General features: G+C 42.1%; 2 protein-coding genes across 3 annotated transcripts in view; both read right to left on the minus strand.

Moving 5' to 3' along the window:
• Positions 1-17,249: 17,249 nt before the first annotated feature.
• On the minus strand, positions 17,250-26,575 carry LOC115143941 (serine/threonine-protein kinase 35-like). Its single transcript, XM_029684423.2, has 3 exons — positions 25,907-26,575; positions 22,919-23,677; positions 17,250-17,978 (listed from the first exon to the last, which is right to left on the minus strand). Exons 1-2 carry the CDS (start codon positions 26,397-26,399, stop codon positions 22,956-22,958), a joined length of 1,215 nt encoding a protein of 404 aa, XP_029540283.1. The 5' UTR covers positions 26,400-26,575; the 3' UTR covers positions 17,250-17,978; positions 22,919-22,955.
• A 26,551-nt stretch (positions 26,576-53,126) lies between these two features.
• The window catches only part of helz2a (helicase with zinc finger 2a), a 22,495-nt gene continuing 3,532 nt past the window's right edge, over positions 53,127-72,089 (minus strand). The window contains exons 3-20 of one of the 2 annotated variants that reach the window (XM_029684435.2): positions 70,478-70,664; positions 67,345-67,452; positions 65,987-66,498; positions 65,204-65,857; positions 64,089-64,881; positions 63,898-63,973; positions 60,251-63,794; positions 60,063-60,145; positions 59,018-59,158; positions 58,766-58,927; positions 58,248-58,392; positions 57,921-58,037; positions 57,583-57,772; positions 57,355-57,489; positions 56,955-57,167; positions 56,707-56,863; positions 56,422-56,589; positions 53,127-53,727 (exon numbers count right to left, since the gene is read on the minus strand). In XM_029684435.2, coding sequence (XP_029540295.1) covers positions 53,561-53,727; positions 56,422-56,589; positions 56,707-56,863; positions 56,955-57,167; positions 57,355-57,489; positions 57,583-57,772; positions 57,921-58,037; positions 58,248-58,392; positions 58,766-58,927; positions 59,018-59,158; positions 60,063-60,145; positions 60,251-63,794; positions 63,898-63,973; positions 64,089-64,881; positions 65,204-65,857; positions 65,987-66,498; positions 67,345-67,452; positions 70,478-70,664 — 7,552 coding nt within the window. In that variant the 3' untranslated portion in view covers positions 53,127-53,560. The remainder of the gene's footprint in view (positions 53,728-56,421; positions 56,590-56,706; positions 56,864-56,954; positions 57,168-57,354; positions 57,490-57,582; positions 57,773-57,920; positions 58,038-58,247; positions 58,393-58,765; positions 58,928-59,017; positions 59,159-60,062; positions 60,146-60,250; positions 63,795-63,897; positions 63,974-64,088; positions 64,882-65,203; positions 65,858-65,986; positions 66,499-67,344; positions 67,453-70,477; positions 70,665-72,089) is intronic. The other variant, XM_029684446.2, reaches the window with a different exon arrangement.

Below are 72,089 nucleotides of genomic sequence, written 5' to 3' on the forward strand. Positions count from 1 at the left end.
GGTACAGTAGCCCTCTCTTCATTCACTGTTACTCTTTTAAAGGTACAGTAGTCCTCTCTTCATTCACTGTTACTCTTTTAAAGGTACAGTAGCCCTCTCTTCATTCACTGTTACTCTTTTAAAGGTACAGTAGTCCTCTTTTCATTCACTGTTACTCTTTTAAAGGTACAGTAGTCCTCTCTTCATTCACTGTTACTCTTTTAAAGGTACAGTAGCCTTCTCTTCATACACTATTACTCTTTTAAAGGTACAGTAGTCCTCTCTTCATTCACTGTTACTCTTTTAAAGGTACAGTAGTCCTCTCTTCATTCACTGTTACTCTTTTAAAGGTACAGTAGTCCTCTCTTCATTCACTGTTACTCTTTTAAAGGTACAGTAGCCCTCTCTTCATTCACTGTTACTCTTTTAAAGGTACAGTAGTCCTCTCTTCATTCACTGTTACTCTTTTAAAGGTACAGTAGTCCTCTCTTCATTGACTGTTACTCTTTTAAAGGTACAGTAGCCTTCTCTTCATACACTATTACTCTTTTAAAGGTACAGTAGTCCTCTCTTCATTCACTGTTACTCTTTTAAAGGTACAGTAGTCCTCTCTTCATTCACTGTTACTCTTTTAAAGGTACAGTAGCCCTCTCTTCATTCACTGTTACTCTTTTAAAGGTACAGTAGCCCTCTCTTCATTCACTGTTACTCTTTTAAAGGTACAGTAGCCCTCTCTTCATTCACTGTTACTCTTTTAAAGGTACAGTAGTCCTCTCTTCATTCACTGTTACTCTTTTAAAGGTACAGTAGTCCTCTCTTCATTCACTGTTACTCTTTTAAAGGTACAGTAGTCCTCTCTTCATTCACTGTTACTCTTTTAAAGGTACAGTAGTCCTTTTATCATTCACTGTTTCTCTTTTAAATTTGCAGTAGTCCTCTCGCTATTCACTCTTTCTGTTCTAGGAAGAAGAACTAGGTTAAATCCCAAATGGCACACTTTTCCCATTTAGAGCTCTACAACAGTAGTGCACTATATAGGGAATAGTATTCCATTTGGGAAGCATCCATAACCCTTTTTGAACTCAACCCTTTTGGTGACTGACACACACACACCCTCCATCTTAGGTGACCTAATTTCCTTTGTTAGCAGCCGTGGGAATGCAACATCTGAATACAAACTGACCAGAATGTGTTTTTTTTAGTGCGTCCATGAAATCATTGAACTAATCAATTACTGTAAAAAGATTACTGAAGATTTGGATATAAATGATTGGCAGCACGACCGTGAAAAGTACTCTTGTTTGCTAGGTCTAAAAGACAATTTAAGATAAAATATGTATGTTTAGTTTCAAACACTTTGAATTGTTTTATTTATTATTGCTGTCTGACAAATATCATGAGATTTGACAAATCAATTCCTATCAGTTCCATTCTTTCCCTTGGGTGGGGAGAAGGCCACCTGGTTCAATAATCCAATTTTAACCATGACTCTCTGCTCAAGCAACGGAACTGCACTCTGCCGAGTGATAATCCTCATGAGGTCAAACTAACATTGCAGCAGTAGAGATTAACTTAAATTCAGATAATGACTTTACATGGCCTTACCTGGTTATACAATACGGGTGTAGGGTGAGGTTGCCCCTAGATGCTGATCTGGGATCAGTTTTGCATGGCCTGGCACATTGACGTAAACATGTTGCTTTAGACCCCTCAATTGGTTTGATATCAGTCACCACTTTGAATTTGCACAAACTGTGAATCATCACTATCATAACTAGTGTGATGTCTCAACATGTTCCATAACCTATGGTCTAAGGAACATACAACTCCATGCCTATTGGATCTGCTAAAATATATCTGTCAGTATAGGACTTAACTTATTTAGTGGGCTTGTGGTTAAAGTTTGGAAGGTTGGGAGTTCGATCCCTAGCTAAGTCGTACAAAACGCTGTAAAATGGGGCCAGATGCATCTCTGTTTGGCACTTAGTATTAACTAAATAGTTTAAGGGTAAGGCTCTGCGATAGACTAGCGTCCTGTCCAGGTGGTGTACATGTACATCAATATTTATGCCATTTAGAAGACATTTTTATCCAAAGCTGCCATTAAGATGCCTCACGCCATAGAAACAGGATATAGGCTCCTGCTCCTACGAGCTGCTCTGGCTTGCACAAGCCAAGGCTACTTATAGGCCCAGTATATGAAGATATTAATCACTGCTCCAGTCAGTGTCCCTATTCATCCAATGATCCTTACCCACCAATTTCACTACGAACTTGAATCCTAGCCCTGTCATGTTATAATAGGACCAATGAGATTAGGATTAACCTGGTTTGAGTGGCAAGAAGAAAATCAATTATATTGAGCCTCTCTCTATGGCCCCAGGGTAAAGTTTCCCCAAGGTACTTCCTCTCCCCCAATCCTAACCAAAACTGACCCAAGATCACCGTCTAGGAGCAACTTCACCCTGTCTGTGCTCTGAAACAGGAAACTCAACAGTGCCACAGACACTAGGAGAGGAAGTAAGGGCAAGTGTCCATATCCTGGTGTTACAACATCTGAGGGACACATACATGCAGTACCAGTCAAATGTTTGGACACACGTACTTATTCAAGGGGTTTTCTTTATTTTTTACTATTTTCTACATTGTGGAATAATAGTGAAGACATCTAAACTATGAAATAACACATTTGGAATCATATAGTAACCAAAAGAGTGTTCAACAAATCGAAATATATTATATTTTTGAGATTCTTCAAAGTAGCCACCCTTTGCCTTGATGACAGCTTTGCACACTCTTGCCATTCTCTCAACCAGCTTAATGAGGTAGTCACCTGGAATGCATTTTAAAAGTTAATGAACTTTTAACTTGTTAAAAGTTAATTTGTGGAATGTATTTTCTTCATTTTTATTTTAACTTTATTTAACTAGGCAAGTCAGTTAAGAATAAATTCTTATTTTCAATGACAGCAGTGGGTTAATTGCCTGTTCAAGGGCAGAACAACAGATTTGTACCTTGTCAGCTCGGGGGTTTGAACTTGCAACCTTCCGGTTACTAGTCCAACGCTCTAACCACGAGGCTACCCTGCCGCACTTAATGAGCATGGCTACCATAGCATTCTACAGCGACACGCTTAGTTGGACTATCATTTGTTTTTCAACAGGACAATGATCCAAAACACACCTCCAGGCTGTGTAAGGGCTATTTGACCAAGAAGGAGAGTGATTGAGTGCTGCATCAAATAAGCTGGCCTCCACAATCACCCGACCTCAATCCAATTGAGATAGTTTGGGATGAGTTGGACCGCAGAGTGAAGAAAAAGCAGCCAATAAGTGGTCAGCATATCTGGGAACTCCTTCAAGACTGTTGGAAAAGCATTGCTCATGAAGCTGGTTAAGAGAATGCCAAGAGTGTGCAAAGCTGTCATCAAGGCAAATGGTGGCTTGTTTGAAGAATCTAAAATCTAAAATATATTTTGATTTGTTTTACACTTTTTTGGGTACTACATGATTCCATCTGTTATTTCATAGTGTTGATGTCTTCACTAATATTCTACAATGTAGAAAATAGTAAAAACCCTTGAATGAGTAAGTGTGTCCAAACTTTTGACTGGTACTGTACTTTCAGTCAAGTGACACAACTATAAAGAGATTCCTCAAAATCAAAAGGGAAGTAAATGGATGACAGTCGGAAAGTCTGAGCATTTCAACAATGGAACCAGTGTTCTGATATCTACTCACGTGTTGGTAGATCACACTTGCAGGTGGGTTGTGCCAGAAAATATTTGAGCCATGATTGTAATTGTAATGACAGGCTTGTCACTGTGGGTGACAGATTGTGTGAGCAATTACAAGGTTAAATCGTTTCCATAATTGAACTCACAAAATCCCACTGTCACATTCCAAGATTCCATCTGTCCGTCCTGTATAGATAGACTCCCAGGAAAAGAAATAAAGTCTTTTTTCATGTAATTACACAGAACGTCTCTCCTTTCCAATCACCGTCAGATATTCACTCCAGCAGTAAATGGTCCTGTCACGAACAGTCAAGGCAACCATCTTCTCACCTTAGCTTTGCTCCACACACCATGGCATAGACTGACCAGGTGAATCCAGGTGAAGGCTTTGATGCCTTACAGTTAATTCCACTTCAATCAGTGTAGATGAAGGTGAGGAGAGGTTAAAGAAGACAAAATATTGACGTGCCTTTCAACGGGGTATGGTAGTAGGTGCCAGGCGCACCGGTTTGAGTGTGTCAAGAACTGCAACGCTGCTGGGTTTTTCACTCTCAACAGTTTCCCATGTGTATCAAGAATGGTCCACCACCCAACGGACATCCAGCCAACTTGACACAACAGTGGGAAGCATTGGAGTCAACATGGGCCAGCATCCCTATGGAATGCTTGACACCTCGTATAGTCCATGCCCTGATGAATTGAGGCTGTTCTAAGGGCAAAAGGGGGTGCAACTCAATATTAGGACAGTGTTCCTAATGTTTTGTGCACTCAGTGTATACACGTGCATGTAATAAAATAAAGATGCACAAACTATGAATGGGTTTTAATGAAATAGTCTGTTAACTTTACTCCACTGACCAGGTTTACATTGCATGTCAACTTCCTGAAATAGAAGAGGATTGTGCCTTCCAACCACCTGCTGCTGTTAAAGCTGTAAGACTGCAGTGAGAGGAAATGGAAAAGCTAAACTAACCATGTATGAGATTATGAGGAAGGCCCCAGTCACGTGGTTTGGATTGACACTGTGGTGTTATGCCTCTAGGATTTACACTGAGGAAAGGAAGCTTTTTGTGGATTATACTAGAGGTCACAGGGTTCAAATTGAGCGTCTGGAGGGAAGTGAATGTGAAAGTGGTTTGTTTTGAGTGCCTGAGTTGTTTGGCACTGTCCAGAGACAACCCATAGCCCCTGACTAGCCCTAACGTACATTGCAGATCAGAAAGGATGGAATTGGTATGAAGCAATTTGGCCAAATTTCCACATAGGGGAAGGTGGACTTACCACCATTTCCCTTTTACATATCCAACTCTTTCAGATCTACATGACAGGCCTAGGCCCTTGGGGGTAGGGGGTAGGGGACAAAGTGCACTTGTCTGAGTATGTTTCCTGTTGTAGCACAGGAATCGAATGCATGAGTCACATGTTGGCCTGCCCCAAATCGTACTGTGCTGGCTCTGATATTTTTATTTTCATATTGTCCCTTCCAGTGCGGTTCCATCAGTAGTGATGGATGCATAGCCAGCCCAGGACAGCTCTGCTTGGTTTGGCTCAGTAGTGATGGATGCATAGCCAGCCCAGGACAACTTGGCTTGGTTCAGTAGTGATGGATGCATAGCCAGCCCAGGACAACTTGGCTTGGTTCAGTAGTGATGGATGCTTAGCCAGCCCAGGACAGCTCTGCTTGGCTTGGCTCAGTAGTGATGGATGCGTAGCCAGCCCAGGACAACTTGGCTTGGTTCAGTAGTGATGGATGCTTAGCCAGCTTAGGAATGCCACAGTAGGGATGGATTTGTAGCCAGCCCAGGACAGCTCGGCTAGGATTGGCTCACTAGTGATGGATTTGTAGCCAGCTCAAGATAGCTCGACTTGGCACAGTAGTGATGGATGCATAGTCAGCCCAGGAATGTCTCAGTAGCGATGGATGCATAGCATGCCCAGAAATGGCTCACTAGTGATGTATGCATAGCATGCCCAGAAATGGCTCACTAGTGATGTATGCATAGCCATCCCAGGAATAGTACAGTAGTGATGGATGTGTAGCCAGCCCAGGAATACTACAGTAGTGATGGATGTGTAGCCAGCCCAGGAATAGTACAGTAGTGATGGATGCGTAGCCAGCCCAGGAATAGTACAGTAGTGATGGATGTGTAGCCAGCCCAGGAATAATACAGTAGTGATGGATGCGTAGCCAGCCCAGGAATAGTACAGTAGTGATGGATGTGTAGCCAGCTCAGGAATAGTACAGTAGTGATGGATGTGTAGCCAGCCCAGGAATAGTACAGTAGTGATGGATGTGTAGCCAGCCCAGGAATAGTACAGTAGTGATGGATGTGTAGCCAGCCCAGGAATAGTACAGTAGTGATGGATGTGTAGCCAGCCCAGGAATAGTACAGTAGTGATGGATGTGTAGCCAGCCCAGGAATAGCTCAGTAGTGTGAAAAAAAGTATAAGGTTAGGGGTTTGGGGTTACGTGCTCCTGCTAAATGGGATTATACTGGTGCGCTCTGTCAGGCTGTTTTGTTTTGATCAATAGCCACAGAAATCTGTCATACCATATCAGCCTAAATCACCTGTTAAACACATTTGACAGCTTCAAAGGCCCAATCGGCTGTGCTCATGAATTAGTGGAAGTTTTGTTTTGTTTTTCTATGAGCGTTGAGGCATGTAATGTGAGAGAAGTAGATATTTGATGGCCGTGTGCCTAGTGAGTTTACCTGACAGGTTATTGGCAGAGAAAAGATATTTGAATACCTGTACTTGGAAACGGTCTCTGGCTTTGTAATATGATAATGCTTATATCAGTATGTGTTTGCGTATTATCACGCAACTGTACTGCGTGTTGGCCATTGTGGAGATCAAGACACATCCATACAATCGAATAATCTGTCAAACAAACATGTCGTACGTCAGAAAATGAGCTACAGCGTTTGGTTTAATTCCCCATTACAGTAGTACTACTGCCCCTCTATTTTGCCTCTAGACCTATTAGTCTAGGTGTGGCGTAAACAATACAACACATTTACATTGAAAGTACTACTCAGTCACAATAAGCACTACTAAGCTCTAACACACTGGGCTATCAGTTACTGTCTATCAGACTTGCCTTCCACACACCAGTGTTTGTCAGTCAGCTGACATAACATCATCAGCAACTGACTCCATTCACACACAAGGCTGCAAACCCACCCTCCTGATCCTGCCATTCCCTAGGTGCCTCCCTCTGCCCGGTCATTGAGTGCAGACACACAGATGTATGTGCAGGCACACACACACCCAGACATAGAAACGCACACACACGCACGCGCACGCTCTTCCTCTTCCCCCTAGCAGCCTTTCTCCACTCACCCTCTCATTTTCATAGATGCTACCCCTCCCCCATGTTCAGTGAGCAAATACCTAACTTTGTCCACACTCTCCCCCTGTTAGCGAAATCCCCTTCCACCATATACTTGCTGTAGCTTCCTGTTTTTGTCTTTGTCTCCCATGTTTAGCTGTATTGTGTGGTTGTTGGCTGGCTGTTGTGTAGTCCTTACTTACTACCACATGTCAGTCTGGTCCTCTTAAAGGAAAATTCCACTCAAAAACTATATTTTGGTATTTTTTTCATTAGTCCACTGTTGACACAGTCCCAAAATATTTTGCATGTTAGCGGTCAAGTTTTCAAGATAGTGGACTTTCAAGAAGCGAAGTGTCACTTGCCACATCATCATGATGATGCGTTTTGCATCATATGATGACGTGTTTTACATCATCATGATGATGCATTTTGAATCATATGATGACGTGTTTTACATCATCATGATGATGCATTTTGAATCATATGATGACGTGTTTTACATCATCATGATGATGCATTTTGAATCATATGATGACGCGTTTTACATCATCATGATGATGTGGCAAGTGACACTTCGCTTCTTGAAAGGCCAATATCGTGTCCAATATCGTGACTGCTGACATGCAAAACATTTTGGGACTGTATTAAAGGTGCAATATGCAGAAGGCGCTCCACCATTTCCTGGTTGCATGTACAAATAGTTTGCCTAATTTCAGATTATGTGACAAAACAAGCCATGGATTATGTAGAGCACCTTTACCCTACAAGGTCTGTTGCCTGCTGGTATTCTGTTCTACCTGAAAATGAATTAAACACACCCGGTGTCCCAGTTCTAAGTCAGTCCCTGATTAGAGGGGAACAATGACAAAATGCAGTGAAACTGGCTTCGAGGTCCCGAGTTGAGTTTGAAAGATGTAGAGAAACATTGTACCATTTAAACCGCTGTGAAATATATTTTCATTAAACCAAAATATTGTAATTTCAGCTGTTTGAAACTGGTGTAGAAAACTGAAAGTAAAAGATGCAAAAACTTAAGAATGGGAAGCATAGAAATAGAGCACATAGAACCGATGTACCACTCCTTACACTTGTGTTCAATGAGAATGGCAGATCTATAACTCACAATTCTATGTGAATTTGGTCAGGTCACCCAAAAAGTTACATATTGCAGCTTTAACAGTGGACTAATGAAGAAAAACATGAAAAACGTTTTTGAGTGGATATGCATATGACACCAAAAAAACAAACATGTATTGGTCACATACATGTGTTTTGTCGTGGAAATTTCCTCTATTTACCAAATCATGGGAGCAAACCACACACACAAGTCAGAGTTAGTTATCAAAGTCCATCTTTAATTATATGAGCTCTATCACAATCCTGTGACTCTCAGGCAATTCAGTGTCTAACCATGAATTCTCTGAGAGCCCCCTTCCACATTTCAAATGATGTCCTTTATTGCAAAGACACACATAGTCAGACAGCATAGACACAATTCATCGTTCAGCTTTGTCTCCTTTCTCAAACCCCAGAACCATAAACCAATCCTCCATATCAACAGGCATATATCAAATTGTCATTTAGATACAACCAACCCTAAATACAACCAATCCTGGACAAACTCACGGAGAGGAGAATGAGGCTATAGGTTAAGATAGAAACAACATTAGAGGGAGCATAGAAGGATTCCAGACACTGCCACCCTCCTTTCCCCACTGGGAAAGGTAGGGAGTAAAAGATATGTTTACACATGATGACACTTTGACCTCTCCCCTCTCAGCGGCCCATGCAACTTAGTCTTGACATAGAACAGATAACTGCAACCTCGCCACAGTATTATACAAAAATACCATTCTGATGAGAAGTAACTTACACACATTTGGTGAATATAAAACATCTTACATATGTTACCAACAAATTCTGAATCTTCCACGACAGTTTAGCAGATGTTATTATGGGTGTAGCAAAATGATTGTAAATGCACCACCAACTGAACACCTGGTTTGATTGCTCCTCACAAACAAGGGCCTCTATATCAGTAACCACTGAGAAAAGTGGGTCTAGAATTTGGAATAGAACTTGTGTGAATTGTTATGTAATATTCTGTACCTATTTATTCATTAATTAACAGCCATCCGGACGAGAAAACAACAATAAAATGAGGAAAATGTGTTAATTGAAGTCTTTTTCGGTCCTTTGTTTTCAGTTGGAACGTTACCCTTCCTCATGTCAGTTTTCTAGACCAGGAAATTCTTCAGGGATTTCCGCAAATGGGAAAGAAACATGCCCTCTCCTTTATCACCGTTGACCTTAAAACAACATCAATGTCAATAGCGCTTTGTCATAGAGCACATAATGTTTCTTATTACTCATCTTGAAGTCAACAGACCATTCCATCATGTATCTAATGACCCTTTTGTTGATAAAGTGAAAAATATATCCCCCCAGTAGTGATCACACATGACTATTGTGAACCCAGACATGTTTGCAGTGTATAGGTTTTTACGAGAGGTCAGCAGCTCTTTGGTGGGCTGTTGTGGGTTTTTTGACCCTGGCTTTCATGGCCATGTTAGTACACTGTTAGGTGACGTGTTGTTGGAGCTCTTACTGAAGGGAGGGGGATGGTTCTTAGACAACCCTCCCCACGGTGCCTTGCCTATACTGGGAGGAGTGACACAATTAGAGGGGGACCGAATGTGGTGCTCTGGTGCCAGGGTGAGCAGTGAGCACAACCCTCCATTTTCTCACACTGTCTTTGTTATCTAGAACAGAACTGTGCAGAGGCATGCATGGTTAGGACATTATGCTTATGTCATCTACACAGGTGACCATGTGTTGCACTACTAATGCTCCTCAATGACAATGGGCTGGGAAATGACTTGTAAGGACGTTTCACAAAGAACAACGGAAGAAATCCTTTGTTTTTGTCATTTTGCCACTGGTGTCACACCCCAGGGTACCCCGGGAGACTGGTGCTCTGCCAGACTCATATATGTAGTCAGTAAGGCAGAAACCTTTGTAGCCTTTCCCATAATTAAGATTCTATCTCTAGAAATCAACAGAAATGGCCACTTGCAGGATATCTGGAGGAGTATCTTGAGGGGGTATGGAGGGGTATCTGGGGGCAAACTACCTGCCCTCCAGGACACCTACACCACCCGATGTTACAGGAAGGCCATAAAGATCATCAAGGACATCAACCACCCGAGCCACTGCCTGTTCACCCCGCTATCATCCAGAAGGCGAGGTCAGTACAGGTGCATCAAAGCTGGGACCGAGAGACTGAAAAACAGCTTCTATCTCAAGGCCATCAGACTGTTAAACAGCCACCACTAACATTGAGTGGCTGCTGCCAACACACTGACATTGACACTGACCCAACTCCAGCCACTTTAATAATGGGAATTGACGGGAAATTATGTAACTATATCACTAGCCACTTTAAACAATGCTACCTTATATAATGTTACTTACCCTACATTATTCATCTCAAATGCATACGTATATACTGTACTCTATATCATCGACTGCATCCTTATGTAATACATGTATCACTAGCCACTTTAACTATGCCACTTTGTTTACATACTCATCTCATATGTATATACTGTACTCGTTACCATCTACTGTATGCTGCCCTGTACCATCACTCATTCATATATCCTTATGTACATATTCTTTATCCCCTTACACTGTGTATAAGACAGTAGTTTTGGAATTGTTAGTTAGATTACTTGTTGGTTATTACTGCATTGTCGGAACTAGAAGCACAAGCATTTCGCTACACTCGCATTAACATCTGCTAACCATGTGTATGTGACAAATACAATTTGATTTGATTTGAGAGGTATCTGGAGGGGGGTATATGGATGGATATCTGGAGAGGTATCTGGAGGGGTATCTGGAGGGGGTATGGAGGGATATCTGGAGGGGGTATGGAGGGGTATCTGGAGAAGTATCTGGAGGGGGATATATGGATGGATATCTGGGAGAGTATCTGGAGGGGTATGGAGGGGTATCTGGATGGGGTATAGAGGGGTATCTGGAGGGGGTATGGAGGGGTATGGATGGGGAATCTGGAGGGGGTATATGGAGGGGTATCTGGAGGGCTTAAGGAGGGGTATATGGAGGGGTATCTGGATGGGGAATCTGGAGGGGGTATATGGAGGGGTATCTGGGAGGGAATCTGGAGGGGTGTAAGGAGGGGTATCTGGAGGGATATCTGGAGGGGGTATGGAGGGGTATCTGGAGAAGAATCTGGAGGGGTATCTGGAGGGGGATATATGGATGGATATCTGGATGGGGTATGGAGGGGTATGGAGGGGTATCTGGAGGGGGTATGGAGGAGTATCTGGAGGGGGTATGGAGGGGTATCTGGAGGGGGTATATGGAGGGGTATGGATGGGGAATCTGGAGGGGGTATATGGAGGGGTATCTGGAGGGCTTAAGGAGGGGTATCTGGAGGGGGTATATGGATGGGGAATCTGGAGGGGGTATATGGAGGGGGTATGGAGTGGTATCTGGAGGGGTGTAAGGAGGGTATATGGAGGGGGTATTTTGAGGGAGTATGGAGGGGTATCTGGAGGGGTGTATATGGAGTGGTATTTTGAAAATGCAGTATAAGTGGAACTCACGCATTTTGTAATTAACTATAGGACATATTTCTTCAAAATCTGGAAACGCTGGACAGTTACTTTAAAGCAAATTCTCTGCAACACATTTAACATTTAAGTCATTTAGCAGACGCTCTTATCCAGAGCGACTTACAAATTGGTGCGTTCACCTTATGACATCCAGTGGAACAGCCACTTTACAATAGTGCATCTAAATCTTTTAAGGGGGGTGAGAAGGATTACTTTATCCTATCCTAGGTATTCCTTAAAGAGGTGGGGTTTCAGGTGTCTCCGGAAGGTGGTGATTGACTCCGCTGTCCTGGCGTCGTGAGGGAGTTTGTTCCACCATTGGGGGGCCAGAGCAGCGAACAGTTTTGACTGGGCTGAGCGGGAACTGTACTTCCTCAGTGGTAGGGAGGCGAGCAGGCCAGAGGTGGATGAACGCAGTGCCCTTGTTTGGGTGTAGGGCCTGATCAGAGCCTGGAGGTACTGAGGTGCCGTTCCCCTCACAGCTCCGTAGGCAAGCACCATGGTCTTGTAGGGGATGCGAGCTTCAACTGGAAGCCAGTGGAGGGAGCGGAGGACCGGGGTGACGTGAGAGAACTTGGGAAGGTTGAACACCAGACGGGCTGCGGCGTTCTGGATGAGTTGTAGGGGTTTAATGGCACAGGCAGGGAGCCCAGCCAACAGCGAGTTGCAGTAATCCAGACGGGAGATGACAAGTGCCTGGATTAGGACCTGCGCCGCTTCCTGTGTGAGGCAGGGTCGTACTCTGCGGATGTTGTAGAGCATGAACCTACAGGAACGGGCCACCGCCTTGATGTTAGTTGAGAACGACAGGGTGTTGTCCAGGATCACGCCAAGGTTCTTAGCGCTCTGGGAGGAGGACACAATGGAGTTGTCAACCGTGATGGCGAGATCATGGAACGGGCAGTCCTTCCCCGGGAGGAAGAGCAGCTCCGTCTTGCCGAGGTTCAGCTTGAGGTGGTGATCCGTCATCCACACTGATATGTCTGCCAGACATGCAGAGATGCGATTCGCCACCTGGTCATCAGAAGGGGGAAAGGAGAAGATTAATTGTGTGTCGTCTGCATAGCAATGATAGGAGAGACCATGTGAGGTTATGACAGAGCCAAGTGACTTGGTGTATAGCGAGAATAGGAGAGGGCCTAGAACAGAGCCCTGGGGGACGCCAGTGGTGAGAGCGCGTGGTGAGGAGACAGATTCTCGCCACGCCACCTGGTAGGAGCGATTCTTCACATTTCGACACAATGACGTGTTCATATACAATCTGTGGCCCTCCGCCCTCCAGACCCCCCACCAATTTTTTTTTTTTGAGGCAGTGGCCCATGGCAATTTCACCTACACCATGCATTATTTTTACAGTTGTATTTTCTTCATTATATATGACCTTTTCTTTTCAGTTGCCAGGATGGAGAGTTCTTAAGACCGTTGGAGAGGGGTTTCCTCTTCCTGACACAAAACGGCAGTTGTGTTATTCTGTCTTGTTTTTCCTCCTGTTCATATGAATACAGCATCACCCCTGAGGGGAATTCACCTGGTGTGACTTGGGATGTGTTGTGACATGTTACCCGTGTTCTTTACGAGATGATTTTCATGAGGTGATTCTAATTACGCGTAATATGAGTGGGCTTGTTGACATCATTACTGGCAGTCTGGCACCTTCTAACATCTCTTTGAAATCCGCAGATCCACTGCGCCCTGCCTGCAATGATTTGGTTCTATCATATCTTTTTAATGTTACATTTTTTTAGGGTGTTAGATTCTGAGAAGACTCTCTGGGTTCGCTGCATTTCATTTAGATTTGTGCAGTCAGAGGTGCCAATAGCACGTTTGAATAGCTACATACTGTACTTCTGTTGTGTGAATGCAGTGTTTGTGGAAGTCACACAAGACTCCCTCTGTTGAACTTGCTTAGAGGGAGACGGCCATTTGACATCGCAGCTCCAAAGGCCCATCTGTTGTGATGGGGGGTTATTCTAGAATGAACAAAACCAGTATTTCATGAGAATCAACAGTTATGCTGATGACTCAACACTATACACACCAGCTATCACAGCAGGTGAAACCACTAAAACACTTAAGAGCTGCATTCAGAATGGGTAAGTTAGAACTAACTTTACCCCTACTTACATGTATAAATTACCTTGACTAACCTGTACCCCTGCACATTGACTTGGTACCGGTACCCCCGTGTAAAGCCTCGTTATTATTTTATTGTGTTACTTTTTATTGTATTTTTTACTTTAGTTTATTGAGTAAATATTTTCTTAACTCTATTTCTTGAACTGCATTGTTGGTTAAGTGCTTGTAACATTTCACGGTAAGGTCTAAACCTGCTATTTTCGGCACATGTGACAATTAAAATTTGATTTGAATATTTCCAAAACTAAAAGCATTTTATTTGGGACAAATCATTCATTCAACTAAACCTTGTAATGAATAATTTGGTAATTGAGCAAGTTGAGACTCAACAGCTTGGAGTAACCCTGGATTGTAAACTGTCATGGCCAAAACATATTGATACAACAGTAGCTATGATGGGGAGAAGTCTGTCCATAATAAAGCACTGTCTAAACAGCACTAACAACAAGGCAGGTCCTACCGGCCTTCGTTTTGTCGCACCTGGACTACTGTTCAGTCGTGTGGTTAGCTGCCACAGAGGGACTTAGGAAAAGTACAATTTGCCCAGGACAGGGCAGAATGGCTGGCCCTTAAATGTATACGAAGAGCTAACAATAATATGCATGTCAATCTCTCCTGGCTCAAAGTATAGGAGAGATAGACTTCATCACTACTTGTATTTTTGAGAGGTATTGACATGTTGAATGCACTAAGCTGTTTGTTTAAACTAATAGCACACAGCTCAGACACCCATAAATACCCCACAAGACATGCGGTCTCTTCACAGTCCCCAAGTCCAGAACAAACTATGGGAGATGCAGAGTACTACATAGAGCCATGACTACATGGAACTCTATTCCACGTCAAGTAACTCATGCAAGCAGTAAAAATAAAAAACATAAAAACACTTTATGGAACAGCGAGGACTGTGGAGACACGTGCACAGACAGACACGTGCACAGACAGACACATGCACAGACAGACAGACACACACACAGACACATGCATACACACAGACAGACACATGCAGACAGACACACACACACACACACATGGGTTTTGGTAGTAGATATGTGGTAGAGTAGTGGCCTGAGGGGGCACAATGTGTTGTGAAATGTTTTTAAAATTGTATAACTGTCTTAATTTCACTGGATCCCAGGAAGAGTAGCTGGTGCCTTGGCAGGAACCAATGGGGATCCATAATAAATACAAAAAAGACAAGCCTCAAGGGAGACAGCTTCTCTTTGTAAAATACTTGCCCCTTCCCAGCTAATTTTATATTTAATCTTTACTTAACTAGGCGATAATGATAATGTGAAAATATCCTTTGGGTATTGGGCTTAAGGCATGTTTAAACAAGCACAGGCATCATCTAACCATTGTAAAAACCAATGCCAAAGTGCTTTGGTAGGAACTGTTTTACTGCAGTCTCACCAGGCAGACTACACACTTCCTAGAACTCTTACAGAAAGGACAAAAAAAACAATGTTATTTTTGTTCATAGACTTTATTGGAAGAGAAACCAAAAGATGCACAACAATACCAAAGAGAAGTCTTCACTGAAGCTAACATCTCTAGTACGCTCTAAGACCAGACCAAGGACAGTGAATTCCATTGAAATGATAGGAAGCATAATTCACATCACGATAATATGGAGATTCCTCCTCTAAACCCTCAGAGAAAGATGACAAGCAATTCAAATAACAAAAAATTAAAACAGGTCAAACCTGCTTCGTTGCACAGTGTTTTTAGTGAGGGAAGGTTGCATAGAAGCTTGTTGTGTGAATCACCAAATGGAACTATAAAATACTCCATCTCTGCATGATTGAGAAAGTAAAGAACATGAGACGAAAGTGCGTCTCTAATCAGCAGCAAACCACACGTTACTAAACATCGACAGGTAGATCTGTAATTGACCAAACCCAGCAGCAAAAGAAGAGTTAGTTTTACTGTACATCTGAGACTATTGGGATATTTGGTGTCACCTCTTGTACAGCAAACCTGCCACAGTACACTACAGGAATATTTTCAGTTGAGTAAAAAGATTGCATGAAGAGCTTGAAATAAACTGAATTAAAGTAGTATAAATAAGATTCTTAAAAAATGTTTTAAAAAAAAATAGTCTCTTATACTTGTCTCCATGGTCCCTTTCGTTAAATTAGGTATCTCAAAAAACAACAACAATTCTGACTGTGAGCTTGCTTACAGGTCATACAGTTTACCAACCCCGGGCAGAAAACAAGTAGTGGAACATGAGGTATATTTCTCAAGGGAAGGGTGATCAAAACATGGCAGAAACCATAAGAGAAAGATGACCATTGTATTAGAAAGACAATTGCCTGCCTTAAAAGTAAGCTTCAGCTAAATGCAAACCAAACTCAAAATGGGTACAGACAAAAAAAAAAAAACTAACCGACCCGTTCCAAAATGACAGAAGTTGTGTAATTTGGATAACCCTTTAGATCTTAAGGTTAAACAAGAAATGACCCATTTTCTTTGCTTAAATGAAAACTAAGCAACAAATATGAAAAATACTGTTAAATAGAACAGACAACTTACATAAACTTAGTTCTGATAGCAATGGGATTCACAACCTTGCACTTCCCAAAGAATCAGAAAAATATATATACACAGACAAACATGATGGCTCAGTTGAGGAAAGTCTCTGCAAACGTGCAGGCAAATGAGGTAGCATAATACAAAGGAGGATTGGAAACAAGTCTATATGGCTGCTTAGTGACTAAACCACAAAAGAGGAAAACACTTCGATGCAGAACTAAAAGTGATCTCAATTAATTGCAACGATTTACAAAGCAACAACAAAAATCTGAGATTGTAGTTTTGTTACGTAGTTAAAATGAACTTTGAACTAAAACAATTGTGAATTTCAGTCGATATTTCCTCCGATCAAAAGGTTACATTTCTCTAAATGTGATCAAGATTCTCAGTAATAGTCAATCACTTTCCCGAATAGAAAACTGTGCCATCCCGTGTTTGTCACACATTTGCGATATGTAAGATCCTCCCAGGTGTTTGGGAAGCTCAAAGATAAAATACCCTTCAACAAAATTGCTCAAAAAGAAAATCATTAAAAACATTTTTTTATAGAACAAACAATCTTAAAACAGAATCAAATAGATCAATATGCTGCTCTTATGTAAAGTGTGAGATGGCAAAAACAATTCACAAAAATACCTGACCAGTCAATATACTGAGTTGAGAGGAGAGGTGATGTAGGTGGTAGCCAGTCTCTTAGAAGCAATCCAATAGTTTAAAAACACAGTTACACCTTAAACAGCTTTTTTATTTTAACCAACGACTGGGCTGAGTCTAAATCAAAGAATATCCCTATGGGTGATATCACCATATCCACAGTATCGATCTCATCACATCTCAAATGGCACCCATCGGCTTTAAATGCACACTTTCCAAACCCCCCAAAAAGGTCAAAATTCAAATGAAAGAAAACAAGTGTCAAATTAAAGAAAACAATTAAAATGGTAATTTCAATCCCACTTTCAGATGATTATCAAGGCACGGTGGGGCATAATAAAAAAGGCTACTTGGATTTAAATCATTTAAGCAAAGGTGCACAGACCATCTGTAAAAAATATATATTTTCAGTCCACTGGTTTCAAATCAACAATTTGCTCACAATTTTATGTCATGCCTTCAAGTGATGGACAAGTTAAAGTGAAACGGGATGAAAAGCTGTCAGTAGGATAATGTAGTTTGTCAATGGAAGATGGGGCAAGATGGTGGGGTGTCAGTGAAGCATGCACACAAAGTGGCCGAGGTGTTGAACATATATCAAACGTGTCTTGATACACAGTGCCACCGGTTCACAGGGTGAACCCAAAACAGACACATTCAGGACAAACAAACATGGCCATCCTACTACAAAGCAGCAGATATAACAGGTATATCAATACAAATGGAGTACATGTGTAATCATTATTCTACAATTAATTTCAGGCCAAGTAAAACATTCCCTGTAACAATATAGGTTGAGAACTGTACTGATAGAATACTAATTCCATTTGCGGTATCAATTAGCAGTTGGCTCGAATGCTTCCTTTTTCTTTTCTCACGGTAGATATTTCACAGTCTTCCAAAGTAAAGTGTACTTTCACTGATTCATTGGGTCCAGGAAGTTTGAAAGTGGTACCTGAGGAGACAAGGGGGAAAAAATAAATAAATGCATAATTTAAGTCAGAGCTAACATGCAAAGAATGTTCAGTTAAAAGAAAAAAGTGGATATATTCGATCCAAAAATTGTATTAATCATTGGGTCCAGGAAGTTTGAAAGTGATACCTGAGGAGACAAGGGGGAAAAAATAAATAAATGCATAATTTAAGTCAGAGCTAACATGCAAAGAATGTTCAGTTAAAACAAAAAAGTGGATATATTCGATCCAAAAATTGTATTAAGCAAGATTGTTAAAAAAAAACACACAAAAAAACCCAAAGGGGCGCAGGAAAAAGAGATGTAGCCTTGTAGCTAGGCCTTCCAACCTCTCCATCACGAGGTTGTGTGGGTGGCAGGAGCAGGAAAAAGAGATGTAGCCTTGTAGCTAGGCCTTCCAACCTCTCCATCACGAGGTTGTGTGGGTGGCAGGAGCAGGAAAAAGAGATGTAGCCTTGTAGCTAGGCCTTCCAACCTCTCCATCACAAGGTTGTGTGGGTGGCAGGAGCAGGAAAAAGAGATGTAGCCTTGTAGCTAGGCCTTCCAACCTCTCCATCACGAGGTTGTGTGGGTGGCAGGAGCAGGAAAAAGAGATGTAGCCTTGTAGCTAGGCCTTCCAACCTCTCCATCACGAGGTTGTGTGGGTGGCAGGAGCAGGAAAAAGAGATGTTGGAAGGCCTAGCTACAAGGCTACATCTCTTTCCTGCCTACCACCACAACCTCGTGATGGAGAGGTTGGAAGGCCTAGCTACAAGGCTACCTCTCCATCACGAGGTTGTGGGTGGCAGGAGCAGGAAAAAGAGATGTAGCCTTGTAGCTAGGCCTTCCAACCTCTCCATCACAAGGTTGTGTGGGTGGCAGGAGCAGGAAAAAGAGATGTAGCCTTGTAGCTAGGCCTTCCAACCTCTCCATCACGAGGTTGTGTGGGTGGCAGGAGGAGGAAAAAGAGATGTAGCCTTGTAGCTAGGCCTTCCAACCTCTCCATCACGAGGTTGTGTGGGTGGCAGGAGCAGGAAAAAGAGATGTAGCCTTGTAGCTAGGCCTTCCAACCTCTCCATCACGAGGTTGTGTGGGTGGCAGGAGCAGGAAAAAGAGATGTAGCCTTGTAGCTAGGCCTTCCAACATCTCTTTTTCCTGCTCCTGCCACCCACACAACCTCGTGATGGAGAGGTTGGAAGGCCTAGCTACAAGGCTACCTCTCCATCACGAGGTTGTGTGGGTGGCAGGAGCAGGAAAAAGAGATGTAGCCTTGTAGCTAGGCCTTCCAACCTCTCCATCACAAGGTTGTGTGGGTGGCAGGAGCAGGAAAAAGAGATGTAGCCTTGTAGCTAGGCCTTCCAACCTCTCCATCACGAGGTTGTGTGGGTGGCAGGAGGAGGAAAAAGAGATGTAGCCTTGTAGCTAGGCCTTCCAACCTCTCCATCACGAGGTTGTGTGGGTGGCAGGAGCAGGAAAAAGAGATGTAGCCTTGTAGCTAGGCCTTCCAACCTCTCCATCACGAGGTTGTGTGGGTGGCAGGAGCAGGAAAAAGAGATGTAGCCTTGTAGCTAGGCCTTCCAACCTCTCCATCACGAGGTTGTGTGGGTGGCAGGAGCAGGAAAAAGAGATGTAGCCTTGTAGCTAGGCCTTCCAACCTCTCCATCACGAGGTTGTGTGGGTGGCAGGAGCAGGAAAAAGAGATGTAGCCTTGTAGCTAGGCCTTCCAACCTCTCCATCACGAGGTTGTGTGGGTGGCAGGAGCAGGAAAAAGAGATGTAGCCTTGTAGCTAGGCCTTCCAACCTCTCCATCACGAGGTTGTGTGGGTGGCAGGAGCAGGAAAAGAGATGTAGCCTTGTAGCTAGGCCTTCCAACCTCTCCATCACGAGGTTGTGTGGGTGGCAGGAGCAGGAAAGAGATGTAGCCTTGTAGCTAGGCCTTCCAACCTCTCCATCACGAGGTTGTGTGGGTGGCAGGAGCAGGAAAAAGAGATGTAGCCTTGTAGCTAGGCCTTCCAACCTCTCCATCACGAGGTTGTGTGGGTGGCAGGAGGAGGAGTTCAGGGACAAGACAAAAGAACACAATCTAAAAAAAACAATTGATAGCATTCACACCTAACCATAAACAATTTAATCTCAATGAGTAAGCTATTAAAAAACCTACTGTTATGTCAAGCCAGCTGACTTTTTCAGTTGCATAACCTAAATGGGTTGCGTGACCTAAATGTGTGGCTTAAGCGCAAATAGCGTGAGACATTAAAACACTAGAGGCTCTTAACACTGCACACAGAAATCCTTCTCTGAATGCGGGCCAGGGTAAACAAACACCCAGGTCTTTCACACTGGCCATACGGAGGACATCTGAACTGGTCAAACCACCAGCTAGTCTGAGGGGCTATACACTCACCAGGGTGTTTACATAGTCTGAAAGACAGGCATGGAGTGTGTAAAAACAGATTGATAAAAAGCCATATTCACTACAATAAATACATTAATCTTCCTATAGCCTACAAAACCAGACTTGTGTGGCCTAGGTCAGTGTTTAGTATTGCTGCGTCAATGCAGCAGTGGTCCGTCCTGCTGCAGCCCATTACCAGGCTACTACCTACATGTCCCACTCACCTGCTGCAGCCCATTACCAGGCTACTACCTACATGTCCCACTCACCTGCAGCAGCCACTGCAGTGGGACCATTGTCTGGGTCTGAGCCACAAACCCCAGCTGACTGAAACTTGGCCCCAAAATGACACGAAGACGCAATAGCACTGTTTATCATATCATTACTCAGCAAAAACACAACCCGGTAATAGGGTCATATTTGGGTTGCATGTGACATCACCTTAAATATGAAGAAGCTAGTTTGTGACAGTGTGATTTTGTTAGTTAGGCACTGCACTGGAATTTGTATTAACTTGATTACAGATACCATTTTCCAGATATGACAACCTTGCTTCTTCTAAAGCCTGGCTTCCTGATAGAAGGTACTATAAAAATGGATAAGGAACGGGTTAAAGGAGAACTAACCTTTTTCTGAAGAAAAGCCATTTACATCACAAATAGAGGTTGTTATAGAAGGGTCCAGACTCTATTTTTGTGTGTTTTTTTTGTGGAAACTTTGCCCAGCTGCGATTCACTTCCTCATTGCTTATTGTGCGGTATCGGGACACACAAAAGACATGGAACAAAAAAACACCCACCCTCCTTTTCGAAACGGACACACTCTCAGTATAGTGATGCAAGTCTTTAGATGTTGTAAACATTAAATTGTGTCATTACAAACTTTATCCGCAACGTTATAATCAATTTTGGTTGAGTCGTTTCTCCCACGCAGTTGTGGAGGCCGAGTGTGTCTTTATAGTACAGACACAGCCCACGCAGCACAGCTGGTAGAGGAATCGGCTTGTGATGCACAAAATGGAATATAGCGGATAAAGTTTGGAATGACAATTTCATGTATAATACATCTAAAGACCATCACTATACTGAGTGTGTCCGTTTCTTAAAGGACGTATTTGGGTGTTTTTTGTTCATGTATTTTACGTGCCTTGATACTACACAAGTAAGTTAATTATTTCTTAAAAACAAGACCCCCACCCCCCCAAAAATGGAAAAGTCTGAACCCTTCTATAAAACATGACATTTACATCAAAAAGGAATAGGAAAATTCTACTTGAACTTTAGTGACAGTAGCTCCACCGGGTCACATTTGACAATTAGGCGGATGGGGAGGGTAGATTTATATACTGGCCGAATTCTACAGTCGGAGTATAGTCGCTTGTATGTGAATTATTAAGACTCATGAGAGATTTAAATCCACATGGTCCTTTGCTGAAGGAAGGCCTAGGTTCTATAATATTCTATAATATACAGAGTAATTTTAGTATTCCATATATTCTGCAGTTATTTGAAATCCATTGCGTTTACCACTGAGGACTGTATGCAGATTGTCATTGTTTGGCTGCCAGTGGCAGATTCTTGCCTACTGATGCCGTCCTATTTCTCACCAACCTGTTATGTAACTGGTTTAAAGGGGATTTAAAGCCTCGGCTCTCTGTCCATGGAGATTTTTTAATTGAACCTGTATTTAACTAGGCAAGTCAGTTAAGAACAAATTCTTATTTACAATGGTGGATTACTGGGGCACAGTGGATTAACTGCCTTGTTCAGGGGCAGAATGACAGATTTTTACCTTGTCAGCTGGGGATTCGATCCAGCAACCTTTCGGTTACTGGCCCAACACTCTAACCACTAGGCTACCTGCGCTCCATGCTACTATGAACTTCACATGTTGGTGGTCATGGAAATGACCCTCACACAAACACAGTCTATATCTACTGAGAACAGCGCTCTTCTCTACACATGGATACACCTATAGAGGACATACAGTACACGCTGTTCAGCCCTGACATAACCCAAGCCGTTTCCCATAAGGAGCGTTGACTTAACAGCAGTTTGTGTTTCCTGTTCTGATAAGTTTTTCCTAAGTGGTGTTATGAACAAAACAAATCAAGGATGCAGTTATATGCAAGACGTGCCTTGATTATAAAAAATGTATTACATTTTCCATTAATTAATATCTTCGCACGTATGTTTTCACTAGTGTCTCTCTACATAGAAATAACTCTGCCCTTCAGCTGGGATGAGGAAGAAAGCCCTGGACTCCTCAACCAGTTTAAACTGCTGGAGCTAAAGGAATTCAGTTGAAAACATCTGGGGAGCAGGCAGCACAAACATTTGGAACTTAAGAGCCGATGCCCTGACCAGAACCTTCTGTCACTAAGCATACCTCTCTACTGGGCTACGGAGACGTCTTTCAAAGCCAATCTGTCAACAGAACAGTGCTTGTGGATAATAAAGTACATCTAGACAAAACAACCAGCGTGAAACAACCATTGATTGTAGACAATGCAAAAACAAGACAAAAGATTAAATGTATGGATAAGTACCTGGGGAAGAGTTCTAGTTCCGATGCTCGGGGGGGGGTCACGCAGCACATGTGAGCTGGTCCATCCGGTTGTGTAGCTCAAGCGCATCGGGCCGGTCCTGCGGGTTGACCGACAGCATGTCCTGCAAAAGTTTCTTCACCCCATCTGACATGGAGGACTTGCGCTTCTGCGGGATGTTCAGTACCATCTTTGGGTTCTCTAGCAGTGCCTCGCCAACTGGCACGATGTCGGTGCCCTGCCTCACGTAAGTTCCCAGCAGCTCGCGCTTGGACTCAGCGTCGATAAAGGTGATCCGCTCCAGCATTGCCCAGATGATGATGCCAAGGGCGAAGATGTCCGCCTTGGCCGTGTAGTGGCCCTCCCACACCTCGGGTGCCATGTAGAAGTCTGAGCCGCATGCCGACGACAACCAGAACTTGTTGACGTTGACAACGTTTTTGTTCTTGTCTTCGCCCTCGTCGTCCTTCCCAGCGCCCCCTAGGCCAGCACACACCTTGCTGAGGCCGAAATCGGCGACTTTGAGAACTGGTGTCCCCGACTTTTCAGAGATGAGGATGTTGTCAGGCTTGAGGTCTCGGTGGACAATGTTGTTTTCATGCAGGAAGGCCACGGCACTGGTGAGCTGGAGCATGAAACTGTTGTTGGTCAGCGGGTCGGGTCGTCGCGACAGGATGAACTGGTTCAGGTCTCCACCTTCACAGAACTCCATGACGAACCAAAGGTAGCAGGGCTCCTCTGGGTGGCTCAGCACTCGCTCACCTGCAATGGATGGACATGAATCAAAAAAAGTGCAGCAGTACTAAACAGTAAAACGAACCCCTACCTTACAGAACCATGGATACCAAATGAGCCAATACTGTGAAAAATAAAGGAAATTATAAACAGATGAATGATTAGCTTGACAAAAAGACAATCATGACTAGGGAATGAAGAGGTTCTTTTCTGATCACAGTTTAATACCCAAACTGGATAATATTACAAAATTTACACATAAGATGCTTTAATTACAAAATCCATCGCCGCAGCATCGCCAAGGAAGTCATATGGGACATTTCAGTCTATAACCTCAGTTAATCCAACTCCCATTATCTAGGGTGTGTGTGTTCCAGGAAAAAAGGTTGTGACAAGCTGCAAAATATAGGAATTACAAGTGGGCTAGGCTGTTAAAAAAAACAGGTTTGGAGTAGCTTGAATGTTCTCTTGTTTGTATACTGTCAACACAATGCCGTCTAACAGGTACAGATATGACTATGGTGCTACACAAACTTCTTATAAGCCTAATATTACCTAGGCCTACATGAATACACATTAACCTAGGCCTACATGAATACACATTAACCTAGGCCTACATGAATACACATTAACCTAGGCCTACATGAATACACATTAACCTAGGCCTACATGAATACACATTAACCTAGGCCTACATTAATACACATTAACCTAGGCTATATTATAGACAGTGATATCTGCAAATGCTTTCTTCACTATGCCTCTGTTACTTGAACAACAATCTAACCTTGAGCAACTTCGTGCAAAGCTTTGTAACAAAGCATGACCTCAAGAAATCAGAAGGAATGTTTATCAAATGGATCCCCATTTAAAGACAAACGGGCGAAAGGGTTAAACACAACATTAATGAGGCAATCAAATCAGGCAAACTGTGATCCTATCATAGGTACTAATTTGAATACAAACAAGAGAAACTACTTCACATGACAAGGCAGTTGAACTTGTGAGTGGAAAGAGTGGTAAAGAATGCACTCATAGCAAACTGTCAAGACCTTGACCCACTATAAAATACAGCAATTATGCCTACCAGAAACTAGGGCTGTGACAATAGCCTTATTGCGATATTCTTTCCATGGCAAAAATGAAAACACGAAGCAGACCTTATTCTTTAGTCCTTTAAAACCCGATACATGCTAAATATTGTGTGCCCTACCTGGGGACAATAAATAAATGTAACTAGATGACACCATAATTAATGTTTGTTTACAACATTAGGGCGGTTGTTAAAACCTGTTCATGTTTTATTTCCTTACCACAATACTAATGAGTATCGCGATTACTGGTATCGTCCTGGTCCTACCTGAAAACAGGATACAATTATCTACGTGCGAAGAATGAGAACCTCAATCATTATCTGTCCTCTGTGGATAAATGATCCCACTCGAATAAGTATTTTAAATACTGATTCCATCACCAAATCAAGTGGTATAAAACTGTACGCAAGTAAACGTAAGGCTTCAAAACAAAAAGCAAATCGACATTCTATACTGTAATGAAAACAAATATTTCAGGGTGAACCCTAGGGCTTACAGAGTATGGTATGGCCTGGCTAATAGCACTTGCATAACAGAGAGGGCCAGCATTGTGACAAGAGGGAGACACAGCCATTAAAGAGGCTTCCATTCAGTGAGCCAAGATGACGACACTCACAAAGACCCCCAATGAGAGCTGGTACGTGACACAAACTCACGTATCTCAAATGGCTTTGCTCAAAAGCATTCCGATTGAAGTATTCACGTAAAAAAACAGCTCCCAAGACCGGACAATAACTGATGCAATTGCTGCTTCATTGTAGCATCGTTTCCAAGCATTTCACTTCAACCTGACCTAGGCTATACCGTCTCGACTGATCTTGAAAATTACCGGTGAGCGTCAAAATCTACGGTGTTCATACTACTAGAATATTAAAACGTCCCAGTCTAGTGGATATGATAATCAATGGCTTGACAAAAAGAGGCCACTATAATACATCTAAATTAGGTTACGTCATCACTGGAGGACAAAAATAAATAATCGCTTCCACGCATTGGTTTCATTTGACACTTTCGTTGAACTGAATAGACAATGGAACCGACACAAAATGCCCACCATATACCACAAGACAGCTGCCGGCATAGAGAAATGACGTAACGTGAATTGATATATATATAACTATATGGAACTGTGATTTCCACACAATCATCATAGGCAGCATACCTTTTAATGACGTCTCCACCAACCGCAAGTATTGTTTGGATCTCTTGTTCCCATGACTCATTTTCTGAGCCATACCGTTTCTTTGTAGCACACATTCTTCCAATTGCACCACATTCTCGTGTCGTTTCTCAAGGCTAGCCAGGGCCCAGAATTCTGCCAAGGCAAGCTCGACATTTTCTGGTGCATCGCATCGAAGTTTCTTTACTGCAACGCTTGCACCCGACCTCCGTGCAATCGCTTCATAGACCACGCCATAGCTGCCCCTTCCGACCTCACGGAGTAAACTGTACCGCGGAGCCATGACCTTTCGCTCCAAACTCCAATTTTTGATAAAGCCAGCGTCATCCTCCATGGCATCATTGTCGTCTGTATTCCCAACACTCAAAGATCTTAGGACGTTTGCATTTTCCCTTTTCGCAGACGCATCTTGCGTACCAGTTATTTTGGCTCTCACACTCCTCGCCCGTCTACGTCTGTTGTCACCTGTATCCATGGATGTCTTCACGTTAAAAGCGAATACACGAGGAAATGAGGTATACACTGCTTTCCTTTCATACCTTTCGACTAAAAGGCAAACGAGCGCTTGTTATTTATACACCTTCCAATGTTTGTGAGGATTTGATTACACTGCTCAATGGCGTTCTCACACAATCAATATCTGAGCCTAGCGGAGCAAAAATTCAAGGAGGGGAGGGCAAATCTAAAGACTATACCATTCTCTTAAAGTAGGGGTGTAGGAATGAGGTTATGGGAAATTAAAACAACAATGCTTTCTCTACTGATGCTGGTTTAAACATTTGCCAGTGAATGCATTTCCAGTATAAAACCTCCAATAAACTAGGCCTACATAACAAATTGCGCAACAGCAAACGTTATTTATAATTGATAAGAATGATGCTGGCATTGCTAACAGGAGGCCCTTTCTTCAATTCGGCTTCTTGAAATAGGTCCAATGCCTTTAAAACAGCCTACTTTTATCAACAATTAAATTACGCAATAGAACTCATACTTTGGATGAAAATTGCGTGCACATCCGGGACAATCTTACATTTTTCCAAGTGTCCTGGACGCATGTATGTACTCCCCCTCCCTCCCCCTCCCCTCCCCTCCCCTCCCCCCCCCCCTCCCCTCCCCTCTCCTCCCCCTCCCCTCCCCTCTCATGTTTTCCCCATATGGCTTCTTCCTTCCAGCATGGTCTTCAACGTGGGTGCATCTCCTTGCAGGAGAACACGTGAGGGAGCACACGCAGCCCTGCCCTAGGGTAGCTGGACAGGAAATCAAATCAAATTTGAGTCGTGACGTACAGTGCAGTTGATCAATATCAATAATAAGTAAAATACAAAATAACAAGTAGGCCTAATATAAGTAAATATAAGAGGTAGTATACATATAATAATGGGATGTATTTACAAATATAAAGTGGGTTGTTTTTTTAACCTTTATTTAACTAAGCAAGTCAGTTAAGAACAAATTCTTATTTACAATGACGGTCAAACCCTAACGACGCTGGGCCAATTGTGCTCCACCCTATGGGACTCCCAATCACAGCTGGTTGTGATACAGCCTGGAATCGAACCAGGGTCTGTAGTGACACCTCTAGCTCCGAGAGGCAGTGCCTTAGGCTGCTGCATCACTCTGGAGCCTGGTAGTGACAAATGTTATTTGTTACATGCTTCTTAGATTGTAGACTAACAGTGAAACGCTTACTTATGGGTCCCTTTTCAACAATGCAGAGTTAAAGATAAGACAAAAAGTCCCCCCCTCAAAAAAAATTATCCAATAAAAAAAAGAATAATCTTTGAAATAGTGATACAAGGAATATATACATAGTGAATAACGAATAAAAATAATTAGCAAAAATAACATGGCTATATACTGTATAGGGAGTAGAAAACGACATGGCTATATACTGTATAGGGAGTAGAAAACGACATGGCTATATACTGTATAGGGAGTAGAAAACAACATGCTATATACTGTATAGGGAGTAGAAAACAACATGCTATATACTGTATAGGGAGTAGAAAACAACATGCTATATACTGTATAGGGAGTAGAAAACAACATGCTATATACTGTATAGGGAGTAGAAAACAACATGCTATATACTGTATAGGGAGTAGAAAACAACATGCTATATACTGTATAGGGAGTAGAAAACAACATGGCTATATACTGTATAGGGAGTAGAAAACAACATGATATATACTGTATAGGGAGTAGAAAACAACATGCTATATACTGTATAGGGAGTAGAAAACAACATGCTATATACTGTATAGGGAGTAGAAAACGACATGGCTATATACTGTATAGGGAGTAGAAAACAACATGCTATATACTGTATAGGGAGTAGAAAACAACATGCTATATACTGTATAGGGAGTAGAAAACAACATGCTATATACTGTATAGGGAGTAGAAAACAACATGCTGTATACTGTATAGGGAGTAGAAAACAACATGCTATATACTGTATAGGGAGTAGAAAACAACATGCTATATACTGTATAGGGAGTAGAAAACAACATGCTGTATACTGTATAGGGAGTAGAAAACAACATGCTATATACTGTATAGGGAGTAGAAAACAACATGCTGTATACTGTATAGGGAGTAGAAAACAACATGCTATATACTGTATAGGGAGTAGAAAACAACATGCTATATACTGTATAGGGAGTAGAAAACAACATGCTGTATACTGTATAGGGAGTAGAAAACAACATGCTATATACTGTATAGGGTGTAGAAAACAACATGTCTATATACTGTATAGGGAGTAGAAAACAACATGGCTACAATGCCTTCAGATAACTTTTTCCAAATGTTGTTGTGTTAGACTGAATTTTTAATGGATTCTTGTTTGTAACTTATTTTTTGACTTATTCTGTACATAATGTTGCTGCTACCGTCTCTTATGACCGAAAATAACTTCTGGACATCAGAACAGCGATTACTCACCATGAACTGGCAGAAGCTTTTTGTTCCTTTAACGAGTCCGACGTGAAGGACATACTGCTTTACCGGGAACAGGCTCAAATCCCTGTCATTTGCGTAAAGAGACGATGGAGAAAAAGATGACGGAGGTCTGGCTGGCTTCTGAGAATTCGTAGGCAATCAAATAAACCCCCCCACTGCCTTCCGTTCTTCTAGCTAACATGCAATCACCTGCGAGGAAGATTAAACTACCAAAGGGACATTAAAACTGAACAACAACATTATCAACATACAGCTGGCTGGTTATATGCTGTATCAGCAGGATAGAACAGCAGCGTCTGGTAAGACAAGGGGGGCAGACTATGTATATTTTTAAACAACAGCTGGTTCACGATATCTAAGGAAGTCTCAAGGTTTTGCTTGCCTGAGGTAGAGTATCTCATGATAAGCTGTAGACCACACTATCTACCTAGAGAGTTTTCATCTGTATTTTTCGTAGCTGTCTACATACCACCACAGACCGATGTTGGCACTAAGACTGCACTCAATGAGCTGTATTCCACCATAAGCAAACAGGAAAACGCTCATCCAGAGGTGGCACTCCTAGAGGCTGGGGACTTTAATTCCGGGAACCTTAAGAGTTTTACCAAATTTCTATCAGCATGTTAAATGTGCAACCAGAGGGAAAAGAACTCTGGACCACCTTTACTCCACACACAGAGACGCGTACAAAGCTCTCCCTTGCCCTCCATTTGTCAAATCTGACTATAATTATATCCTCCTGATTCCTGCCTACAAGCAAAAATTGAAGCAGGAAGCATCAGTGACTCAGTCAACAAAAAAGTGGTCAGATGAAGCAGAGGCTAATCTACAGGACTTTTTTGCTAGCACAAACTGGCATATGTTCCGGGATTCTTCCGATGGCATTGAGGAGTACACCACATCCGTCATTGGCTTCATCAATAAGTGCATCGATGACGTCATCCCCACAGTGACCATATGTTCATACCCCAACCAGAAGCCATGGATTACAGGCAACATCCGCACTGAGCCACTTTCAAGGTGAGGGACTCTAACCTGGAAAATTATAAGAAATCCCTCTATGCCCTCCGATGAACCATCAAACAGGCAATACAAGACTAAGATCAAATCGTACTACAACGGCTCCGAAGCTCGTTGGATGTGGCAGGGCTTGCAAACTATTACAGACTACAAAGGGAAGCACAGGCAAGAGCTGCCCAGTGACATGAGCCTACCATATGAGCTAAACGACATCTATGCTCGCTTTGAGGCAAACAACACTAAAACATACATGATTGCACCAGCTATTCGGGATGACTGTGTGATCAAGCTCTCTGCAGCCGATGTGAGTAAGACCTTTAAACAGGTCACATTCACAAGCCCGCAGGGCCAGATGGATTACCAGGACGTGTACTGTGAGCATGCACTGACCAACTGGCAAGTGTCTTCACTGACATTTTTAAATTTTATTTTTTATTTAAACTTTATTTGAAGTGCTTTGAAAGGCTGGTAATGGCTCACATAACACCATTATCCCGGAAACTCTAGACCCACTCCAATTTGCATACCGCTCAAACAGATCCACAGATGATGACATCTCTACTGCACACCACACTGCCCTTTCCCACCTGGACAAAAAGAACACCTATGTGAGAATGCTATTCATTGACTACAGCTCAGCGTTCAACACCATAGTACCCTCAATGCTCATTACTAAGCTAACGATCCTGGGACTAAGCACCTCCCTCTGCAACTGGATCCTGGACTTCCTGATGGGCCGCCCCCAGGTGGTGAGGGTAGGTAGGAACACATCTTCCACGCTGATCCTCAACACTTGAGCCCCTCAGGGGTGTGTGCTCAGTCCCCTCCTGTATTCCCTGTTCACCCGCAACTGCATGGCCAGGTACAACTCCAACACCATCATTAAGTTTGCAGATGACGCAACAGGGGTAGGCCTGATCACAGACAACAACGAGACAGCTTGTAGGGAGGAGGTCAGAGACCTGGTTGGGTGGTGCCAGAATAACAACCTCCCCCACAACGTAATCAAGACAAAGGAGATGATTGTGGACTACAGGAAAAGGAGGACCGAGCATGCCCCCATTCTCGTCGATGGGGCTGTAGTGGAGCAGGTTGAGCGAACACGTTGGTGTCCACATCACCAACAAACTAACATGATCCAAGCACACCAAGACAGTCATGAAGAGGGCACGACAAAACCTATTCCCCCTCAGGAGACTGAAAAGACTTGGCATGGGTCCTCAGATCCTCAAAAGTTTCAACAGCTGCACCATCGAGAGCATCACTGCCTGGTATGGCAATTGCTCGGCCTCCGACCGCAAGGCACTACAGAGGGTAGTGCGTAGGGCCCAGTACATCACTGTGGCCAAGCTTTCTGCCATCCAGGACCTCTATTCCAGGCGGTGTCAGAGGAAGGCCCTAAAAATGGTCAAAGACTCCAGCCACCCTAGTCATAGACTGTTCTTTCTGCTACTGCACGGCAAGCGGTACTGGAGTGCCAAGTCTAGGTCCAAAAGGTTTCTTAACAGATTACGGATACTTTTGAAAAACTAGATAATTACTTCGAGGATTACTTTTAAATTCAGAAAGGATGTTTGCAAAAAAAAGTATTTGACACTTCTATGTTTTCTCAATGACATTCAAATCAGCATTGAAAAAAGGCACACATTTAAGTTTGTTCCACCTGAATGAGTCTGACCACAAGTCAGACCACTATGACGACACACCAAATGGGTTTGATGGATCGTGGAAAAAGAGGAGGAATGGGCTTTTGTAGGCTACAGTCCAAGCCATGTCTTCCAATGGTGCGACTGCTGTCGGCATTCCAAAGATTGTCCAACTTGAAAAAACGCTTGCAGATAAGGATGACAGCAGTGGTGTAGTCTATGGCAATAAGGATATCACTTATTATTGATAACTACATAGCGCATTGATGTGAATCACACTGCTGCTCTCTCATTTAGCTATTTACTCATTACGGATTGTGCTTGTTATGGATGTCTGTTCACAAATCTAAATGTATATTTGAACCCAATAATGGTTGATTTCAAGAAGTATAAGCTGCCTATCAATCATTGTTTTTGAAACCAGTGGACAGCCAGTGAAAAATCCTCTCTTGCAACACTTATATAGTGCCTATGGAATTAAAGTAGGGCTTTTATTTCTCAATCTAATTCATGTTGATAAAAAAATACATCCATAGACCTAATGGACACATGCTCAAACACACACACTTTTGATATACTTAAAGGGGCAATCTGTAGTTGCTACATCCATTTTTGGATTTCTAAATTATAGAATAATTAAGTAATTTAAAGATACATTTAATAATACAATTATATTAGAAAGTGATTGTTTAGAAGAAGCCTACATAACAAACCCATAGTTTAGAAGAAGCCTACATAACAAACCCATAAAGTAAAATTGAACATCCATGTATGGCCAGCTATGTAAACTTTAACATTGATTTATCCTGCAATATATAGATTTATCATTTGGCAACATACATTTTTGTCTTCTTCTAATGCCTTTTAAGGGGAAAGTAATCTAGAAGTAACTAAATGCAATCAGATTACTTTGGTGAGTTCAAGTAATCCAAAAGTTACGTTACAGATTACAATTTTGGACAGGTAACTAGTAAATGTAACGAATTACATTCAGAAAGTAACATGCCCAACTCTGTGGCTGTGATAGGGGAAAACTGTGGATTGATGAACAACATTGTAGTTACTCCACAATACTAAGCTAATTGACAGAGTAAAAAGAAGGAAGCCTGTACAGAATAAAACAATATTCCAAAACATACATCCTGTTTGGAACAAGGCACTAAAGTAATACTGCAAAAAACAAATGTGGCAAAGAAATTCACTTTTTGTCCTGAATACAAAGTACTATGTTTGGGGCAAATCCAATACATCCCATTACTGTGTACCACTCTCCATATTTTCAAGCAAAGTGGTGGCTGTATCATGTTATGGGTATGCTTGTAATCATTATTGACTGGGGAGTTTTTCAGGATAAAAAATAAACAGAATGGAGCTAACCACAGGCAAAGTCCTAGAGGAAAATCTGGTTCTGTCTGCTTTCCACCAGACACTGGGTGATGACCTTTCAGTAGGACAAAATCCAAAACAAGGCCAAGTCTGCACTTACCAAGTGAATGTGAATGTTCCTGAGTGGCAGAGTTAAAGTTTTGACTTAAATCTGTTTGAAAATCTATGGCAAGACTTGTAAATGGTTGTCTAGCAATGATCAACAACCAATTTGACAGAGCTTGAAGAATTTTGAAAATAATAATGGGGAAATATTGTACATTCCAGGTGTGCAAAGCTTACATTTACCCAGAAAAACTCACAGCCGTAATCCTTGCCAAAGGTGATTCTAACATGTATTGACTCTGTCACGGTCGTCGTAAGAAGTGGACCAAAGCGCAGCGTGGTGTGAATGCATGATTTAATGAAGACGGGGAAAAAAATATATAATAATACACTAAAACAAACAAACTAACCAGACGACGGTGACCACTATAGCAACAGAGTGCTAACATGCAACATCCCATAGACAATAACCCACGAAATACCCAAAGAAGATGGCTGCCTAAATATGGTTCCCAATCAGAGACAACGATAAACAGCTGCCTCTAATTGAGAACCAATCTAGGCAACCATAGACATACATAAACACCTAGATGGTAAACAACCCCATAAACCTACAAAACCCCTAGACAGTACAAAACACATACATCACCCATCACCCTGACCTAACCAAAATATATAAAGAAAACAAAGAATACTCAGGTCAGGGCGTGACAGACTCAGGGGTGTGAATACTTATGTAAATGAGATATTTCTGCATTTCACTTTCAATAAGTTAGTAAAAATGTCTAAAAACTGATTTTTACCCTGTCATTATGGGGTGTTGTGTGTAGATGAGTGAAAACAAGTTTTATTTCATCCATTTTGAATTCAGGCTGTAACACAACAAGATAAGGAATAATTCGAGGGGTAGGGATACTTTCTGAAAGCACTGTATATACAGGGAGTACCAGTATCGAGTCGATGTGCAAGGGGTACAAGGTAATTGAGGCAGATATGTGCTGTACATATAGGTAGGAGTAAAGTGACTAGGCAACAGGATAGATAATAGACTGTAGGTAGGAGTAAAGTGACTAGGAAACAGGATAGATAATAGACTGTAGGTAGGAGTAAAGTGACTAGGCAACAGGATAGATAATAGACTGTAGGTAGGAGTAAAGTGACTAGGCAACAGGATAGATAATAGACTGTAGGTAGGAGTAAAGTGACTAGGAAACAGGATAGATAATAGACTGTAGGTAGGAGTAAAGTGACTAGACAACAGGATAGATAATAGACTGTAGGTAGGAGTAAAGTGACTAGGCAACAGGATAGATAATAGACTGTAGGTAGGAGTAAAGTGACTAGGCAACAGGATAGATAATAGACTGTAGCAGCAGTATACTGTAGGTAGGAGTAAAGTGACTAGGCAACAGGATAGATAATAGACTGTAGGTAGGAGTAAAGTGACGAGGCAACAGGATAGATAATAGACTGTAGGTAGGAGTAAAGTGACTAGGCAACAGGGTAGATAATACACTGTAGGTAGGAGTAAAGTGACTAGGCAACAGGATAGATAATAAACTGTAGGTAGGAGTAAAGTGACTAGGCAACAGGATAGATAATAGACTGTAGGTAGGAGTAAAGTGACTAGGCAACAGGATAGATAATAGACTGTAGGTAGGAGTAAAGTGACTAGGAAACAGGATAGATAATAGACTGTAGGTAGGAGTAAAGTGACTAGACAACAGGATAGATAATAGACTGTAGGTAGGAGTAAAGTGACTAGGCAACAGGATAGATAATAGACTGTAGGTAGGAGTAAAGTGACTAGGCAACAGGATAGATAATAGACTGTAGGTAGGAGTAAAGTGACTAGGCAACAGGATAGATAAGACTGTAGGTAGGAGTAAAGTGACTAGGAAACAGGATAGATGATAGACTGTAGGTAGGAGTAAAGTGACTAGGCAACAGGATAGATGATAGACTGTAGGTAGGAGTAAAGTGACTAGGCAACAGGATAGATAATAGACTGTAGGTAGGAGTAAAGTGACTAGGCAACAGGATAGATAATAGACTGTAGGTAGGAGTAAAGTGACTAGGAAACAGGATAGATAATAGACTGTAGGTAGGAGTAAAGTGACTAGGCAACAGGATAGATAATAGACTGTAGGTAGGAGTAAAATGACTAGGCAACAGGATAGATAATAGACTGTAGCAGCAGTATACTGTAGGTAGGAGTAAAGTGACTAGGCAACAGGATAGATAATAGACTGTAGGTAGGAGTAAAGTGACTAGGCAACAGGATAGATAATAGACTGTAGGTAGGAGTAAAGTGACTAGTCAACAGGATAGATAATAGACTGTAGGTAGGAGTAAAGTGACTAGGAAACAGGATAGATAATAGACTGTAGGTAGGAGTAAAGTGACTAGGCAACAGGATAGATAATAGACTGTAGGTAGGAGTAAAATGACTAGGCAACAGGATAGATAATAGACTGTAGCAGCAGTATACTGTAGGTAGGAGTAAAGTGACTAGGCAACAGGGTAGATAATAGACTGTAGGTAGGAGTAAAGTGACTAGGCAACAGGATAGATAATAGACTGTAGGTAGGAGTAAAGTGACTAGGCAACAGGATAGATAATAGACTGTAGGTAGGAGTAAAGTGACTAGGCAACAGGATAGATAATAGACTGTAGGTAGGAGTAAAGTGACTAGGCAACATGATAGATAATAGACTGTAGGTAGGAGTAAAGTGACTAGGCAACAGGGTAGATAATAGACTGTAGCAGCAGTATACTGTAGGTAGGAGTAAAGTGACTAGGCAACAGGATAGATAATAGACTGTAGCAGCAGTATACTGTAGGTAGGAGTAAAGTGACTAGGCAACAGGATAGATAATAGACTGTAGGTAGGAGTAAAGTGACTAGGCAACAGGGTAGATAATAGACTGTAGGTAGGAGTAAAGTGACTAGGCAACAGGATAGATAATAGACTGTAGGTAGGAGTAAAGTGACTAGGCAACAGGATAGATAATAGACTGTAGGTAGGAGTAAAGTGACTAGGAAACAGGATAGATAATAGACTGTAGGTAGGAGTAAAGTGACTAGGCAACAGGATAGATAATAGACTGTAGGTAGGAGTAAAGTGACTAGGCAACAGGATAGATAATAGACTGTAGGTAGGAGTAAAGTGACTAGGCAACAGGATAGATAATAGACTGTAGGTAGGAGTAAAGTGACTAGGCAACAGGATAGATAATAGACTGTAGGTAGGAGTAAAGTGACTAGGCAACAGGATAGATAATAGACTGTAGGTAGGAGTAAAGTGACTAGGAAACAGGATAGATAATAGACTGTAGGTAGGAGTAAAGTGACTAGGCAACAGGATAGATAATAGACTGTAGGTAGGAGTAAAATGACTAGGCAACAGGATAGATAATAGACTGTAGCAGCAGTATACTGTAGGTAGGAGTAAAGTGACTAGGCAACAGGGTAGATAATAGACTGTAGGTAGGAGTAAAGTGACTAGGCAACAGGATAGATAATAGACTGTAGGTAGGAGTAAAGTGACTAGGCAACAGGATAGATAATAGACTGTAGCAGCAGTATACTGTAGGTAGGAGTAAAGTGACTAGGCAACAGGATAGATAATAGACTGTAGGTAGGAGTAAAGTGACTAGGCAACAGGCTAGATAATAGACTGTAGGTAGGAGTAAAGTGACTAGGCAACAGGATAGATAATAGACTGTAGGTAGGAGTAAAGTGACTAGGCAACAGGATAGATAATAGACTGTAGCAGCAGTATACTGTAGGTAGGAGTAAAGTGACTAGGCAACAGGATAGATAATAGACTGTAGCAGCAGTATACTGTAGGTAGGAGTAAAGTGACTAGGCAACAGGATAGATAATAGACTGTAGCAGCAGTATACTGTAGGTAGGAGTAAAGTGACTAGGCAACAGGATAGATAATAGACTGTAGGTAGGAGTAAAGTGACTAGGCAATAGGATAGATAATAGACTGTAGGTAGGAGTAAAGTGACTAGGCAACAGGATAGATAATAGACTGTTGGTAGGAGTAAAGTGACTAGGCAACAGGATAGATAATAGACTGTAGGTAGGAGTAAAGTGACTAGGCAACAGGGTAGATAATAGACTGTAGCAGCAGTATACTGTAGGTAGGAGTAAAGTGACTAGGCAACAGGATAGATAATAGACTGTAGGTAGGAGTAAAGTGACTAGGCAACAGGGTAGATAATAGACTGTAGGTAGGAGTAAAGTGACTAGGCAACAGGATAGATAATAGACTGTAGGTAGGAGTAAAGTGACTAGGAAACAGGATAGATAATAGACTGTAGGTAGGAGTAAAGTGACTAGGCAACAGGATAGATAATAGACTGTAGGTAGGAGTAAAGTGACTAGGCAACAGGATAGATAATAGACTGTAGGTAGGAGTAAAGTGACTAGGCAACAGGATAGATAATAGACTGTAGGTAGGAGTAAAGTGACTAGGAAACAGGATAGATAATAGACTGTAGGTAGGAGTAAAGTGACTAGGCAACAGGATAGATAATAGACTGTAGGTAGGAGTAAAATGACTAGGCAACAGGATAGATAATAGACTGTAGCAGCAGTATACTGTAGGTAGGAGTAAAGTGACTAGGCAACAGGGTAAATAATAGACTGTAGGTAGGAGTAAAGTGACTAGGCAACAGGATAGATAATAGACTGTAGGTAGGAGTAAAGTGACTAGGCAACAGGATAGATAATAGACTGTAGCAGCAGTATACTGTAGGTAGGAGTAAAGTGACTAGGCAACAGGATAGATAATAGACTGTAGGTAGGAGTAAAGTGACTAGGCAACAGGATAGATAATAGACTGTAGGTTGGAGTAAAGTGACTAGTCAACAGGATAGATAATAGACTGTAGGTAGGAGTAAAGTGACTAGGAAACAGGATAGATAATAGACTGTAGGTAGGAGTAAAGTGACTAGGCAACAGGATAGATAATAGACTGTAGGTAGGAGTAAAATGACTAGGCAACAGGATAGATAATAGACTGTAGCAGCAGTATACTGTAGGTAGGAGTAAAGTGACTAGGCAACAGGGTAGATAATAGACTGTAGGTAGGAGTAAAGTGACTAGGCAACAGGATAGATAATAGACTGTAGGTAGGAGTAAAGTGACTAGGCAACAGGATAGATAATAGACTGTAGGTAGGAGTAAAGTGACTAGGAAACAGGATAGATAATAGACTGTAGGTAGGAGTAAAGTGACTAGGCAACAGGATAGATAATAGACTGTAGGTAGGAGTAAAATGACTAGGCAACAGGATAGATAATAGACTGTAGCAGCAGTATACTGTAGGTAGGAGTAAAGTGACTAGGCAACAGGGTAGATAATAGACTGTAGGTAGGAGTAAAGTGACTAGGCAACAGGATAGATAATAGACTGTAGGTAGGAGTAAAGTGACTAGGCAACAGGATAGATAATAGACTGTAGCAGCAGTATACTGTAGGTAGGAGTAAAGTGACTAGGCAACAGGATAGATAATAGACTGTAGGTAGGAGTAAAGTGACTAGGCAACAGGCTAGATAATAGACTGTAGGTAGGAGTAAAGTGACTAGGCAACAGGATAGATAATAGACTGTAGGTAGGAGTAAAGTGACTAGGCAACAGGATAGATAATAGACTGTAGCAGCAGTATACTGTAGGTAGGAGTAAAGTGACTAGGCAACAGGATAGATAATAGACTGTAGCAGCAGTATACTGTAGGTAGGAGTAAAGTGACTAGGCAACAGGATAGATAATAGACTGTAGCAGCAGTATACTGTAGGTAGGAGTAAAGTGACTAGGCAACAGGATAGATAATAGACTGTAGGTAGGAGTAAAGTGACTAGGCAACAGGATAGATAATAGACTGTAGGTAGGAGTAAAGTGACTAGGCAACAGGATAGATAATAGACTGTTGGTAGGAGTAAAGTGACTAGGCAACAGGATAGATAATAGACTGTAGGTAGGAGTAAAGTGACTAGGCAACAGGGTAGATAATAGACTGTAGCAGCAGTATACTGTAGGTAGGAGTAAAGTGACTAGGCAACAGGATAGATAATAGACTGTAGGTAGGAGTAAAGTGACTAGGCAACAGGGTAGATAATAGACTGTAGGTAGGAGTAAAGTGACTAGGCAACAGGATAGATAATAGACTGTAGGTAGGAGTAAAGTGACTAGGAAACAGGATAGATAATAGACTGTAGGTAGGAGTAAAGTGACTAGGCAACAGGATAGATAATAGACTGTAGGTAGGAGTAAAGTGACTAGGCAACAGGATAGATAATTGACTGTAGGTAGGAGTAAAGTGACTAGGCAACAGGATAGATAATAGACTGTAGGTAGGAGTAAAGTGACTAGGAAACAGGATAGATAATAGACTGTAGGTAGGAGTAAAGTGACTAGGCAACAGGATAGATAATAGACTGTAGGTAGGAGTAAAATGACTAGGCAACAGGATAGATAATAGACTGTAGCAGCAGTATACTGTAGGTAGGAGTAAAGTGACTAGGCAACAGGGTAAATAATAGACTGTAGGTAGGAGTAAAGTGACTAGGCAACAGGATAGATAATAGACTGTAGGTAGGAGTAAAGTGACTAGGCAACAGGATAGATAATAGACTGTAGCAGCAGTATACTGTAGGTAGGAGTAAAGTGACTAGGCAACAGGATAGATAATAGACTGTAGGTAGGAGTAAAGTGACTAGGCAACAGGATAGATAATAGACTGTAGGTTGGAGTAAAGTGACTAGTCAACAGGATAGATAATAGACTGTAGGTAGGAGTAAAGTGACTAGGAAACAGGATAGATAATAGACTGTAGGTAGGAGTAAAGTGACTAGGCAACAGGATAGATAATAGACTGTAGGTAGGAGTAAAATGACTAGGCAACAGGATAGATAATAGACTGTAGCAGCAGTATACTGTAGGTAGGAGTAAAGTGACTAGGCAACAGGGTAGATAATAGACTGTAGGTAGGAGTAAAGTGACTAGGCAACAGGATAGATAATAGACTGTAGGTAGGAGTAAAGTGACTAGGCAACAGGATAGATAATAGACTGTAGGTAGGAGTAAAGTGACTAGGAAACAGGATAGATAATAGACTGTAGGTAGGAGTAAAGTGACTAGGCAACAGGATAGATAATAGACTGTAGGTAGGAGTAAAATGACTAGGCAACAGGATAGATAATAGACTGTAGCAGCAGTATACTGTAGGTAGGAGTAAAGTGACTAGGCAACAGGGTAGATAATAGACTGTAGGTAGGAGTAAAGTGACTAGGCAACAGGATAGATAATAGACTGTAGGTAGGAGTAAAGTGACTAGGCAACAGGATAGATAATAGACTGTAGCAGCAGTATACTGTAGGTAGGAGTAAAGTGACTAGGCAACAGGATAGATAATAGACTGTAGGTAGGAGTAAAGTGACTAGGCAACAGGCTAGATAATAGACTGTAGGTAGGAGTAAAGTGACTAGGCAACAGGATAGATAATAGACTGTAGGTAGGAGTAAAGTGACTAGGCAACAGGATAGATAATAGACTGTAGGTAGGAGTAAAGTGACTAGGCAACAGGATAGATAATAGACTGTAGCAGCAGTATACTGTAGGTAGGAGTAAAGTGACTAGGCAACAGGATAGATAATAGACTGTAGCAGCAGTATACTGTAGGTAGGAGTAAAGTGACTAGGCAACAGGATAGATAATAGACTGTAGGTAGGAGTAAAGTGACTAGGCAACAGGATAGATAATAGACTGTAGGTAGGAGTAAAGTGACTAGGCAACAGGATAGATAATAGACTGTTGGTAGGAGTAAAGTGACTAGGCAACAGGATAGATAATAGACTGTAGGTAGGAGTAAAGTGACTAGGCAACAGGGTAGATAATAGACTGTAGCAGCAGTATACTGTAGGTAGGAGTAAAGTGACTAGGCAACAGGATAGATAATAGACTGTAGGTAGGAGTAAAGTGACTAGGCAACAGGGTAGATAATAGACTGTAGGTAGGAGTAAAGTGACTAGGCAACAGGATAGATAATAGACTGTAGGTAGGAGTAAAGTGACTAGGAAACAGGATAGATAATAGACTGTAGGTAGGAGTAAAGTGACTAGGCAACAGGATAGATAATAGACTGTAGGTAGGAGTAAAGTGACTAGGCAACAGGATAGATAATTGACTGTAGGTAGGAGTAAAGTGACTAGGCAACAGGATAGATAATAGACTGTAGGTAGGAGTAAAGTGACTAGGAAACAGGATAGATAATAGACTGTAGGTAGGAGTAAAGTGACTAGGCAACAGGATAGATAATAGACTGTAGGTAGGAGTAAAGTGACTAGGCAACAGGATAGATAATAGACTGTAGCAGCAGTATACTGTAGGTAGGAGTAAAGTGACTAGGCAACAGGATAGATAATAGACTGTAGGTAGGAGTAAAGTGACTAGGCAACAGGATAGATAATAGACTGTAGGTTGGAGTAAAGTGACTAGTCAACAGGATAGATAATAGACTGTAGGTAGGAGTAAAGTGACTAGGAAACAGGATAGATAATAGACTGTAGGTAGGAGTAAAGTGACTAGGCAACAGGATAGATAATAGACTGTAGGTAGGAGTAAAATGACTAGGCAACAGGATAGATAATAGACTGTAGCAGCAGTATACTGTAGGTAGGAGTAAAGTGACTAGGCAACAGGGTAGATAATAGACTGTAGGTAGGAGTAAAGTGACTAGGCAACAGGATAGATAATAGACTGTAGGTAGGAGTAAAGTGACTAGGCAACAGGATAGATAATAGACTGTAGGTAGGAGTAAAGTGACTAGGCAACAGGATAGATAATAGACTGTAGGTAGGAGTAAAGTGACTAGGCAACAGGATAGATAATAGACTGTAGGTAGGAGTAAAGTGACTAGGCAACAGGATAGATAATAGACTGTTGGTAGGAGTAAAGTGACTAGGCAACAGGATAGATAATAGACTGTAGGTAGGAGTAAAGTGACTAGGCAACAGGGTAGATAATAGACTGTAGCAGCAGTATACTGTAGGTAGGAGTAAAGTGACTAGGCAACAGGATAGATAATAGACTGTAGGTAGGAGTAAAGTGACTAGGCAACAGGGTAGATAATAGACTGTAGGTAGGAGTAAAGTGACTAGGCAACAGGATAGATAATAGACTGTAGGTAGGAGTAAAGTGACTAGGAAACAGGATAGATAATAGACTGTAGGTAGGAGTAAAGTGACTAGGCAACAGGATAGATAATAGACTGTAGGTAGGAGTAAAGTGACTAGGCAACAGGATAGATAATTGACTGTAGGTAGGAGTAAAGTGACTAGGCAACAGGATAGATAATAGACTGTAGGTAGGAGTAAAGTGACTAGGAAACAGGATAGATAATAGACTGTAGGTAGGAGTAAAGTGACTAGGCAACAGGATAGATAATAGACTGTAGGTAGGAGTAAAATGACTAGGCAACAGGATAGATAATAGACTGTAGCAGCAGTATACTGTAGGTAGGAGTAAAGTGACTAGGCAACAGGGTAAATAATAGACTGTAGGTAGGAGTAAAGTGACTAGGCAACAGGATAGATAATAGACTGTAGGTAGGAGTAAAGTGACTAGGCAACAGGATAGATAATAGACTGTAGCAGCAGTATACTGTAGGTAGGAGTAAAGTGACTAGGCAACAGGATAGATAATAGACTGTAGGTAGGAGTAAAGTGACTAGGCAACAGGATAGATAATAGACTGTAGGTTGGAGTAAAGTGACTAGTCAACAGGATAGATAATAGACTGTAGGTAGGAGTAAAGTGACTAGGAAACAGGATAGATAATAGACTGTAGGTAGGAGTAAAGTGACTAGGCAACAGGATAGATAATAGACTGTAGGTAGGAGTAAAATGACTAGGCAACAGGATAGATAATAGACTGTAGCAGCAGTATACTGTAGGTAGGAGTAAAGTGACTAGGCAACAGGGTAGATAATAGACTGTAGGTAGGAGTAAAGTGACTAGGCAACAGGATAGATAATAGACTGTAGGTAGGAGTAAAGTGACTAGGCAACAGGATAGATAATAGACTGTAGGTAGGAGTAAAGTGACTAGGCAACAGGATAGATAATAGACTGTAGGTAGGAGTAAAGTGACTAGGCAACAGGATAGATAATAGACTGTAGGTAGGAGTAAAGTGACTAGGCAACAGGGTAGATAATAGACTGTAGCAGCAGTATACTGTAGGTAGGAGTAAAGTGACTAGGCAACAGGATAGATAATAGACTGTAGCAGCAGTATACTGTAGGTAGGAGTAAAGTGACTAGGCAACAGGATAGATAATAGACTGTAGGTAGGAGTAAAGTGACTAGGCAACAGGGTAGATAATAGACTGTAGGTAGGAGTAAAGTGACTAGGCAACAGGATAGATAATAGACTGTAGGTAGGAGTAAAGTGACTAGGCAACAGGATAGATAATAGACTGTAGGTAGGAGTAAAGTGACTAGGAAACAGGATAGATAATAGACTGTAGGTAGGAGTAAAGTGACTAGGCAACAGGATAGATAATAGACTGTAGGTAGGAGTATAGTGACTAGGCAACAGGATAGATAATAGACTGTAGGTAGGAGTAAAGTGACTAGGCAACAGGGTAGATAATAGACTGTAGGTAGGAGTAAAGTGACTAGGCAACAGGATAGATAATAGACTGTAGGTAGGAGTAAAGTGACTAGGCAACAGGATAGATAATAGACTGTAGGTAGGAGTAAAGTGACTAGGCAACAGGATAGATAATAGACTGTAGGTAGGAGTAAAGTGACTAGGCAACAGGATAGATAATAGACTGTAGGTAGGAGTAAAGTGACTAGGAAACAGGATAGATAATAGACTGTAGGTAGGAGTAAAGTGACTAGGCAACAGGATAGATAATAGACTGTAGGTAGGAGTAAAGTGACTAGGCAACAGGATAGATAATAGACTGTAGGTAGGAGTAAAGTGACTAGGAAACAGGATAGATAATAGACTGTAGGTAGGAGTAAAGTGACTAGGCAACAGGATAGATAATAGACTGTAGGTAGGAGTAAAATGACTAGGCAACAGGATAGATAATAGACTGTAGCAGCAGTATACTGTAGGTAGGAGTAAAGTGACTAGGCAACAGGGTAGATAATAGACTGTAGGTAGGAGTAAAGTGACTAGGCAACAGGATAGATAATAGACTGTAGGTAGGAGTAAAGTGACTAGGCAACAGGATAGATAATAGACTGTAGCAGCAGTATACTGTAGGTAGGAGTAAAGTGACTAGGCAACAGGATAGATAATAGACTGTAGGTAGGAGTAAAGTGACTAGGCAACAGGATAGATAATAGACTGTAGGTAGGAATAAAGTGACTAGGCAACAGGATAGATAATAGACTGTAGGTAGGAGTAAAGTGACTAGGCAACAGGATAGATAATAGACTGTAGCAGCAGTATACTGTAGGTAGGAGTAAAGTGACTAGGCAACAGGATAGATAATAGACTGTAGCAGCAGTATACTGTAGGTAGGAGTAAAGTGACTAGGCAACAGGATAGATAATAGACTGTAGCAGCAGTATACTGTAGGTAGGAGTAAAGTGACTAGGCAACAGGATAGATAATAGACTGTAGGTAGGAGTAAAGTGACTAGGCAACAGGATAGATAATAGACTGTAGGTAGGAGTAAAGTGACTAGGCAACAGGATAGATAATAGACTGTAGGTAGGAGTAAAGTGACTAGGCAACAGGATAGATAATAGACTGTAGCAGCAGTATACTGTCGGTAGGAGTAAAGTGACTAGGCAACAGGATAGATAATAGACTGTAGCAGCAGTATACTGTCGGTAGGAGTAAAGTGACTAGGCAACAGGATAGATAATAGACTGTAGGTAGGAGTAAAGTGACTAGGCAACAGGATAGATAATAGACTGTAAGTATGTTTGTGTCTGTGTTATGATACAGAAATAATAGGCGATTTTGGAAAGACCGTTTTGAAAACCATGACAACTTTTTGTTGTTGTTATGTGCAATAAAATACAGTACAAATCAAATCAAAGTTTATTTGTCACGTGGGCCAAATTCAACAGGTGAAACTCTGTTTTTTACTCTGTCAATTTTACAGTGAAACGTTTACTTACAGGCTCTAACCAACAGTGCAAAAAAGTATTGGGTGAACAATAGGTAAGTAAAGAAATAAAACAACAGTAAAAAGACAGACTATATACAGAGCGAGGCTATAAAAATAGCGAGGCTACATACAGACACCGGTTAGTCAGGCTGATTGAGGTAGTATGTTCATGTAGATATGGTTAAAGTGACTATTCATATATGATGAACAGAGAGTAGCAGTAGTGTAAAAGAGGGGTTGGTGGGTGGCGGGACACAATGCAGATAGCCTGGTTTGCCAATGTGCAGGAGCACTGGTTGGTCGGCCCAATTGAGGAAGTATGTACATGAATTTATAGTTAAAGCGACTATGCATAAATGATAAACAGAGAGTAGCAGCAGCGTAAAAAGAGGGTGGGGGGGGGGGAACACAATGCAAATAGTCCGGGTAGCCATTGGATTACCTGTTCAGGAGTCTTATGGCTTGGGGGTAAAAACTGTTGAGAAGCCTTCTTGTCCTAGACTTGGAACTCCGGTACCGCTTGCCATGCGGTAGTAGAGAGAACAGTCTATGACAGGGGTGGCTGGAGTCTTTGACAATTTTTAAGGCCTTCTTCCCACACCGCCTGGTGTAGAGGTCCAGAATGGCAGGCAGCTTAGTACCAGTGATGTACTGGGCCGTACGCACTACCCTCTGTAGTGCCTTTCGGTCAGAGGCCGAGCAATTGCCGTACCAGGCAGTGATGTAGCTCTCGATGTTGCCAAATCTTTTTACTTTCCTGAGGGGGAATAGGCTTTGTTGTGCCCTCTTCACAACTGTCTTGGTGTGTTTGGACCATTCTAGTTTGTGGTTGATGTGGGCTCTCAACCTGCTCCACTACAGCCCCGTCGATGAGAATGGGGGCGTGCTCGGTCCTCCTTTTCCTGTAGTCAACAATCATCTACTTAGTCTTGGTTACGTTGAGGGATAGGTTGTTATTCTGGCACCACATGACCAGGTCTCTGACCTCCTCCATATAGGCTGTCTCGTCATTGTCGGTGATCAGGCCTACCACTGTTGTCATCTGCAAACTTAATGATGGTGTTGGAGTCGTGCCTGGCCATGCAGTCGTGGGTGAACAGAGAGTACAGGAGAGGGCTGAGCACGCACCCCTGGGGTGCTCCAGTGTTGAGGATCAGCGTGGCAGATGTGTTGCTACCTATCCTCACAACCTGGGAGCGGCCCATCAGGAAGCCCAGGATCCAGTTGCAGAGGGAGGTGTTTAGTCCCAGGATCCTTAGCTTAGTGATGAGCTTTGAGGGTACTATGGTGTTGAACGCTGAGCTGTACTCAATGAATAGCCTTCTCACATAGGTGTTCCTTTTGTACAGGTGGGAAAGGGCAGTGTGGGAGTGCAATAGAGATTGCATCATCTGTGAATCTGTTTGGGCGGTATGCAAATTGAATGGGTCTAGGGTTTCTGGGATAATTGTGTTGATGTGAGCCATTACCAACCTTTCAAAGCACTTCATGGCTACGGACATGAGTGCTACGGGTCTGTAGTCATTTAGGCAGTGGAAAGGGTTCTAAGTGTAACCTAAAATTGTTCTTCCTGGAACCAAAAAAGGTTATCCTAAGGGGACAGCCAAAGAACCTTTTTGGAACCCTTTTTCTAAGAGTGTACCTGTGTATAGTGACAAACTGGCCAAAGTACAGTTGCGCGTCAGATACACATTCAATTTCCAGAAACCAAGATTGAGTTATATCACAGCTATATGACAGCATGTTGGGGAAACCTTTAACTGGGAACGCTTCTTCCATATGGACCAATGAAGCCATTAGGTACTATCCTGCTAAAATCAAACCTGCACTGACTTTTAAAATAAGGCAACAGTACATTTTAGGGAAATGATTAAAAATGGTTAGCTGACATTTCAATAATGTTTTGGATTCGAACTATTCATTGATAATAATACAGCCATCCTGTAGGTTGAAGGCAGAACTGTGGTTAGTCAACCCATCCCATTTCCCATGTGCCTCTTCGTGTCTGCAATAACTCCATGTGGGTTGCTGAAGTCATTGATAATAATACAGCCATCCTGTAGGTTGAAGGCAGAACTGTGGTTAGTCAACCCATCCCATTTCCCATGTGCCTCTTCGTGTCTGCAATAACTCCATGTGGGTTGCTGAAGTCATTGATAATAATACAGCCATCCTGTAGGTTGAAGGCAGAACTGTGGTTAGTCAACCCATCCCATTTCCCATGTGCCTCTTTGTGTCTGCAATAACTCCATGTGGGTTGCTGAAGTCATTCATTAGAAAACAGCCTTGCCTTATACACTGCTGACATCAGCCTCTATAAAACAAAAATAAGATGGCCACAGATGACCACAACCCTCCACCCTGATGAGTCTCTGGTGAGAGAATGTCTCGGGGGGGGGGGGGGACAACAACAAACTACCCATTATTCCCAGAATAAGGAGGCATTTATTTGAACTGGCCCAATTTTGGTTAAATTTCAATTCACATAACATTGTTCCTGCAATCACTAGTTATTAGTAGTTATTAGGAAATATGCTAAATCATGTTGACATGGTGATACAAAGCAACGTAACCTACATTTTATTGCACTAAACATAGCAAATTATTTTGATTGTAGACAGGCCCTGGAGTTCATTCTTGTCTACTACACTATTTTGTGTTCTTGCTCGCAATTGGACAGATATACAAATGATAAAATATCATTAGTCTTCAAATATATCCTCATTAAACATGACTCATTCTTTTGTTGTACATCATACAGATCTCCTCTTCGACGTTGGTATTGAAACAATAAGATTTTGCTTTGTTGTTCCACTCACCAACTGAGATGGTAGCCTACTTATTGGGTCTTGATGCCCCCCTGTGTACTTCAAAAGAACTGCATTCGTAGTAACCCCTGTCGCCAGTCACCATAGTCACCCCAGTCAGTTCATTGTAAATTGAAAGGCCTAATACTACTGTAGCTGGTCTTGCTGAACAAAAAATAAATAGCAGCAGCTAGCTTTTTATGACATTCTTAAAATAAGATAAGAGGTCAAAAATGAGAAGAGACCTACAAAAGCATGTATACAAACCTTACAAAGGTGACATACATGTTTTCTCAGCCCAAGCAGCCGAACTGTCAGCCATGGAGGCCAGAGGGACAGTTTTATTAGTGGTTTTCATTAAGTCTTATTAGTGGTATGTATGGGATACATTGCCCAACGAAATGCCTTCTTGCAGGTTCCTTCTCGACAATGCAACAACAATGAGAAATAATAAAAGATAAGAATACGAACATAAAGTAAATGCCTTAGTAGGATAGATTAAACATTTTAGCATAAGCATAATACAGGAAGGTACAATTTATTTTCCAATATTTGGTCCAATATATGTGTTTTGGGGATGGGGGGTAAGTGTATAAATTGAGCCGTATAATAAGATTCTGGTAGCAGCAGTTGTGATGTGTGTGTGTAGCATGAATGTATATGTGTGTGTGTGGATGAGTGCATGAGTGAGTGCATGTATGCTAAGGTGTGGAGAATCAGAGCAGGTGATCTGTCCAGTTCAACAGTGTTCAACAGTCTGATGGCTTGTAGATAGAAACTGTTGGTGTCAGACCTCATGCTCCGATACCATCTGCCTGACGTTAAGGGAGAGAACAGCCCGTGGCTGGGGTGTTTAAGGTCCTTGATGATGATCCATGCCTTCCTCAGGCACCGTTTAGAGTGGTTGTCCTGGATGGGTGGGATACATGGTCCCAGTGAAATACTGGGCCGTCTTCACTGCTCGCTGGAGGCTCTTGCAGTCATGGATGGAGCAATTCCGGTACCAGGCTGTGATGCAACCGGTCAGGATGCTCTCGATGGTACAGCGGTAATATTTGGAGAGGACCCGGGGCAGCATGCCAAATTCCTTCAGCCGCCTTAGGAAGTAGAGACTCTGTTGTGCCCTGTTGACAAGAGTGGTGGTGGTGTTGGTCCATGACAAGTCTCTGTGATGTGGACGCTGAGGAACTTAAAACTCATGACTCTCTACTGCAGTCCCGTTGATGTGGATCGGGCGTGTTCCCTCGTCTTCTTCCTGAAGTCAACAATCAACTCCGCTGTTTTGCTGACGTTGAGTGAGAGGTTGTTGTCATGTCACCACAATGCCAGTTCACTCAGCTCCTCCCTATAGGCTGACTCGTTGTTGTTGATTATCAGGCCAGCAAACTTGATGATGGAGTTGGTGCTGTGCAAAGCCACACAGTCGTGGGTGAACATGGAGTGAAGCAGAGGATAGACATTTGGGCACGTCATGACAGCCAGTGAGAGCCAGGTGGAAGAGCTGAAGAGAGAATGAATGCAGGAATGGTATGGATATGAAAGTATAAAATAGGGTTTTATTGATCATTTGATCAGGCTGAGTGCTCTAGACATTTTTTCTTCTATGTATTTTTCCAGCTGAATTAGCAGAACTGTCAGCCATAGGGGTCAGAGTGACAGCCAGTGAAGAGAGGTGGAGGAGCTGACGAGAGAGAATACCATTTAACATTTTTTCTTAACTATACATTAATGACATAATATATTGTTATGATAATAGTCAAGTTTGTTACTATGTAACGTGTTGTCAAACATTTGTACATAGAGAAATTGAATAATTTTATGATTTTATTTCTTCCGATGTAGCATATTAGACAATGATCAATATACACTACATTACCAAAGTATGTGGACACCTGCTCGTCAAACATCTCAATCCAGGGCCTCCCGAGTGGTGCAGTGGTCTAAGGCACTAGGGCCACTAGAGATTCTGGGTTAAAGTCCAGACTCTGACGCAGCCGGCCGCAACTGGGAAAAACATGGGGCGGCGCACAATTGGCCCAGCGTCGTCCGGGTTAGGGGAGGGTTTGGCCAGCAGGGATGTCCTTGTCCCATCGTGCACTAGCGACTCCTGTGGTGGGCCGGGCGCAGTGCACGCTGACACGGTCGCCAGGTGTACGGTGTTTCCTCAAACACATTGTTGCGACTGGCTTCCGGGTTAAGTGGGCATTGTATCAAGAAGCAGTCCAGACTCTTGGTTGGGTTGTGTTTCGGAGGACGCACGGCTCACGACCTTCGCCTCTTCTGAGTCCGTACAGGAGTTGCAGCGATGAGACAAGACTGGAACTACCTATAAAAATATAAATAAATGAATGCTGAAAAAAGAAAGGGCCTTCCCCAAACTGTTGCCACAAAGCTGGAAGCACAGAAATGTCTAGAATGTCATTGTATGCTGTAGTGTTAAGATTTCCCTTCACTGGAACTAAATGGCCTAGCCTGAACCATGAAAAACAGCCCCAGACCATTATTCCTCCTCCACCAAACCTTACAGTTGGCACTATGCATTGGGGCAAGTACTGTTTTCCTGGCTTCCACCAAACCCAGATTAATCCGTCTGACTGGCAGATGGTGAAGTGTGATTCATCACTCCAGAAAACGTGTTTCCACTGCTCCAGAGTCCAATGGCGGCGAGCTTTACACCACTCCAGCTGACGCTTGGTATTGCACATCATGATCTTAGGCTTGTGTCCGGCTGCTCGGCAATGGAAACCCATTTCATGAAGCTCCCTGCGAACAGTTCTTGTGCTGATGTTGCTTCCAGAGGCAGTTTGGAACTCGGGAGTGAGTGTTGCAACCAAGGACAGACAATTTTTATGCGCTTCTGCATTCGGCGGTCCTGTTCTGTGAGCTTTTGTGGCCTACCACTTGCTCCTAGACGTTTCCACTTCATAATAACAACACTTACAGTTGACCTGGGCAGCTCCAGCAGGACAGAAATTTGATGAACTGACTTGTTGGAAAGGTGGCATCCTATGACGGTGCCACGTTGAAAGTCACTGAGCTCTTCAGTAAGGTCATTCTACTGCCAATGTTTGTCTATGGAGATTGCATGACTGTGCTCAATTTTACACACCTGTCAGTAACAGGTGTGGCTGAAATAGCCACATCCACTAATTATAAGGGGTGTCCACCTACTTTTGTATATATAGTGTAGTTCTGAAATGTTTAGCACTAGGGGATGGCATGCATGCAGTACAGTGTGTTCGATAACAAAAATGTGTTCACAGAGAGGCCAAAGGTGGCATTCTCTGCTGGTTAAGGTATTAATGTTGGACCCTTCAATACTGACACCGCTCTGTTTGACCCCAAAGTCCTCACCCACATAAGCCAAGCCTACAGTCCAATTACAGGTACTGATCACACACCAATCGATATAGTACAACACAAGTGTCCAAAGGGGCCAACTATAGAGTCCACCATCACTATAAGAGGCTGCTCCAGCATCTATGAGAGATGAACAGTGTTGATCTCACCCTGCCTTTCCTCTGATGCAGGTGTCTTCACAGCACCAGTGAGAGGAGTATACTACTTCAGGGTCAGTGCCATAGATAAGCGCAAATCGCAATACCTGAGAGTATGCTTGTTCAAGATTGACCAGAGTATAATGTGGCCTCATCCGTGGAACAGTAACAGAAATGTTGTGAGTGTTTCCAATGGAGTGATTCTAGAGATAGAGGGAGACTTGGTCTACACGCGCCTCCCCTCAAGCTTCAGTCTCTATGGCGATAGCGATAATGGCTGTTTATTCAGTGGTTTCCTGTTCTTCCCTATGTGAGGGGAACACCATAAACAGTGTTGAGACAAAATTATATCTAGACATCGGTTACTCTGAGCTTCGTTGTTTCTGTTTTAAAATATGCATTACCACAAATGTCAACAGTGGTCAGGACTAATCTTTTGTATAATTTGTTTAATCTTATTCAGTAACATTATTCTTTCTGTGAATTGTGTCTGTATCTTGTAAAAATGCCGGTATTATTCTCCTCAACTAAATGCTATATACTGTCCTATGTTCTTAGAAAAGCGAGTGTAGTAGCAGCGATACACTCTTAGAAAAAAGGGTTCAAAAAGGGCTATACCCATAGAATAACCCTTTTTGGTTCCAGGTAGAACCCTTTTGGACTCCATGGAGAACCCTCTCTAGAAAAGGTTCTACCTGCAACCAAAAAGGCTTCTTAAAAGGGTTCTCCTAATGGGGACAGCTGGAGAACTCTTTAAGGTTCTCGATAGCACCTTTTTTTCTAAGAGTGTAGAGAGGGGAACAGCCAGAGTGTAGAGAGGGGAACAGCCAGAGTGTAGAGAGGGGAACAGCCAGAATGGGGCTGGGAACAGCCAGAGTGTAGAGAGGGGAACAGCCAGAGTGTAGAGAGGGGAACAGCCAGAGTGTAGAGAGGGGAACAGCCAGAGTGTAGAGAGGGGAACAGCCAGAGTGTAGAGAGGGGAACAGCCAGAGTGGGGTTGGAAACAGCCAGAGTGGGGTTGGAAACAGCCAGAGTGGGGTTGGAAACAGCCAGAGTGGGGCTGGGAACAGCCAGAGTGGGGCTGGGAACAGCCAGAGTGGGGCTGGGAACAGCCAGAGTGGGGCTGGAAACAGCCAAGGGGAGTGCACTACCACCTGTGCCATAAAGCTTCAGACCTCTTAGCAGAACACTTATACCTTCACATACAAGTAGGCTACAGTCTTAAAGGGATAGTTAACAGATAATAAATTGTACATGATTTTCTACTTGCCTTGGCTCTTGTGGGTTGACCCAGACAGTACATGGTGTTGGTAATTAGTATTGCAATAAAATGTATAACTTTGTGTATTATTAAATTAATCATGGCATGACTTTAACTACTACAAATCAAATGTGTGATAGAGGAATGTATTTATATATATATATATATATATATATTTATATAAAATATAAATCTTCAACTATCCCTACAAGATCTACATCACTGTAGTTGAATCATTGCCTCTATCAAATTGAGTGTGAGTGAGGTTACAGTTTAACTCCCATTCACTCCCATCCACACATGCAGTATACTTATGAATAATGGGTCAGGGTGATATGGTGAAAATATAGTGTGCTGATGGTCAAAACACAAATTGAGGTCTTATCTCCCTCTAGTAGTAAATAATGAAGTGACATATACACTAAATACATAGTATGGCTAGTTTAATATACAATGATTAAAACATTTCACAACCATTCTAAAACATACAAAACATCTGACTGAGTATAAAGCACGTCTGACACTTAAAAAGCAAATAAAAAATGTGTAAAATGTCAAGGTTAGCAACAAACATGTAGAAATATATATTAAATGTCTTGTATTACCAGTGCAATGATTGTTGCTTTTCTTTTATACATAGTTCTGAAATATCATTACAATAACATGGTATGTGTAACAGTCCATATTATGTTCATTTGTAAAAAAAAAAAATCATTAGCTCTCGTCAGTAGTGCAAAAGTCTTCAGTTTCTCAGAAGCGTTAAAGATCAAGAGTTCAAGCGGCACCATAGCAATGCATATCTCCATTTTCTAAATGATCCCCAGCAGTCAATTATGGGTACTGCAGAATCTCTAGCATTTTCATTTTCTGTTTCGAAACTTTGAGGCTCTTTTGTCCTTTGATTTGGTTTTGACCTGTGGGTTTTGAACTTGAATGTCCTTAGCAGGATCCACCACACAGCCACATTGCTGGTAATGAACCAGCAGCTTATTCCACAGTGAGCTGCACCTCAGCAACTCTTGGTTTCCTAAAAGGAAACAAAGAGCACATTTAAACCGCCAATTTGCATGTTAAAGCACTGCCAGTAAGGAATGAGGAATTAGAAAATAAAACACATTTGTCCCGTTCTACAGTCTTCTCAATTCAAGTGTACAAAACAATGTAACAGAATGAGAATCTAACAATAGACATGGGAGGATTGTTAATTCACTTCAAATCCAATTTAATTTGTCACATGCGCCGTGAAATGTTTATTTACAAGCCCTTAACCAACAATGCAGTTTTAAGAAAATACCCCCCAAAAAGAGATAAAGGTAACAAATAATTTAAGAGCAGCAATAAAATAACAATAGCGAGGCTATATACAGGGGGTACCGGTACAGAGTCAATGTGCGGGGGCACCGTGTCGAGGTAATTGAGGTAATATGTACTTGTAGATAGAGTTATTAAAGTGACAATGCAAAGACAAAAATAGAATGGGGGGGGGGGGGGGGGCAATGCAAATGGTCTGGGTAACCATTTGACTAGATGTTCAGGAATCTTATGGCTTGGGGGTAGAAGCTGTTTAGAAGCCTCTTGGACCTAGACTTGGCGCTCCGGTACCGCTTGCCGTGCGGTAGCAGAGAGAACAGTCTATGACTAGGGTGGCTGGAGTCTTTGACTATTTTTAGGGCCTTCCTCTGACACCACCTGGTATAGAGGTCCTGGATGGCAGAGAGCTTGGCCCCGGTGATGTACTGGGCCGTTCGCACTACCCTCTGTATTGCCTTGTGGTCGAGCAGTTGCCATACCAGGCAGTGATGCAACCAGTTAGGATGCTCTCGATGGTGCAGCTGTAGAAACTTAAGGATCTGAGGACCCAGGACAAATCTTTTCAGTGTCCTGAGGGGAGGTTTTGTCGTGCCCACTTCCCGACTGGTGTGCTTGGACCATGTTAGCTTGTTGGTGATGTGGACACCAAGGAACTTGAAGTGCTCAACCTGCTCCACTACAGCCCCGTCGATGAGGATGGGTGTGTGCTCGGTCCTCTTTTTCCTGTAGTCCACAATCATCTCCTTTGTCTTGATCACATTGGGGAGAGGTTGCGGTCCTGGCACCACACGGCACATGACCTCCTCCCTATAGGCTGTCTCATTGTTGTCGGTGATCAGGCCTACCACTGTTGTGTCATCAGCAAATTTAATGATGGTGTTGGTGTCGTGCAGTCATGAGTGAACAGGGTGTACAGGAGGGGACTGAGCACGCACCCCTGACCAGCCCCTGTGTTGATGATCAGCGCGGCGGATGTTTTGTTACCTACCCTTACCAACTGGGGGCGGCCCGTCAGGAAGTCCAGGATCCAGTTGCAGAGGGAGGTGTTTAGTCCCAGGGATCTTAGCATATTGATGAGCTTTGAGGGCACTATGGTGTTGAACGCTGAGCTGTAGTCAATGAATAGCATTCTTACATAGGTGTTCCTTTTGTCCATGTGGGAAAGGGCAGTGTGGAGTGCAATAGAGACTGCATCATCTGTGAATCTGTTGTGGTGGTATGCAAATTGGAGTGGGTCTAGGGTTTCTGGGATGATGGTGTTGATGTGAGCAATGGCCAGCCTTTCAAAGCACTTCATTGCTACAAACGTGAGTGCTACAGGTCGGTTGTCATTTAGGCAGGTTACCTTAGTGTTCTTGGGCACAGGCACTATGGTGGTCTACTTAAAACATGTTGATATTACAGACTCCGGGAGAGGTTGAAAATCGGAGAGCGTGATCACACAGTCTTCCGGTAGAGCTGGTGCTCTCATGCATGTTTCAGTGTTATTTGCCTCGAAGTGAGCATAGAAGTTGTTTAACTTGTCTGGTAGGCTCAGGTCACTGGGCAGCTCTCGGCTGTGCTTCCCTTTGTAGTCTGTAATGGTTTGCAAGCCCTGCCACATCCGACGAGCGTTAGAGCCGGTGTAGTACGACTCGATCTTAGTCCTGTATTTACGCTTTGCCTGTTTGATGGCTCATCGGAGGGCATATAGGGCTTTCTTATAAGCTTCTGGGTTAGAGTCCCGCTCCTTGAAAGCTGCAGTTCTAGCCTTTAGCTCAGTGCGGATGCTGCCAGTAATCCATGGCTTCTGGTTGGGGTATGTACGTACAGTCACTGTAGGGACAACGTCATCGATGCACTTATTGGTAAAGCCAGTGACTGATGTGGTGTACTCCCTCCTCAATGCCATCGGAAGAATCCCGTAACATATTCCAGTCTGTGATAGCAAAACAGTCCTGTAGTTTATCATCTGCTTCATCTGACCAGTTTTTAATAGACCGAGTCACAGGTGCGTCCTGCTTAAATGTTTCCTTGTAAGCAGGAATCAGGAGCATCGAATTATGGTCAGATTTGCCAAATGGAGGGCGAGGGAGAGCTTTGTACGCGTCTGTGTGTGGAGTAAAGGTGGTCTAGAGTTTTTTTCCCTCTGGTTGCACATTTAACATGCTCTGGTTGCACATTTAACATTTTCAGTGCACACTATTTCCTTAATTTAGACTCTAAGGGCCGGTTTCCTGGCAACAGATCAAAGCTAGTCCCGAATAGCATGTTCAATAGAGTTTATTCATTAAAATGCTTTTTAGTACACGACTAGGCTAAATCTGCCTGGGATATTGTCTCTTTGTGTGCTACAGAGGTGCCTGATATGAGTCAACAAGGTGAGCAGAGAGACATTGGCCACATAATACCACCTGGAACAGTTTCTTACCAATAATGCACAGTCCCTCCTGAGCCCGAGTGATGCCCACATTGACTTGGTTTGGGTCCTTGACAAAACCAAGCTTCTTGGTGAGCCATGCTTTGGTTGGCTCTGTGTCAATTTCCGACTTGGGACAAGAGCGCACAGTAGACAAGATGACATAACGCCATTCACTTCCTGTAGAAAAAAAAGTATAAACACTCAGCTGGAGTTCCGTTTTCCTTTCCTTCCCTTTCCATATATTGTATTTTTTTTATACTGTAACTTTGTGCCTCATGGACAAAATAACTGTACCTTGACTCTTTGTGATGGTATTCACGTTGACGTTCTGGATATGGTTCATTTCCAGGGTTTCGTTCACCTTGGCTACCTGGGCATTGTATGGTGTCAGAATAGCTATGTCGCTAGCCGCCACCCCAGCACGCTTGATCAACAGAGAGGCGATGCGAACCTGACAAAAAACAAAATGTTTATGTTTCACTGTTACCACGGAATTATGCATTGACAGTGTTTCCAAACATTGCTTGGTGGTGGTTGCACACCGATTCCTCAGCCTCTGCTGAGTTGGCCTTTGAGTTTTCATTCCCCCGTTCGGTGGAGACCACAAGACTGATCTCTTTTCCGTAAACGTGTCCAAAAAGGATGGGCGTCAGATGATGAGACTGAGTGAGCAGGACACTGTCTTTCCGAGTTGCTCCAGTCTTGAGAATACCGTTGTAGAACTCCTTTGAAGGAAACTCACAAATGCGCTCTTGCTGAAAAGACAAAATTGCAGTGAGTGCTTCCCTAGTTCTATACGAACAAAATGCAAATGATAACAAAGACAATAGAGAATGTTTGTGCAAGTTTCTAATCAGATGTGGAATGTTAGAGAAGAATCAAACCACACAACTTCTACAATAGAACATGGAAATATTTCCCGAACCAATCCATGCTTCATACCATTCTGTACTGCGTATCAAGCATCAACGCCTTGTCCATGTAACGCTCAAACAGAGATTTCCTCATGCCCAACCTTGCTGAAAGATCACTGTGCGTGATGGGCTGCAATTGCTTGTGATCGCCGAGTAAAACAATCTGAAAGGAGAATACATAATCATAAAATAGGTTATATATAACCTTTCCCTGCTTGCAAATTGAGAAACAAATGAGCAATTGATTATCAATGACCTGTTCAGCTTTATGTGTCACAAGGGGGATGAAGGCTTCAGGCTCAGTTGCCATGGCACACTCATCAATGATAATCTGTTTCAAGTCCAGTTTGTAGAAGTTGGGATTTGACGCCGCAGTACAAGTGCAGAGAATGACATCATGCCTCATCAACTCATGATTCCGAGCTTGTCTTAGGAGGACTTTGTAGCTTAAAGTTAAAAGGTATATGGGAAAATAAAACACCAAATTGATAGAAAAATCATTAAATGTATTTCATAATTATACATGAATTAGGTAAACGTTTTCTCTTCAAATAAAATCCTATGTGGTTATTTATTTACATGAAAGTAAGTTACCTCTCAATCTCCATGTCTGTGAGATCCTCTCCCCTTTTAATTCTTGCATCAAAATGTCTAATTTCATTGGAGAATGGGTTCTCAGCCATCCGCATAAGATGATGCAATGTGATGGAACTGAAAACATTTTTTTTTAAAGCAAACCATACTTTACACATGCATATGCAGACATCATGTCATAACTGTTTATTCCAAGTAATGATCAGTAATAAAACAAATAGTTGTACGATGCAAATATAAAGCCTCAAATTTCATTATAACTTCCTTGGCACAACCAAAATAAACACGGACAGTTCTTTCTCTGCACTTAGATAAAAGTTAGCTGACCTGAGCTCTCTCTTGGGTCTCTCCTCCCTGATTGACCTGCGTGACAGCTTCAGGTTGCTGCCAGGGTAGGGAAACTCCAACATCTCCATCTGCTCACTGTAAACACGAAGTGGCTTCAACACCTCCTGGAGTTTCAGAAGTTGACCTTTGACAAATATGATGAGACAAGTTTTAGTGCTATGCAGTGCTTGACCTATACTGAAATGGATGCCGTTACTCATTTTGGGTGTCAGTACTGTTTATATTTAGGTGCAGGAACTCCTCAATACTTCTGAGCTAATATTCTATAAGAGGTGCAGGAACTCAAAAAAATTTGAGGTGCCGGTAGTCAGTTCCGGTAAGCACCTGCCAAAGCTTAGTACTGGTGCTGTGACAGTGGTATGGCAATCTGACTGCAGATGTATCTGACTCAATGAGACCTCATAAAAAGAGACAGTGACACAGGCCCACATTGAAATAGCAGATGCATGCATACCTAACATCATCTAAGGATAAGGAGAAGGGGGGTAAATTCTTACCAGCTACAACGTCCACCGATTTATTAGAGGGTCCGCAATATAGAATGCACCTCCTCTTTGAAGACCCCCCAGCAGCTTTAGGCCTTAGGTGGTTTGGGTCTTTTTGGTTTTGCAGAAAGAACCAATAAACAAGGTGGACTCCAACCACCGTCTTCCCAGTGCCTAAGAAAATAATTAGAATGTATTAAGATTCTAACTGAACTGCATGAGGAGAAAGGTAATATAGGCTTTGTAAAACAGCAAAGTGCTTACCTGGTGGCCCCTGAATGAGAGTGAATCGGTTGTCGAGGGCCTCTTTAATAGCTTTGGTTTGACTAATATTCAGATCAGGAAACTTGGAGGAATGAAGTTTGATCTCAAACCTGGCAGGTCTCAGCTCTTTAGTTACAGGTGCTGTGTAAAATATTACTACATTAACGTCCTCACAACCTCACTTATTACCAACAGACATGAGACATGAATTTACCATGAATCTATTTGTCAAAGTTAAAACTAAAATGTGTAAAAATTCAACGGAAAGTGAATTTGTGCTTAAATCTAATTTGCTGGTATACTGTAGATGGTGGCTTGTCTAGTGTTGTGTTCTGAAATAAAATGTGTTACAGTGGCTTGAGAAAGTATTCACCCCCTTGGCATTTTTCCTATTTTGTTGTCTTACAACCTGGAATTAAAAATAGATTTTTGGAGGGTTTGTATCATTTGATTTACACAACATATACCACTACATACCTATATATATACCTATATACCACAACAAGAAATAAGACCCCCCAAAAAAACGAAAAACTTGAGCGTACATAACTATTCACCCCCCCCCCCCCCCAAAGGCAATACTTTGTAGAGCCATCTTTTGCAGCAATTACAGCTGCAAATCTCTTGGGGTATGTCTCTATAAGCTTGGCACATCTAGCCACTGGGATTTTTGCCCATTCTTCAAGGCAAAACTGCTCCAGCTCTTTCAAGTTGGATGGGTTCCACTGTTGTACAGCAATCTTTAAGTCATACCACAGATTCATAAATTGGATTGAGGTCTGTGCTTTGACTAGGCCATTCCAAGACATGTATAGCAAAGGGGGTGACTACATATGCACACACCACTTTTCTGTTTTTAATTTTTTAGAATTTTTTTAAACGAGTTATATTTTTAATTTCACTTCACCAATTTGGACTATTTTGTCTATGTCCATTACATGAAATCCAAATAAAAATCTATTTCAATTACAGGTTGTAATACAACAAAATTGGAAAAACGCCAAGGGGGGTGAATACTTTTGCAAGGCACTGTAGGTGCATTTACCAGAGTTTGTCCTCTTGCCAAGAGCAATGTTCTTCACAAGTTCATTAGCCTGAGTGAGGTTGTCGACGGCAGCCTCTTTACGCCTGAAAATAACACAGAATCATTCATTAATTAAATTTCACATTTTATCTTCTTTCGACTCTAAAAAACACATTTGTATTTGAATATTAAATAGTCCAAATACTTACACATCAGGTAACAGCTTTGGAATTAATTCTACTGTGAATCTTGTATCTTTCCCGAAGACCCTGTCTGGAATCTTGGACATGGACATGTGATTAATCCGGAAGTCTATCTGGACATATGAGAGGTTTTTAGCCTCATCCTCATCAGTGACCCCAGTGGTTATTCCATGAGCAACCCAAATGAGAGATGGGATATTGCTGAGGTCCACATGCTGATCATCATCAGCGCCATTGTTTGGCAAATCCACTCGATTTTGGTACCTCATGCGGATACACAGAAAGCTGTGTTTGAGACCATACTCAATGGCCCACTGTTTCATCTTCTCAAGTGACAACTGGAAGAATCCACCGAGTTGACTCTCCTTCTGTATCTGTTTCCATGTCAAAGGCACATCTTCAAGGACAATGCTGTCATTTTCTGTTACAGCGTTGGAGGCTGACTCCATCTCACACAATGGTTTCCATATCTTCTGATACTCATGGTAAGTGGTGTATGTTTTCTTCGATGAATGGAATGCATACTTGGAGAAACACAGAGTTGGGTCTTTTGAGTGCTCCAAGCAAATCTCAAACTTGTTACGTACAACCAGCATCTGAACCACAGGTACTAATAATCCCCGTTGTGTGTCAGTGCCCAGTTGCACCTCCAGTGTTTCACCAGACTTGACCCTCAATGGCAATTCAATGTAATGACCTGGATTTGGATTGGTTCTGGCCGTTGGTGTATATTGGAGCAGACCTGAGCAGACCTGTTGGTTATCCTTGACACTTGAGCTGATGATCTGTAGGGATTGGAACACGATGTCCAAGTTCTCCTCCTTCAGACCTGACAGCATCCCTTTCCACAAGTCTGTTGGCACTGATGTCACAAATGGATGAGGTGACTGTTGTTGCAGTTCAGCGTGGATGTTCTCATTTGTGAAGGAGTATACTCTTCTCTTCCATTTCAGAACCACATGGTTGTCATGTTCATTGAACTCTGGTTGGTCTGTCAACTGCAGATCCCTATACATGATAAGGATATTTTCTGGCATTGAGGATCGATTAAATGGAAAATACACTCTTAAACTGTTTCCAGCTGGGGAGGCATCAATGACAAAGGCTATCTTCTGTGCACTTTGATTGTTCAGCTGCGATGCAAAACTCAAGCAACGTGCTTTCCTCTCATACATTTTTTGCTTTTCAGATTTTCTCGAAAAACTCAGACAGGACTGGTCAATTTCCAGAGAAGTGTACCTGACTGCTTTATTTTCAAGAACTGAGTGCAGGAGCCTCTGAACAATAACGTCCACGTACCGACGAATGGGCGAGGAAGCCCAAGTGTAGCTTTCAAGCTGAAGGTCATAGTGGCCAACTCTAGATAGGTATGTTGAGTTAGAGCGTAGAACATATGCTCTATGGATCGTCTTCTTGAGTTCAATGATCAAAGGCAGTAGCTGGGGATGAATGTCATCAGTTGCTATCAGGTCCACAATTCTAGGGATATCCTTGTCTTGAAATGCTGACTCAAGACTCCTCACAATGGATGTTAATAGAGAGAATGTCTCAGATGGCTGGACAACTTGACCATGATGGTCTTTATTCTCTGTTCTCGTTGCAAGCATCTGATTGGACACACCTGGGTAAGGTTTAGAAACCGCATCCCTCTGGTTATCATCAACGTTACCAATCTGATCAATGCAGTGACAGAAATGAATGGACAGGGGAATCAGAGAACTGTATTTATATTTTAGTTGACAAAGCTTCTCTGTGTTTGGCTTGTCTTGGCATCTGACTGGGGTGCAGCTGACTGTCTTTGCATCTTTGAGCAACAGTTCAGTGACAGCGTGGTTAAACATAACCATGAGCTCTTCCACCATCTTATGAGACCGTCTTCTACCAACAATTACATCATCATCAGGGGATTTATAGTGCCAGTCTTCCTGTTTCCTGTCCTTTCTGTGAACCTCAGAAAAGTGACATGCTTTGGCGAGGCAGCCCTCTAAAGTGTCATATCGTTGGCCATTATCATCAGAGTTTTGGATGATGTTTTCAGCTTCCTCATATGACAACTTTCTATCAGACTTTATTTTAGATAGGCTAAACTTACTTGTCTTGATGCGGTCTGTTTTCTTGTCAATTTGCACCATCAGTGATATGGCATTTCGTTCACATCCAGGGAGTAGACTGAAATGCTCGGTGCTCAGACAAAGTGGGAACATATAAACAGGCTCCTTTCCAGGGGGATAAAAAGCACTTCCATTCTGTTGTGCATCTTTGTCCAATAGGCTGCCCTTGGTCACACGGCTTGCAACATCAGCAATGTGAACTCCAATCTCGTAGTGTTGACCTAAATCTCTTACACTGATGGCATCATCAAGATCCTTGGAATGTGCTGGGTCAATTGTAAATGTTATGAATTCTTGATAACACCTTCGTTTTTGCGTATCTGTGTTCAGTTCCTTGAGAATGTCATGGTCATTCTCAACAGAAGTGGCCCTTGTCAGTTGATACTCTATGTCCAATACTTCTAGTCCACTATCTAAAGAGGCCACTTTGGGAAGGACTTTTACGACAACTCCTAAAGGGTATCGAAATGTCTCTCGCCACTTCAAGACTTTGACAACAAAGAGATTGTTTCTTTTGGATTCCTCATTTATCTTCACAAATTTTTCAAATCTCAGATCCTCCAGTTTTCGCACGGCAATGTAGTTTGGCTTGTCCCTCCAAACTGGGGTGTAAATTTTGGAGATGCATTTGTTGATGGGTGTCATCACCTGGTTGTCATAGTTATCAATGGTACAGACAAACACCATGGATGCATTTTCAACCTCCACCACATCTAGCACTTTCCCATTTGGGGGATGACACTCATTGTCCAAGATCTCCACAACAACCTGATCTCCAGGAAAAGAACGACCAATATTCTTTCTGCCTTTGATAGAAATGCGGAGGGAGGGCTCTTCAAGAGGTATGGCGTAGCCTGAGTCAAACCTCTCCAAACTCAAGTGACAGTGTTTGTAGATACTCGGGTCTCTCTTTATCAATGCCTGAAGGTACAAAGGGGAGCTGTCTTGGCTTGTGTTCATCTCAAGTCCATTTAATGGGTTGACAATTGGCTCCCCCTGGGTGATACCCAACAGGCCGTCAGCTGTTACAGTGACTCGTACATCTTTACCCTCGTCAAGAAGCTCCCTCAGTATTGGGTCATCTATGTCGGGTATCTCAGATATGGATGACTCACTATCACTGTTGTCCTCCTCGTCCCCTTTGACAAATCTTGAAATCTCTCTTAATTCTTGTTTCAAGTAATCTTCAGTAAGGGTTTGTGGATCTGCACTGTTTTTGCTGATGCAGTGGTCTATGTAGGCTTTCCATATCCTTGAGCTTTTCCCAAAGTAGCAGAGAGCAGCAGCATCTCCAACCACAACAACCTGGGATTGAGCCCTAGTCATGACCGTGTTCAATACGCGAGCATCGTTGAAAAACTCGTGACAAAGTGAGTCAGAGGAAAGAAGGCTGTCACGGGTTTGAACGGCTGTCAATACTATTGCCCTGAACTGTTTGCCTGTTAAGAAATGAAAATATGTCAATGTTTTTAAAGTATACAACCCATTATTATGTTCAAGGAAAAGATTATATGAAAGTCAAAATTACAGTCAAATATATACCTTGAACATTGGCTATATTTTCCACAGTCACTTGGCCATGTCTTTTTTTCCGAAGCTCTTTCCTGATCAGTGAAACCTATCAACCAATAAAATTACGACATGTAAGGCTTCAAATACAATATTGTTGATAGTTTATCATTTGCTTAAGATATACATTATAAAAATGGTGGTATGTTCAAAGGACAATTTACCTGGCATCCTTCGGACAGGACACAAATTGAGCTTTGATCCGGATTCCCCCATGCGGGTGGCCAATCTCTCAGCAGATTTTGCACTACTTCAACCACGGATGCAACCTCTTCACGATTAAACCATGACATGGATGTGTTGTCCAAGTGAGATTCTCCTCTGATATGGTGGAACCTCAGGGGGTGGCAGTTCGGATGAGCTGGGACATTACCTACAGCCTTGATGGCATCAGACTTGCCAACATAGAAGTTAGTGGACACGAATTCTACTATCTCTTTGGTGGAGCGATAGTTCTCGTTGAAAATGATTCTGCTTTTCAAAGCTGCACTACTCTCTTGGGCTTGATAGTAGTGGAACAGACGGTTCAGCAAGGTGTGATTGGAGCGTTGGTCATCGTCCACTGAAAAGAGCTTTGGTCCCATCTGCATGTGATCTCCAGCTAGAACCACTCGAGTTACTGGCCCAGCCAGACCAAGGGCCATCAGAGCTTCACATTCAAGCATCTGGGACGCTTCGTCAATCAGGATGTGGGTGAAGTAGCCGCCAGGGAGCTTCAGGTCATGTAAGTGCATTGCCATTGCAGTGGTTGTTATGACCACCCTACAGGAGTCGACTGTATCTTTGTCGGGTAGGGAGAATAATTGTCCGTTTTTGGAACGATGACAGTACTGTAAGGTGATCACATCAGTAGATTGTACCGATGATTCCTCTGCCTTTATTCTAAGAGGTTTGATTTCAAGATCTCCAGAGTTGACAGACTCATGGAAATGACCTTTCACATACAAATCTGCAGAACTGAAGAAAATAATGAGTGTAATCTCTTCTATGGTTTCACCTGCTATGTACTTTTGTACCAACAATAATAATTCACCAGATTTTAATAAGGATAGCATGTTCCAACTATACAAAAGACTATTACTTTTCATAACTTCTATTGTACTATTACAGGCTCTAATTACAAATACTTGTTATGATTATAAACATATTGAAGATTTGGAGGCCACATAGTGTATATTCAACCCATTGCATAACCAATATTATACTTACATTACATTTATATTTGAGTAATTTAGCACAAGGTCTTATCAAGAGTGACTTACATCAAATCATCTCCTACCTGTTTGTAAGGGTGCAGATCAGTACTCTATTGTGAGGCTGCCGTACCAGCTCTTTAGCTGCCGTAGCTAGAGTAAGGGTTTTCCCAGTTCCAAACGGTCCATAAATGAGGAGTGGTGACACACTTCCTGCTCCATCAGTGTCTCCAATGATAAATTCCATAGCTGCTTGCTGCTTTGCATTGAGGTTGTAATTTTGCTGTGTTTTGCTCACAGGGACAATGCAGTTCCTGAAGTCTGGTAACACTCTCTCTGTGTCTGGAAGGAGATCTATGGCTTTGTGCATCTCACAAAACCTCAGACGATTCAGCTGGAACTGAACTTCCACTTCACATGTTTCATGGTTTTGGAGTTTCAGGTCAGAGCAGCATCTTTCAGACAGCTTCAAGTGCATTTTGTTCTTACTTGTGGCGTCTTTGAGGATGATGGCTTCGTAGACCTTGTGACTTTGATTATCTGAAGATACTGGTGCTATGAGAGCTGATTGGATGCTTCGTCTCAGCATCAAACCCTCTGGGGTGTCTGGGGTGAGATTATAAGGAACTGAGACAGCACAGAATAGTTCCCCCAGAGGAGCTATCTTCATCCCGAACTGAGGGTCGTCTACAGAGGCCTCTAGGGTGACCGACAAAGTGATGGTTGTTTGAACGTTGAGTCTAAAAAGGTATTAGAATGTGGAGAGAGTTACTGTAGGTAGGTAGATTGCCATTTTAACTCATGTATATTTACCATTGTAAATGTTTCACTATATAGTACTCAATAAATACTATAATTGCTCTCATTACCTTGAAACCACCTGATCTTCTGCCTGCTCCTCTGTGTACAGGAAGCTGTGCATTCTCTCTTTGTAGTTCTGGTGATTTATGGGCATGTTGCGGTCATCAAGTGGTTTATACGGCGTACAAATCTGAGGCTCATATTCCGTAAGCAGCTTTTCCTGTGCCTTTGTCTTCTCCATAAATGGGATGATGTCCCTGTTCCCCTGATGCCAGCGTTCTTGATTTAAAGATGGATGGATGTCGTCCTCTGGTGGCACCACTAGCTGAATGGAAGGCTCTTTTCCAACATTAACTTTGAGTTTCTGCAAGAGCACTGGCCTTGTGTCAAAGTCGAACACCAACCACTGTTCGTAAAGACCCGGGTTGTTGGACTTGAAGGACACGGTGATGTCATAGGTCATGTCTGAGTTACAGAACGATTCACCCGTGGAGTAAGTGCAGGGCTCAGGACTGTTTTCATCCAGGGAGAAAGAGGCTCCAGGTTCCTGTTTCAGTAGTGATACATGTGCAAGTAGTTTCTGTAAAAAAGCATTGGACACAATTCATTAGGTGCCACTACTACAATATTGTGAGTTAAGCAATTTGGACACAATTCCTGTTGCAGATGGAAGTTGCAAGTGACATCATCTCAAGCAACTTTGCAGCTACACGAAGCACTTCAAATGCAATGGAAATTGCATGCAACATCACATCATGGTATCATAAATTATTTGTTTATCCAAACATTTGATAATTGTAACACCATCAATATAGACAAAATGCTGGCTGTACAATTGAGTTAGATGTTGCCAAAATGTTGCCTAATTGCCAATCATGTTTTCACAAGCTAGCTAGTTAATCAAGCGACCGACGAGCTAAGCTTGCTAGCTAGTGCAATTGATGTTGAACAATGTCAGTTAAAACTGGACAGAGAAAGGTCTGGGTTCACTTTTCAAATTAAATGTATTGACTGCCAGACTACGTACATGAACCATGACTAGCCATGGTGTCTATAATGTTTTTGCCATGTATCTTTGGTCAGGGTTTACAGCAGCACTGACAGTTGTGTTGACATGACAACTGGGTCAGAGTTCCGATCAGAACGATATGACGAGTCATGTAAACCTTTTCCTGCTGACTGGACATTGCATACAGTCATTTCTGTGAAATAGGATGGATTTCTATCTCTTGCGATGCAATGCAACTACGACGATGACAACACTGAGCAACCTAAATGCAGTAAATGCAGTCAACTGTGGTATTTTGGACGCAGTAATTGCAGAATAACTGTAGTTGTACTGCACTTGTACTGTAGCACTGAGTGGCGACTTTGCATGGAGTACTCTTTGAAGTACAACAAGTTAATAATGGTATGTTAGCCTTACCTCCGACTGTATTCTGAACTTCCATGTCAGCGGCACATTTTCTCTTTGACCTGAAATCATCATGTCCTTGTCACAGCTGATATTGACACCAGACACTGCCTCAGACATCTGAAAATGGAAGGTATAATCACAATGGCACAGAATGTTTCAGTTTGTGTTATAAAGCTTGCAATATTTTATACAGTGTTGATGTAATTATTGTATCAAGGTCATTTGCTTAAGAATCAACTTCTGTTGGACCAAATCCCTTCCATGCTTCAAATCAGTTGACCTGGAATGACTCCGGGGTCATTCCAGGCGAAGCAGTCTAGCGGTCCAGTGCTGAGGTGCCACTACAGCCTTGGGTTCGATTCAAGACTGTGTCATAGCTGGCCATGACTGGGAGCCCCATAGGGTGGCACACAATTAGCCCAGCGCCATCTGGGTTAGGGGAGGGATTCCTTGGCTCATCGCGCTTTAGCGGCTCTTTGTGGCGGGCCAGGTGCCTGCAAGCTGACTTTGGTCATCAGTCGAACAGTATTTCCTCTGACACATTGGTGCGGCTGGCTTTCGGTTTAACTGAGCAGTGTGTTAAGAAGCAGTGTGGCTTGACGGGTCATGTTTCTGAGGACGCATGTCTCTCCCATGTCCGTTGCAGTGGTGAGACAAGATCATAACTAGCAATTGAATATCATGAAATTTGGGAGAAAAATGGGGTAAAAAAAAGAATCTCTTATGGTCAGGAAACGTATGGCTTTGTTCCCAGAACCAATGGGACACCACAAATATACGTTCACAGAACTTCCAAGGAGCCAAATGTGCTAGCTGGAAGTCCATAGAAATCATTGATAAATAATATATTTAACAAATTAAAAATGTAAAGATTTCTAGGAGTATAAGGCATTACTAGGTACTGTTCATGGCCCTCTCATGAAGATAGATATGTTTTATATGGCCAACCACTTAATATTAACATTAAACAGGTTATTAAATAGCAGTTAGCTGGTTTTCAATTTATTTTATTTGACTACACTGTGATTAGTTGATACAAAGCAGTACAGAGAAACTAAGCCATGCTTTCTTGGACTAAGCAGCCTACCTATCTAGCTAAGTCAATCTAGCTAATGTTAAGGTTGCTGTCGGAAGAAAATCTCTTAATTCCCAGTACCTCCCCTCAATGTACCCTGCGCATTTCATGATTCTAGGACAAAGAAAATGTATTTTAAAAAGTGTTTAAAGCTTCGAATTTTTATGCTCATTTTTGATCTAATTTCCAAAACAATTTCAATTTTGGAGATACAAGGTTTTCTTCCGACAGAGACAATGTGTTGTTCTTGGTTGGCCCATTTTTATACATAGTCTAGAAAGTTAGTTCATAGTAGCTATGTTTCACACGAAAAAATTACCTAATGTAGCTAACACTAATTAGTGCTTGCAAATGCACATCTCTCAACAACTGAATCTAGCTAGCTGGCTGGTGAGTAGGCTAGATCTGATTTGACAACTAGTAGGCTAACTTGTTGAGATAGCTAATGATTATTTTACTAATATAAAAAACTGGCTAACCAATAGTAGGCATATCTTTGTGTTAGCTATTGACAACATTAGCTAGATAATTGATTGAATGTGGTAGGTTGATAAGATTCTAATAACTTTCCTATGATTTGTGTTACAGCTGTTCAGTTGTGCAAGGAAAAATTCATGACTTCACTTAAGTTGTGTCCCTCCCCACTTCAATGCGTTGTCACCCCTTTGTATAAACCAATCACAGTGTCGGATGAACAAAAAACGAATAAACAAAGAAATAAAATACACATAAATCATTACCAGAACACTACCGTTCAAAAGTTGAGTCAATTTGGGCCTCCCGGGTGGCGCAGTGGTTAAGGGCGCTGTACTGCAGCGCCAGCTGGTTCGCGCCCAGGCTCTGTCATAACCGGCCGCGACCGGGAGGTCCGTGGGGCGACGAACAATTGGCCTAGCGTCCGGAACCCGGACTTGGTCGGTAGGGATGTCCTTGTCTCATCGCGCACCAGCGACTCCTGTAGCGGGCCGGGCGCAGTGCGCGCTAACCAAGGTTGCCGGGTGCACGGTGCACTCCGACACATTGGTGCTGCTGGCTTCCGGGTTGGATGCGCGCTGTGTTAAGAAGCAGTACGGGGTTGTGTATCGGAGGACGCATGACATTCAACCTTCGTCTCTGTATGGGAGTTGTAGCGATGAGACAAGATAGTAGCTACTACAATAATTGGATACCACGAAAATTGGGGGAAAAAGAAAATAAAGTTTTTCAAAGAAAAGCACCTTTTTTCTCCATTAAAATAACATAAAATTGATCAGAAATACATTGGAAACAACTGGAAACAGCTGAAACAGAATGGCTGATTTATAATGGAATAGGCTTGCAAAGGTCCATTATCACTCCTGTGTTCCAATGGCATGTCATGCCATTGACGTTGACGTTGAGATTGGTGTTTTGCGGGTACAATTTAATGAAGCTGCCAGTTGAGGACTTGTGAGGCATCTGTTTCTCAAACTAGACACTCTAATGTACTTGTCATCTTGCTCAGTTGTGCACCAGGGCCTCCCACTCCTTTCTATTCTGGTTAGAGGCCGTTTGCGCTGTTCTGTGAAGGGAGTAGTACATAGCGTTGTACGAGATCTTCAATTTCTTGGTAATTTATCGCATTATTCATTTCTCAGAACGTGAATACTAACGAGTTTCGAGCCTGTAATCGAACTCACAAATGCTGATGCTCCAGATACTCAACTAGTCTAAAGAAGGCCAGTTGTATTGCCTCTTTAATCAGCACAAAAGTTTTCAGCTGTGCTAACATAATTGCAAAAGGGTTTTCTAACGATCAATTGGACTTTTAAAATGATAAACTTGGATTAGCTAACACAACGTGCCATTGGAACACAGGAGTGATGGTTGCTGATAATGGGCCTATATATGCCTATGTAGATATTCCATTAAAAATCAGCTACAATAGTCCAGCTACAATAGTCATTTACAACATTAACAATGTCTACACTGTATTTCTCATCAATTTGATGGTTTTTTTAATGGATTTATTATTTATTTTTCTTTGAAAAACAAGGACATTTTTTGAACGGTAGTGTAAATATATATATTTAATAGAAATGGCCTTACAATATCAGCCTTTTTAATTATATCCTTGTACTCTCTCAGTAGATTGCCCTGGTATGAAAGTAAACCCTGCTCTTCAGCAGCAATAACTGCCTTCCGATCAGTCTTGTCTCTTGTGCGCCACTCCTGTAGTTCTTCCGCTGAGTGAGCATCAACACAGTTGCTCCCAAGCTCACATGTAGAGGCCCTCCTATGGATAAATTACATTACATTTAATGTTTTAGAAATATGAATCACATTAGATATCCAACTATAAGTGTCTGAAGAATAGGATCAGACTCATTTTATCACTGGCACGGTTATGCTGGGCTGTGATCTAGTCAGAGGAGACTTAGTGTATATTGTGTTAAAAAACGGCATTGTCTTATTTTCAGTGTGCTGTCTACTTACTAATTTGTTTGCAATATATGCCTACTGTGGAATATACACTTAGTATACAAAACATTAGGAATACCTTCTCTTTCCATGACATAGACTGACCAGGTGAATCCAGGTCAAAGTTATGATCCCTTATTGATGTCCCTTGTTAAATATTTCTTTGATGTAAGGGGGCAGTATTTTCACATCCAGATGAAAAGCATGCCCAGAGTAAACTGCCTGCTACTCAGGCCCAGAGGCTAGGATATGCATATTATTAGTATATTTGAATAGAAAACACTCTGAAATTTCTCAAACTGTTTGAATGATGTCTGTGAGTATAACAGAACTCATTTGGCAGGCAAAAACCTGAGAAAAATCCAACAAGGAAGTGGGAAATCTTTTTCATGTGATTTTCTATCCAATATATAGTGTCCATGGGTTCATATTGCACTTCCTAAAGCTTCCACTAGATGTCAACAGTCTTTGGAACTTTGTTTCAGGCGTCTACTATGAAGGGGGAGCAAATAAGAGCTGTTTGAATCAGGCGTCTGGCTGAAAGCCATTAGTTTAGTCGCGCGCGGCCTTGAGCGCAAGCTCCATTCCTTTTCATTTCTAAAGATAAAGGAATTGTCTGGTTGGAATATTATTGAAGTTTTATGATAAAAAAACATCCTAAAGATTGATTCTATACATCGTTTGACATGTTTCTACAAACTGTAATATAACTTTTTGGACTTTTTGTCTAGACTTTGTGCTTGCGCCTTGTGCTTTTTGATTACTGGACTAAACACGTGAACAAAAAGGAGAATTTTGGACATAAATATGAACTTTATCGAACAAAACATACATGTATTGTGTAACATGAAGTCCTATGAGTGTCATCTGATGAAGATCATCAAAGGTTAGTGATTAATTCTGACTTTTGTGAGCCCTCTCCTTGGCTGGAAAATGGCTGTATGGTTTTCTGTGACTAGGTGCTGACCTAACATAATCGCATGGTGTGCTTTCGCAGTAACGCCTTTTTGAAATCAGACCCTGTGGTTGGATCCCACTTGTACCAGAGAGGTTAAATCAGCTTCAAACAGTGTAGATGAAGGGGAGGAGACAGGGTAAAGAAGGATGTTTAAGCCTTGAAACAATTGAGAGAGAGATTGTGTATGTGTGCCATTCAGACGGTAAATGGGCAAGATAAATATTTAAGTGCCTTTGAACGGGGTATGGTAGTAGGTGCCAGGTGCACCGGTTTGTGTCAAGA

The sequence above is a fragment of the Oncorhynchus nerka genome, linkage group LG2 (genome assembly GCF_034236695.1).
Source record: "Oncorhynchus nerka isolate Pitt River linkage group LG2, Oner_Uvic_2.0, whole genome shotgun sequence".
Classification (NCBI taxonomy): Eukaryota; Metazoa; Chordata; class Actinopteri; order Salmoniformes; family Salmonidae; genus Oncorhynchus; species Oncorhynchus nerka.

Bases quoted from the DNA above. Each gene is read 5' to 3' on its own strand.
- LOC115143941 (XM_029684423.2), bottom strand. From the start codon at position 26,399: ATGGATACAGGTGACAACAGACGTAGACGGGCGAGGAGTGTGAGAGCC. The intron at 23,678-25,906 runs GTATGCTGCCTA...CATCCATTGCAG, and splicing joins GGTGGAGACGTCATTAAAAG to GTGAGCGAGTGCTGAGCCAC.